Here is a 51,729-nt window from a genome sequence, read left to right on the forward strand (position 1 = left end):
AAGATTGTTTTGTTTCTACTACTATTTGAAAATAAAAAATAAAAAAAATATTTTAAGTGGTAGAAAACCAACTAATGGTTAGTTAAAATAAATATTATAAACCTCAAGAAATGAGAGACAACATCCATAAATCAACAAAGTTAAAATCTTTAATGTCTTTTTTATGCTTGTGAAGTGGGCATAGCTGTCCTTCATTCTCAATGATTTTTTATTTCTAGGATGACTTTAAGGACTCCTTCCTTTGCATTTGCTTCTCTCATTTTATAAGTCAAGGTCTTTGATGACTATTATTTGCATTTTGTTTGTTTGTTTGTTCGTTTTTGTTTGCTTTTCTCCTTTCAACGGTCAACAACCAATCTTCTTACTTTTAGTGCCTTTCTCATTTTATAAATCACGATCTTTGATGATTATCTTTTGCATTTTGTCTTTTTGCTTTTCTCCTTTCAACATTAAACAACCAATCTTCTTGCTTTTAGTGCTTCTCTCATTTTATAAGTGAAGGTCTTCGATAATTATCTTTTGTATTTTGTTTTTTGCTTTTCTCCTTTCAACATTCAATAACCAATCTTCTTGCTTTTAGTGATTGTCTTGAACTTTGATAACAAGTGCCTAAGGCCTTCTAAGAAATTTGCTTGAAGGCACACTACCATCCAAAGCTCAATAAACCAAGGAAAATTGTATGAAACTATTTCATATCATTTCTTGAAATTCAGATCTTGGTAAGAAATTGATTTGAAGGTAGGCTACTACCAAAGTTTAATAAACCAAGGAAAATAGAATTCTTTTCACACTATTTCTCATGTTTGGATAATATGAAAAAAAAATAAAACATTATTATTTTTTTTAATTTTGTTTTTCTTTTGTTTTTCTCCTTTTTGACACTAATTAGTAGTCTCACATACATGGAATGCTCCCTACTAGATCATATATCCACATCAAAAGTTAGATTCATTAATCATAGAAAGAAAATTAGTAGCCTCACATAACACTTAAAACATTGTGAAAAGGTGAATCTCAATGATGGACTACACCTAGAGGGGGGAGGAGGGGGGTGAATAGGTGTTGTAGAACAATTTAAAAATTCTCCCAACAAAGATTACCTAACCTTAGACTATCTCAATGTTAAGAAACTTCTCTTCCAACAACTTTTCAACAAAGCATAACATCCACAAGCAAGAGTGAATGCATCAACACTCTCCCAATAATTTATAAATGCAAAACACATGCAAATGCTTCAACACTCAAAAATAAATCAAAAGAACAATCATCTCCTCAACTCATATCAATTGACTCCATGATATCATTAAACAAAATGAACATACAAAATATTAAAGATATTCCATGGATCATCACACTTATATCACCTCATATTTCTTCCATTCAACATGTATGCCCAAGTAATCAATGATATCAAAAACAGAAAATAAATCAAAGTGTAGAGTGAGAGAAATAGACAATGAACACCGGATTTTTAATGTGAAAAACCTCTAAAGAGATAAAAAAAAAACTACAGACCTATCACCAATTGAAAAACTCCATTATGAAGAATAAAAACTGAGTGCAAGGTTTTACCTAGCTCAAGCCAACCAATCCTTCCCAGACTACTTGACTAGTACCTTCACTTTCAGCTTCTCACCTTCTTCTTTCGGAGCACACTTGGAGTCCGCACCAAGCTCAATCACGACCTCTTCTTGAATCCACACAAGAAGAAAATGGGTTTTTGCACAAACCCAAATAGAATAAGAGATTGAGATATGAATGAAGGAATGAATCAACCCATTTATTGCTCAAGAAAATCCATTAAAAACTAGTTTGGAAAACATTAAGAGAAGTGGATTTTCTTTGCAATCAAAAACCCCAAATTAGGAAAACAAGATGAGAAAATGAAGAACACATGGAGTGGATGCTCTCTTCACGTTTTCTGCAGTCCCTGCCTAAAAAAATGAGAGAAGATTGTTTTTTTAAAATATAAAAAGAAGCCCTTAATCTAATGGCTAATATTTGATCTAAAAAAAATTAGTTGGATCGATCCACCCTTGCACCTAGATAGATCCAGAAACAGGGGAATAAAAGTCTTGCACCAAAAACCATTTCTCCCAACTTTCTAACATATTTAAATATTAAAAACCGAGTTGACTCACATTCAATCACCACACACTCAGCTACATACCTCGGCCTCTTAGCAAAGTCTTAGTCTTCAAAGTCAAGTAGTCCGAAAAGGAATTGGAAAGCCGAGTTAGGGGACACTTAGGAATTTTGTCCGGAATTGCCAACCCTAAACACTCACACATTCACAAGTCACTATCTCTATAATAAAACAAATAGAGTAATTAGAGTATTATTTTTTAAAGCTTTATCACACAGCTTTCTATGTAACAAGAAAGGAAGTATTTTGAAAACTTGGTACAAAGTCTCCATCCTCATAATTCGATTTGGAAGGGTTTATTGAATTAAACCCTCCCTAAAGCGTTTCACGTGTGCCCACAATTTGTGACGATCAGGAAGATTTTCATTGATCACTGGAACCTACTTAAAATTCTGAATCCATGCATGCAATCGAGGGAATGTGGTGGAAACCAGCAGTTTTGTGCCAACCAAATGCTATGTCCACCAGTCCTATAGCTTCCCCTCCAAAAAACTTCTTATCCCCAAGGCCTTTCTCTTCTATGATTTTCAGTATTTCCACTGTTTCTTTTATGGCCTTCTCTTGCTCTTCCCCAGCAGCAGATTTAAAGAGTTGAAAAAAAGTGGCACTCTAGAAGAAATTAGCAACATGTATATTTAGAATTGAATGCATGGTTGAAAACAAGAGTACGGTGATCTCAAATATGAATAAAAATTATAGTTATTAAATTAATTAAAAATAGGGGGAAAAAAAAAAGATTTAGAAAGTCTACAAGTTCTTTTCATTTTAATCATAGGTATTAATGGGAGATTTCAATTTGATTCCTCTTTCCTCTCCAAATTCCTTAATTCCAAACCTAGCTAGGGTGTGATAGCCAAACAGAATACAGCCAAGCTCCAGCTCTCCCAAACCAAACCAAACTGATCAAGAACTCAGCTCCCAGTTAGTTACAACAACCCAAGGAAGTTAGAACAACTGTATAGTAGAGTAGATTCAACTGGTATAAAAACCATGATGTTGCTATTATATTCAAGAGATGAAATGAAAAACACGGTTTTCAGTTCAGTTTCTATCATGGTATCAGAGCAGAACGAGCTCTTGAAAGAAGTCTTCTTGAAAAGATAAGCTTCAGGCTGCACAATACGCTCATCTCTCAAAAAACAAAAAAAAGATTTAAAAAGTCTACAAATTCTTTTCATTTTAATCATATGTATTAATGGGAGATTTCAATTTTAAAAAGTATCATGGCTAATTTTTGGATCACTTCAATAAATTTTTACAGATAGCTAATTAGAAATTCACTAATGAATACTTTCACAAATGACTGAAACCAAGAAATGGGCTATGAAAGCTAGATGGAGAGCTTTCATATATTTCAGTCTTGCAAAAGATTCGGAAATTAAATCATAAGAATTGATAATAAAAACAAGATTAGTGAGTTAAACCTACATTTGATTCTCCAAAATTGATCCAAAACCGAGCCATGGCTCTCTCATAAGCATCTGTCGGCAGCAGTACATTCTCTGGCCATGTTTCTTCGAATTATTCGAGGATTACAAGGGACTCGGCTACTGCTTTGTCACCATGAAGAAGCACCGGAATCTTCTTGTGAACTGGATTGTGGTATAACTGCAACTGGCTCTTGTTACCAAGGTCTTCCTCTATATACTCATAGTTTATGCCCTTGAGTTTTAGAGTCCAAATCACTCAGTAACCAAAAGGGCTTGCCCAAAACTCTAATAGCTTCCCTCATGCCATTGTTTTATAGTATGCCAGCTCAATTTGCAGGGCTATTAGTTTCAAATCTTTGAACTTGGAGGAAGATAGGACCCTTCTCTTCAACTAAGGATTTTCAGCCTGTGTAAGGAGGATTATTTTTCATGGCATGCCTAGTTTTATGGACTTCTTTTTGAAAGGGAGATATGAGAATTTTTTTGAAGATGACATCAATTTTTTTAAAAGGAGAAAGGAAAACATTTAAAAGGAATAAAGATATGAAATTTTTTGAAGATGACACCAATTCTTTTTTTAAGGAGAGGAGATTTTTTTTTTTTTTTTTTTTTAAAGGAATAGGAGATATGAATTTTTATTTTGGAAGATGGCGTCATTTTTTTTTAAGGAGAATGAGAATTTTTTGAAATAGAATATGAGTTTTTTGGAAGAGGATATCATAATTCTTTTTTAGAGGATATTTATTGTATATTGTTTCACGTTAATAAAGTTTTGATTTTTATTGAGTGCTTACAAAATTGTTAGGACTTATTTTTCTGGTTATTATGTAGTATCTCTGATTTTGTATATTGTTTCATGTTATTTAAGCTTTGAGTTCTATTGAATGCTTGTACTATTTATCTAATTTTATTAAAAATAAAATTTTGAAAAATTTTGGTTTAAGTTTTAAATTTTTGGATATTATTCATGAAATTAGAATTTTATTAAAAATCAAAATTTGAAAAGTTTTGTTTGAGTTTTAATTTTCTGGATATTATTATTCATTTCATTAGAGTTTTATTAAAAATCAAAGTTTGAAAAGTTTTGGTTTAATTTAATTTTCTTGATATTATTCATGTAATTAAAATCTTATTAAAAATCAAAATTTGAAAAGTTTAGCTTGAGTTTTAATTTTTTGGTACTATTTATTTCATTAAAATTTTATTAAAAGTCAAATTTTGAAAAGTTTAGTTTGAATTTGAATTTTTTAGATACTATTCATGTAATAAAATTTTTATTAAAAATCAAAATTTGAAAAGTTTAGTTTGAGTTTTAATTGTCTGGTATTATTCACTGCATGGGGAGTCTTCATGTAGTGGATAGTAGGTCAAAGACCCAAGCTTTGTCTTGTTGTTATTTATATAAGATACTGGAGTGTTCTCTCTAATAGAATGTTAAATCAATTTCAAAATTGGATTATAAGGGAGCCAATACTCCTATGAGCCTTAGTGTTCCTACTCTGAGCTCATATACCATGATGATACGGTTTGAAGGGAGGGTTGGTTTGACTCTAGGTTTATTCTTGTGCATAAGAGTGTTTTGGTAATTATACTAGGTTGCATAGGGGATAGTGAACAAGGTCTTTGGTTTGAGCTAATTGATTAATTAGATGACCCTAAGTGATTAATTAATCAATTAGAACTCGTTTTGGGCTAGATTAAGTGACCTAGGCCTTGATGGGCTTAAGTCACTTAAGCCTAATGGACAATCCTATAAATACCCCTTTATGGGTTAGGGTTTCATAATGACTTGTGGTGAGAGTTGTCTTCCAACCCTAGAGAGAAAGTTATAGCCTCCTCTTTTTCAAAACCCACACTTTTGAGTATTAAGATTGTGGTTTAAGTCATCGAGTAGAAGATCTTGGGTGTACAAGACCTCCTTGGATGAAGGCTTACAACACTTGGACGTGCATAGGTCGCGTGCATGGGATGCACATAGGCGTGTGCATGAGAAGTGCATGAGAAGTGCATGAGACATGCACAGGCCTTGTGCATAGGAATCGCATGGGATGCGCACGTGGGCAACAACATGAGGAACATCCATACATGTTCTTCACAGTAAGGAATTTATTTGGGAACATCCAGATCCGAGGATGAACACTTTTTATCTATATCTTTATTCTAATATGGTTTTTATAGCCATATGTTTTCACTATAATAGATTTAGAGAAGCTTAGAATAGTTTACATTCACCCTATGATATCTAGGGCATGAGAACAGAGTAATCTAGGGTTCCCAACACTAGTAACTCTATTTTAAGAGTGTTGATTTATCACATGGCCCATAAAAGTGAATACATGGACATTTATTTTTAATATGAATGAATGGATGCATGTTGATTTTTTTATTCTTTTTTCTCTTTCGATTAGGTTGTAAACTTCATAAGGAGTATAGAATTTTAAATTTCTCCGTAAAATATTTTTCTTTTAATGGATGAGTTGTAAGCTCCATTTTGAGAGCATAAGGGTTTGTATTCTTTGTAAAAGAATTTAACTTTGGTCTATCTATGGTGACCTAAAAAAGGGAATTAGAGCCCCTGATTCATTCAGGGGCATTCAGATAGAAAAAGTGAGTTTTTTTGAGAAAAAAAATTGAAAAAAAAAATGGAGAATCAAGCTCTCAACATAGTAGTCCAAGTGGTAACGCTCAAATGTTACAAATCACAACTTAAGCGTTTGAGTGCTCCTTTAGGTGTTTTGAGTACTCTTATTATGATAGCTATAATTTCTCCAACATGAGTTTTTTTTTCTTTTTTTTTTAAGGTTTTTCTATAATTTTAGATTTTTTTTTTCCCAATGTTTTTAGAATTGGACTGGTCATTGAATAAAAAAGATGACCAGTGGTCGAAGAACTATCGAACCGATGACGTCATAAATATATAATTTATATATTAATAAATAATAAATAAAAAAATAATATATATATATATATATATATATATATATATATATATATATATATATATATATATATAAATTAATAATCAATAATATTAATTATATCTTTGATAAAAGATAAAAACAATTAATATTTTGAATTTTATTAAATGAAATATGTATAACATTTAAATGTGAAAATATTCAAAATGAAAGGAAATCTGATTATCGGATTTTAACTAATTTTATAATTTTAGAAAATATTATATTATTTTTATTTAATATTATAAATCATTTTAGAAACAAATATATTTTTTCATTCGCCATTTTAATCAACAAGATGCATGCAGCCAAGTGGTGGTGTACATCTTTTGTTCAGCATACATCGAATGTGGATAAGTAAAAAAAGGCCCTTATATACCCAAAACTTACCCAAGTCACATATGCAGCACAGGAAACCAAGGTGTAGCCTATCCAACAGTGTTTGAATTGGGCTTTTATTTGGGCCTCATGGAATTAAAAAAGAGGGGAAGTTTGGGTTTTAGATTGGGTCCATTTTAATGAAAGAACAGTTGGGATTGAACCGTTCGGTTCATGTGAAACCGCCCAGTCCAGGTGGTTCATCGGTTCAACCACCGATTCGGACAGCTTGTTACCGATTCAATTAAAGGGAAGCATTTGTACCACACCAGTTCGGGAAATAACTATATGTTAAATCCCCAATGCAAGGAAAAGATCCAAGTGACCAGAATCTCCCTTTTTGTATAAGGAACTTGAGCCTAGTTGTCTCAGCTGATTCATGTCCTCTCAATTGTCCCTAACAGTGGTGCCATTTGATACGTGTCCAGCTGGTGTCCCTTGATTGTGGTCCTCATGGAGTAATCAACAAAATTTATAACCTATTACACCATGTACTAGGATAGCCTTAGCTAGCATAGCATAGTGGCTCTAGGGTCATTCACTGGGATGGGTTTTCACTTCACAATTGATATTAATTCCAAGTTGAATTGGTGCGTTTTCATTTCAAGGTTAGCTTTAAAAGAAAACATAATCTTTGGTGGAAAAAGGCCTAACAGTTTAACAAGGTGGACTGGACTAGAAAGTCCACCGGTCCAACCGATTGGAGTGCCAAATCGGTTCAGTTTTTAAAACAAGGTTTTTTTATTTCTCTAACTTAATTTTGGTTGCATGGGTATTTTGGTAAATTTTTGAATAAATTGGATTCTAAATATTTTTGCTACCAAAATTTGTGACAAGATGCCTAAGGGGGGAGGAATTATTTTAATTTTCCTTTTTTTATTCTTAAGCTTACATATATATATGGCATGTTGTGCATGAAAATTTGATTTTTAGTAATTTTGATAGAAATAAATTTCTTTGAAAATTAGATTTCAAAAGGATATTTTTATTAAATTGGAAAAGTAGTGACTAAAGAAAGAACTTTTTATCAAAATAAAATTTAAATAAAGAGAGAAAATTTTCATTTTATAAAATTATTTTGAAGGATTTTAAAATCCTTTTATTTAAAATTATTTTATAAGATTCCTGAAAAATAAAAGCTTTCTTTCTGGATAAGATACTCGCTATATTTTAATTTTCCATTTTTAGAAATTTTCTTATTTTGAGAATTTTCAATTAGAACAATAAATAATTTTGGAAAATTTCAAGATAGGCAATAATAAGATATTACTAAAAAGTTTTGGAAACTTAGTAATTTAATGAGCAATAAATTTCTAGAAAAATATTAATTTCAAGATAAGATATTTATTAAATTGGAGTGGTGTATGAGAAAGGATAATTTTATATAAATTGATTTTAAAAATTGAGAGCAATTTTTTTATCAAAATAATTTAGGATAAAATGCTGTTACAAAAACTTTATAATTTTCAAAGTTACATTCTCTTATCTCCCTTGTGTTTCTAATTACGAAATTAATAATTTTAAAATATTTTATAGAAGATAATTATTTATGAAGGGAATTACCAAGAAATTAAAAAGCTCTAATTAACTCAAAAGATAAAGTAGGCAAGGCCTTAGCAAAGCCCACAACCTTCATTATCAAGTCCACCTTGATTTTGTGTCATTGTCATCCCAACAGTGAGTTGGCTAAGCAATCAAAGGATATGAACTTTCCAATTGGCGAGACTAGATATGTTAGTAGAACAACCGCCTCAACAATGAATTTTTTTTTTTACCAATATTAATATGAAAGATAATAATCACACACTTAACTTAGAAGTAAAATGGTTGAATCAACCAATGTGGTCCCACTTACATAATTAAAGGTTAAATAAAAGGATATGTTGACCTTGCCTTAGAATTTTAAGATAGGAAGATCAATATGAAAGGGTCTCTACCTAGTAATAAGATCATGTCCAACCTAAGGTGGCATTGATACTTATGATTCTATGATATCTAGAAAAAGCTATGTAATCATAAGAGCTCTATATTTTGCTAAATTTATTATCTTGCTTTAGGGTTAATGCTTAGTATTTAATGCATGTTGTTTATTTTTGTTACATTAATCATGTCCTTTAATCCAATTACTCCCATTCTCACAACAAACAAATTACTTAAACATAATTATGTGAATTAAAAGAGATACTTTGATATAGTGCTTACATCAAAGGAGCTTAAATGGGTGTTTTAGGAATTTACTTTTATTGGAGTTGGGTTTAGGTGCCCAGATGGGCTGACCCAACCCTGTCTAATAAATGAGAAAATATGGGAGGAGTTTCTAGGAGTTTTAAAACTACCCAAAAAATGCCATTATTAAAAGATTTAAAAAAATGTTTTTTTCTCTTTTCTCTCTTTGTGAAAACTCTCTCGCTGAGAATTCTCTCTCTCCATGGAAAACCAAAGAGAGAAAGAGTATGTTTTCTTTCTTCCTGAAAATAAAGGCGAAGAAATACGTTTTCTTTTTTCCCTAGAAAACATAAGAAAGAATAATTTTTCTTCTAAAGAAACAAAAAGTTCTTTCTCTTAAAGTTATTCTTGTTTTCTCCGTGAAAACGAAGGTTAAGGCTCTCGTGTTGTGATAAAAGAATGGTTATCATATTTGTAGTTCCATTCACGACTTGAGGCGAGAAAATTAGTTAGTGAAACAACCAATCTGGGTCTTGGGTATTTCAGAAGGTAACTCAGAATTTTCTACCTTTTATTTATTTTATTTATTTTTTTGTTTTGTTTTAGAGAAAGAAGAATATTTTTTTTTAAACAAATGAACAAGGAATAAACTTTTTTTTCTAGTTGTGGTTTTAGAAAAACTAAAAAAATAAATAAACAACAAAATGGATAAATATGATTTTGGATATTGTTCCAAATTAATAATAATAATAATAAAAGCAATGTTCCGGAAACAAAAAATAAATAAATAAGGAAAAAATAAGAACCACTTGGAGAAAAAATAGGTGCAAAGTGCATCCACTACAGCAACCTTGGACAAATTGAAATGGACAATTAAAAGCCAAAAAAAAAAAAGACGAGCCACAATTTTTTGGTTATGGTTCCAGAAAAGCCTTTCTCCAAGACAAACAAAGGGGAACATTTTTCTGGAATTTTTTTTTTTTGAAAAAGTAATAATAATGCTAAACAAGTTAAATATGTTTTAGTTTACTAATTAACATCAAAGTTGAATTACTCTTGTTGGTTAGAACTCCTCTCATGCTCACTTCATACCCAACTTCGAGCTTTGAAGTCCTCATCATTCCTATTTCAAGTTTTTTGAGTTGAAGTCAAATTATGTTGATTTTTAGACTATAAAAAAATAAAATAAAAAATGAGGGTCTTAAATATGTTACCCATTAGAATAAATAAATAAAAATGGATGAGGGATTGCGTATGAAAAGGCTTGATCCCTGACCATAAGAGTAAGAGTCTTGCACTCTACCAACTAGGCTAGATGTTTTTTGTTTTCATAGAAAGACTATGATTATAGAAAATAACATCTAGAGTTATAAAAGACATTGTGAATAATCCTAATATTGTTGTTCCTTTTAGCTTCAAGAGAAAATATTAGTTCTTTTTCTACATGTTACTTTTTTATGCTTTATACATGAAATGTATATATCTTATATGCAAGATATGATATGAATATTTATTGTTTGATAAATGAGTATGTCTTTTATGTACATGCATGTCTTCAATTATTTTGTATATATTATTGATACATGCTAGTTGTATAATATTTTTTATGGAGTGAGAGGTTTTAGGCTAAAAAGAAATTTAAGTAATTTCTTGCCTAAAATTAGAAATACTTGAATAGATTATTTCTAATTTGTATATAGGATTTTATTGGGAACATAGTGAACTTTCGTTTCTATTGCAATTTAAGGTTATTACACATTAAAAGATGATTAGAGCAGGTAAAAACATCAATATCCATAAAACTACCACTTAATAAGATTGTGCAATATCTCTAAGTAGTTCAATATGTCAACTACAACTAGGAACATCATAGTAGAATTGAACAAGGATGAGAAACTAAATTACAATAACTACAAGGTTTGGTATTGCAAAGTTCAATATATCCTTGTTAAGCAAGAGACTCTTGATACACTAAATCATATCATGTAAGAACCTAAATAAGGAAACTTTGCTCAACATAGAAGAGATCAAGAGGCTTAAATGGCCTAGAAGAAAAAGAATTTTTTAGCTCGCATCACATTATTACACTATATGCAAGATGATCTCTTGATTAAGTATAAGGTTTACTAAACTGCTCATGAAATGTGGCAAGCTCTAAAGGAAAAGCATGGTGGACTTTCAATTATTAAGCTGTGAGAACTTGTAATGAAATTTGAAAATTACAAGATGCGATTGAACCATACAATGAAACAACATCTCAGGGCGATGAAGAGAATGATAAGAGAGCTTAAGGCATCTGGGCATGTCTTCACTGATAAGCAACAAGTTGAGGTGGTCATCAAATCTCCACCAAAGAGTTGGGAACATATGGTGGTGAATATGACACATAATGAGAGTGTCAAGACTTTTGATGATATAGTTCGTCATTTCGAATTGGAAACCAAGCAACTTATGGTTGCTAGGCCTAATAAACAAGCTCATGTAACTGAATCCAATTCTCACAAACTTCCGGCTCTAAGTGTAATAGAAAATTCTTTAAGAAGAATAAGATATCTAATGAGGCTTCAAAGAAAGGAAAGATTGAGACACACAAGAAGTTTAAGCGTACCAAGAAGGATAAAAGCAAGTTGAAATGTTATAACTATGGTAACAAAGGTCACTTTACTCGTGAATGTACTAAGTCAAAGTAGACTCAGTCCCTATTAATCGAACAACTAGAGGCCAAAGAGCATATGTAGAGTTTAGGCCAATTAGTTCTGATACTAGATGAATTTATGTAGGGAACAACTCCAAAGTTGAGGTCAAGAGTATTGGAACTTGAAAATTGGAGTTGCGTAAAGAATGTGTCCTATTCCTACATGATGTTATTTATATTCTGGATATTCGATGAAATTTGGTCTCTGTGTTAGTCCTTTTTGGTTTAGGTTTCAATTTGAGTTTTCATAATTCAATAATGGAGTTGTATTTGGGAACAACATAATATGGTTTTGGATTTATTTTGAATGGTTTTATAGTTCTTGACATTGATAAATGTGTGTTGTCTAATACTAATGATAGTTATTATTCATTGATGACTACTTCTAAAAATGCATGTGATAATGTGATCATACGGCATGCTAGACTTAGGCATATTGGACAAGAAAAAAATAAATAGACTAGCTAGAGAAAATCATTTTGGTCAATTCACTAAAGATTGATACACCAACTTGTGAATATTGTCTAACTGATAAAACTACAAGAAAACCATTTGGAAAAGGAACTAAAACTAAAACACCATTGCAATTAATCCATTTTTTACATTGGTGATCCTATGAGTGTTAGAGCAAGGCATGGAGCCTTGTACTTCATCACATTTATAGATGACTTTACTCATTATGGTCATGTTTATTTGATTTCTCATAAGTTAGAAACATTAGATTGTTTCAGCTGCTACATTAATTTAGTTGAGAATCAGTTGGACAAAAGGAATAAAACATAAAGAACAAATATGGGAAAAGAATATCTATTAGAACAATTTAAAGATTTAGACTCCACAACAAAATGTTGTTGCTAAGAGGAAGAAATAGAATGTTGTTACACATGGTTATGTCAATGGTGGCTCAAGCAAATCTTCTTATTTCATATTGAGGAGACACATTGTTGACTACTTCTCATGTACTTAACCAAGTACCCTCAAAGTTTGTTTCACCTACTCTATATGAGTTTTCGAATAACCGAAAGCCTGATCCTAGCAATTTGCGACCTTGGGGGTCGATGGCTTATGTTCACAATCCTTCTCATAAATATGGAAAATTAGGTCATAGAGGGACGAAATGTGTATTTATAAGATACAGTGAACACTCCAAAGGGTATGTGTTCATAGGTGAGTATGAAGATGGAAATTAGAATCACGAGATGTCAAGTTCTTAAAGGATGATTTCCCACGTACGGGTGAGATTGATAGGGATTTACATCTTTATGAAATGATGGATCTCGATATAAGATCCGTACCCAAACAAATTGATGGTTGAATCAAGTGGGAGTGAACTAGTACTCGTAGCAAGTATAGTAAAAGAGTCGATGTTGAGAAAAAGTTCTCAATAAATTATTCCTCCACAACGATTTGAGATTGAAGGGGAAATTCATATTGTCACTCAATATGATGATGTTGAGCCTAATTTGGTTCAAGAGACTCTTACTTGTCCAAGTAAGGATGAATGGAGAAAAACAATGGAAGAGGAATTGGAGTTGATGCAAAAGAATCAAGTCTAGGGCTTGGTTGATTTGCCTTTAGATTGAAAAGCTATTGGGAACAAATGAGTTCTTAAAATAAAACAAAAGACAGATGGATCCATTGAAAATTATAAAGCTCAATTAATGACTAAAGGGCATACCCAACAAGAGGGTATATAGACTACGAGGAAACCATCTCTTTAGTAGTTAGGTTTGCCTCAATTCACCTCATTCTAGCTATAATAGCTCATATGGATTTAAAGCTACACCAAATAGATGCTAAGACAACTTTCCTTAATGGAGAGTTGAATGAAGAAATCTATATGGAACAACTAGTGGATTTCATTATCCAAGGCTAAGAGCACAAAGTGTGCAAGTTAAATTGATTGATTTATGGCCTTAAACAATCATCTAGGTAGTGGTACTTAAGATTTCATTGTGCAATAACTTCATATGTTTTCACAATGATTTATGAAGACCACTGTGTTTATATTAAGCAAAATAAAGAAATTTTTTTTATTATCTTTATACATGAATGATATACTTATAGCTAGAAATGATTTGGAGTTTGTTTAAACCATTTAATGATTTTTGTCATCTACTTCTGAGATGAAAGATATGGGAGAAGCATCTTATATTCTTAGAGTAAAGATCCATAGAGATCGTTCTCATAAACTAGTCGTTCTTTCACAAGAATACTATATTAAGAATATCCTTGAATGATTTAATGTGCAAGATTGCAATTCCATTGACACTCCTTTTGCAAGAGGTGAAAACCTAAGTAAATAAATGGGTCCAAAGACTCCAAAAGAAAAGAAAAAAAATAACTAATGTTCCCTACTCTAGTGTTATTGGGAGTCTAATGTATGCTACGATGTGTACAAGACTACATATATCTATTATGTTGTTAGGATGGTGAGTCGTTACCAAGAAAATCCTAGAATGATGCTTTGGAAAATAGTATAGAGAATTCTTCGGTATCTAATAGGCATGTGAACTATTCTTTTTGTTATCTAGGCAAAGAAATGCGCTTGTGGGTTATTCACATATTGTTTGGGCAGATGATCTAGATGAGCACAAATCAACATCTAGATACACATTCTTGCTTAATAATGGTGTCAAATTATGGAAAAGCAAGAAACAAACTTGTATAGCTTTATCAACCATGGAAGCTGAATTTATTGTTTGTTCAACTGTAATATAAGAAGTCGTATGATTGAAAAGTTTTTTTGCAAAGCTTGGGAATAGTCAATGATGTTCTTAAGCCAATGACAGTCTAAAGTGACGGTCAATTTGTGACTATTTATGTAAATGATCTGAAATATCATAGAAAAACTAAACATCTAGATACCAAGAATAATTTTAAAAGAGATGTTATTGCATGAGGAGGAAATGATCCTGAATATTTACCTACATGTAAAATGGTTGTTGATCTATTCATGAAATCCATTCTAAGGAACATATTTTCTATACATGTAAAGTCATTAGGACTATGTAGGTTATGATCTATGTGGATCATATGTCATGGATTATTATTGATTGGATATATGATGCTTTATATATGTTAAAATGATATGAGTATTTGTTATTCATATAATTGAATGTGTAATTGGTACTTACATATATATATGTATGTCAACAAGTTGAGGTTAACTCTCTCACATGAGCAATTGCCCCAATCAATATGTTTATGAGTTGGGATGAGACAATATATTAATGATGACGAATGAGTGAATAGTATACAAAAGATTATGAGTGTTGTCTTGATTAATTATTAAGATGAGGTCTATAATAAATGAAATCTTGACTGAATGTAATCGCCCACAATTATATTTACCTGTTTGAACCGGACTTGAGTTTTATCATAAAAGGTTTAAAGAGAACAATAGACGCAAAACGCAAACAATCTACTGGTGTGAAGCTCTTAATTAAGGTCCATATGGTGGTAGTTTGACATACACTCTCTAAGTGGAGAGAAACCACCATAACATGTATTTCATACTACATGTATTTGAATGTGACTAATAAGGGAAGTGAGTGATTAATCTTTGCATCTTCACTGTGTGAGATCCTTAGGGCTTATTACAATTATAATAGCCCATTATTGTACTCTTTGTACTTTTGACTATGTTTTGAGGTGACAAATTAATGTTGCTACTTTGGTATGTTTTCGATGGAAATGAAATAATTTATCCTTATGGGACATATTGGGCAAACAATTAATTTGGATCTAAAAGACATGAGCTCAAAAGGAAGCCTTTTTTCTAGTTACATTGAAAGATGGTACCCTTCTTTTAAAGAAGAAATGTCTTTTATACTCAAAGATTGTCTTTATATTCCTAACTATAGAAATAATTTGATTTCACTTTCTAGTTTAAATAAATGTGACTTTTTGGTTTCTTTTAATAAAGACATTATTAGAAAGAATGTTGTATTGTGAATAATGGCACTGGCGTGAGAAGAAATCGTGCATCATCAACTTTAGCACCATATTACAATTGAGATCATGCACAACAAAAGTTCACTACAACTTAAAAAAATATCCTATAATTAAAGTTGTTTTTTTTTTTATTGATCATAAGAATGAACATGAGTACATTTTTAATATGGCTAGATTTTAACATGCAAGAAAATCTAGATGTGGATGTATCCATGATTTTACTTGGTTGGCTAATAAAACTTCAAGGTCCCTCGCAAATTAAAAGAATTTAATTTTTATTTATGCCTTATTTTTTGCGAATGCATTCCTAATTGATTAGATAAGGGTTTAAATTTCATTATCTTTATTTGAATATTATGAACACACTAGTTAATTTATTGGTCATTTCTAGAATAGCATAATTTACCTAATGAGCATAGAAAAGATGTTATAATATACGCATTATGTGAACATCAATAGTCATATTTTGGTTGTTCACTTATGATCCCTGTTTTTCTCTACTTGTAAGTTGAGACTTATATATAAGAATAGCTCATCCAATGTGTTTCTAAATACTCACACTCAAATGAGGACTTATTTTTATTGTCTTTAGGAATTTCTACCTAAAAGTGGTCATAAAATGCAAGGTTTCAATTTTATAGATATTTTCATAATAATCATATTATAAACAATCAATAAAAGTTAGTTTCATGTATGAAATCATATATTAACAAAATATAAAAAATACTTAAATCATCTTTCCAAAATATTCAAATAATAAGGTGACTAAAGAATTTAAATATACTTATAATTCACATAAACATGTATACATCCATTACTTGTGAATTAAAGAATGAATTCCATAAAGGTTTTAATCAAGCAAAATCAGTACCATAATTTTGTCTTTAACTCGTTGTAATAGACAGGGACATATACCTCTCTCAAAACATTTGAAATGAAAATTTTGAAATCACGATGTTCTTCTTCTTTTGAATTTGATTGCTTGTTCTTAATTTGACATTCTCTTTCCCTTTGAGATTAAAAACAAACAAACAAACAAACAAACAAACAAACGGAGTAACAAATTAAAAAGAGTGTCAATTCAACTCAATTAGAGTCTATTCAAAATTGGAAATTTCCTTGCAGCAACTAACTAGCTTGAATGAATAAGGATGTATGGGTTGATCAATTGAGCTTTGGGCCTTTGAATAATGATATCAAATTTTCACTTTCAATTGCTTGAGACATTCCACTTGGATATCAATCAAACCCAAGGTTAAGACATTAAATTATGTAATTTTCTATAATAAGATAGTTTTAGAAAATGTTTAATGCTTCAAAAGTAATAACTTATGAAATAAAGAATCAATCACAACATAAGCTTTAGTTAACAAATACAATGCCATGATTTTATATTTTCGCTCATTTGAAATACGTAGGAACCCAGGGTTATCAATCAAACCCAGGTTTAAGACATTAAATTATGTAATTTTCTATAATAAGCTAGTTTCACAAAATGTTTAATGCTTCAAAAGTAATAACTTATGGAATAAAGAATCAATCCCAACATAAGCTTTAGTTAACAAATGCAATGCCATAATTTTATATTTTTGCTCATTTGAAATACATAGGAACAAATACCAACATGCATCTTAAAGTAATCCAAAACAAAATACTTGAAATTGAAATATTCTTTCCCATTTTAAAGGAGATTCTATCTCTTTACACCAAGAATTATGAATAGAGCAAAAGTGTGAGTTTAAATTGGCATCACTTTAATCAAAATCTCAAATTGGGTTGAAGTATTTGACTTGCCTTGATTAATAAGGGCATCCGCATCCATGGCTTAACCAATAGGGGCTGGGCATTTGACATTATGTATTTAGCAGCTTGGAATGTCCCATCAAAGCTTGATGTGTACTAACTTTTCCAACAAAATGTTTAATCTGCAAAAAAATTAACAATGCAATCAAGCTTGTCCTACAAATGCCTTAAAACAAGTTCCAATAAAAATGGGTTTTGAAAAAAAAAAATTAAAAATTAAAATTCAGCCCCTTGGAATCAGCAAGGCATATATAATAGAAACTAAGAAAAGGAGGGTGGCTTAATTACCAAAAAGTTGAGATAAATGTTTGGTCAACATCAACAATTCTCTTACTTGAAATTAGTGTCTTGTGCAGCATATCCAATGAACAAATTTGCAAAGAAGCTCCAGCCATCTATGCATATGGTCCATTTCATGGTCTTGGGCATCAACACCATTATCATCAATATTCAGGGTGGTGCCATCACAGCTTCTCTCCATTCATTTGAGTGATATCCCTCGGGAATATTTGACTTAGGATAATATATCAAGCACCCTTGACTTGATGCATCTTCATCATAGCAGAATTCACAAAATTGATGAGACTGACAGGAAAAATAGGCACTGTCATCATCGAAATTCAATTTACAGTTGAAATCCCTATGTGGTGTGGTCTCAATCTCAAGTGGAACATAAGGAGAGCACAGAACAAAGCCCAAGAAGTCATCATTTTCATACCAACTCCAGGGAAGTTTCATTGTTGTAGGGACCCCTCCCTCTGGGAAACACGTGGCACGCATCTCACAATGACACGTGGCACGTGTCATCAGCTGGACCATCATCATCCGGATCCCCCTAAGGATGCGTATTATACAGTTCTCCTATCCGGACCGCCTCAAGGAAAGGCAAATGACGTTTCAGCTTCTCCTATCCAAGGAAGAGCAAACGACGCTGACAGATCATAGACATCCGGACAACCTTCATAACACATTCGCTCCACAATACATCCGGATAATCAGCATGTGACATCCGGATATAATCGTCCGGCTCATCAATTAAAGTAAAGCGAGTCTTACACGCTATCACAACAAACAGCCATGGCCCACATCCTATCATCTGCAAAGTGAGAAGACAAGATGAGGTGACAGCAAGTCACTTCCCACGATCAATTTTACGTGATCACTTCCCACGATCTCTGACAGCCGCATCACCTACCATGGTTTCTGACAGCCGCTCGTAGGGTGATGATGCTCATACTGACGCCTATTATCATCATAACAACATAAAATATCTCCTCACCATTAATGAGGAGGACAGTACCCCTAAAGCTGTATATATAAGCCTTCACATGAAGAAGAAGGGAATCCCCCTGGTAACCTCCTAATACCTGGTAAAGGGCCAACTGATTTATATCTCTCTCTGACCATGGCTAACAAAACCATCGGAGGGTGCGTCCGGACACCCTGTCCGGATGCCTTCTTGCAGGTATAACGACTGGATCAAGAACCTTTATGAGTTGAAATCACGTGTCCATCCATCTGGCAACTACGTGGATCATCAAAGACGCGAGGTATCAACATTGGCGCCGTCTGTGGGAACTTTTTACTTTGATTCAGTCACTAAAAAAGATGGCCACACCTTCCCAAAGCCGTTCATCTGGTAGGGGAGAGGATGATAATTTTGAATGGCGCCTAGCCATCGAAAGGAGACAGTTGGCAAGCGAAAGACAGCTAAAAGCTCTCCTCCAGGAGACAGAAAGATTGAGAGAAGAAAACGCGGTGTTACGCATCCAGGCTTCAACATCAGGGCCTCCTCGACGTCAGCGTTCGAGGAGCCAAGTAGCAAACTCAAGGCCTCAACAAGAACCAGAGTCAATATATCCTGGGACAACAGGAGCTATCCCAGGAGCATGCAACGTAAGACCTCATGAGCCACGCACGCCTATGCCTCGAGCTCCCCGTGAGGAAAGCTCAGACTCTACTCATTTTTCAGCGAAGAGACAACGTGATAAAAAATCCCAATTGTCAAATTCGATGCGCGCAAGACTAGGCCCACAAGAGCCTGGAAGATCAAGGCCACCAATGGCCACAACTTGGGCACCACGCCCTGACCCCATGGCCACCCCCATGGTGCAAAACGTTTACCCGCATCGTGACCCCGTAGTCACCCCCGTAATGCGGAACGTTCATTCGCACCCAACAGAACAGCCAACTGGGAGAAACATCCCAAACGGGCCACCCATTGGCTCCATCAGCAAAAGGCTGGATGACATGCTCTCCACGCCTTTCTGCTCTCATATCATTAATTACGAGCCCCCAAGGGGATTCCTCGTACCAAAATTTTCCACATACGATGGAACCAATGATCCCTTCGATCACATCATGCATTATCGACAACTCATGACGCTCGATATTAGCAACGATGCACTACTATGCAAAGTATTTCCCGCCAGCCTACAAGGACAGGCCCTTTCATGGTTTCATCGCCTACCGCCCAACTTCGTTGGCAATTTCAGGGACCTGTCCGAAGCTTTCGTGGGACAATACCTGTGCTCCGCTCGACACAAGCAAAATATCAGCACCTTGCAAAACATAAAAATGCAAGATAATGAATCCTTGAGGGAATTTGTGAAGCGGTTTGGCCAAGCCGTACTTCAAGTGGAAGCTTGCAGTATGGATGCTGTCCTATAGATCTTCAAACGAAGCATCTGTCCAGGCACTCCATTTTTCGAATCACTGGCTAAAAAGCCTCCTACTACGATGGATGACTTATTCAGACGAGCCAACAAATATTCAATGCTCGAAGATGACGTACGTGCAGCCACCCAACAAGTTTTGGTTGCCGGAAGGCCGTCTAGAAGTAATTCGGAGAGAAATACTAAACCTCCGGATCGGCCAAAATCGTTTGACCGAAGGCAGGAAGGGCCAAGTCGCCCGAAAATGCCTCCTCTCACACCTCTTTCTATATCATATGAGAAGTTTCTCCCGATGATCCAGGACTTGTCCAACTTCAAGTGGCCTAGACCCATTGGAACGGACCCATCCACAAGGGATCGTAGTAGGAGATGTGCCTTCCACAAAGATCATGGCCATACAACAGAGACATGCCGATCTTTCCAGTATCTGGTCGAAAGGCTCATAAAAGCAGGGCATTTGAAGCAATACCTCCGATTAGATAATGGACGAAGGGACACACCCCAACATCACAACCCCGAGAACCTTAGGGCCCCAGCTACCCCCAAGGCCGTTATAAACTATATTACCGAGGGTCCATCTGACGAGGAGTACGACTCTAGGCGAAAGAGGCAAAAATTGTTGCGAGCCGCATCAATACGCGAACGCATCAACTCCATCCGGCCTGGGCTAACTGGAGGGGGCCCTTGCCCCATAGATGGAACAATCATTTTTCCACCGGTGGATCCCACCCGAACACTGCAGCCGCATCGCGACGCCCTCATCTTGTCCCTGGAAATTGGGGACTTCGATGTGCGGCGTATCTTGATTGACCCAAGCAGTTCGGCCGATCTTGTGCAAGCATCGGTCGTGGGCCACATGGGACACACTCTCACAGGCCTCGAAAACCCTGGACGAATCCTATCCGGATTCAACGGGTCTTCAACTACATCCTTGGGAGACATTGTACTGCCGGTCCAAGCAGGCCCAGTCACTCTCAATGTACAGTTTTCAGTAGTACAGCAGCTATCACCCTTCAATGTCATTTTGGGGCGCACATGGCTCCACTACATGAAAGCTATCCCCTCTACATACCATCAAATGGTGAGTTTTCTCACCAACGATGGCCAAGTCGACCTATATGGCAGCCAATTAGCCGCTCGCCAGTGCTATCAGATAGCACGTGAAGCAGGGGCCAACCAGGAGGATGCATCTCCCCCTGAACCCAGCATTGCACATGACCAATAGCAATTATTGGGTCCGACGGACAAAGATCCCCCGGCAGCAGATCCCTTACAAACAATCCAAATTTCAGAGGAAAACACTCACCTCACGAACATCAGTTCCCTCATGACACGAGAAGAAACGCAGAGCATGCAAAATATTCTCAAACAGAACCATGACATCTTCGCATGGGCACATTCTGACATGAAGGGAATTCATCCCTCCATTGCATCTCACAGGCTTAACGTCTTTTTAACTGCCAGACCCGTCCGGCAGAGGATTAGGCGATTTCACCCGGATAGACAAAGAGTCATCCGGAATGAGAATGACAAATTACTCGAAGCCGGATTCATCAGAGAAGTTTCTTATCCGGATTGGTTGGCAAACGTAGTAGTGGTACCCAAAAAAGAAGGAAAATGGCGAGTTTGTGTAGACTATACCAATCTCAACAATGCGTGTCCAAAAGACAGTTTTCCCTTGCCTTGAATAGATCAGATTGTGGATTCCACCTCCGGGCAAGGAATGCTCTCTTTCTTGGATGCCTTCTCCGGATATCATCAAATCCCCATGTCCCCGGATGACGAAGAAAAGACAGCATTCATAACGCCACACGGCCTCTATTGCTACAAAGTCATGCCATTTGGACTCAAAAATACTGGCGCCACTTATCAAAGATTGATGACTAAAATCTTCAAACCTCTGATAGGCCACTCGGTAGAGGTATATATTGACGATATCGTGGTTAAAAGCAAAACTCGAGAACAGCATATCCTTCACTTACAAGAAGTTTTTCACCTCTTGCGAAAGTATGGCATGAAGCTAAATCCTTCCAAATGCTCCTTTGGCGTGAATGCTGGCAAATTCCTGGGATTTATGGTCAGCTAAAGAGGCATAGAAGTCAGCCCGGATCAAGTCAAAGCAGTCATGGAAACACCCCCTCCCAGGAACAAGAAGGAGTTACAATGCCTCACAGGCAAGCTCGTTGCGTTAAGGCGTTTCATAGCCCGCTTCATTGATGAGTTGCGACCCTTCTTCTTGGCAATACGAAAAGCTGGAGCACACGGATGGACGGACAGTTGCCAAAACGCTTTGGAAAGGATTAAGCATTGTCTTATACAACCACCCATCTTGAGCAGCCTCATCCCAAAGGAGAAATTGTACATGTATTTGGCAGTATTAGAATGGGCAATCAGCGCCGTTCTATTCCGCTGCCCCTCACCCAAGGAGCAGAAACCTATCTACTATGTCAGCAGGGCATTGGCAGACATAGAAACCAGATATTCAAAAATGGAACTAACAGTCTTAGCCCTTCGGAGCGCTACCCAAAAGCTCCGGCCCTATTTCCAAGCCCACCCGGTGATCGTGTTAACCGATCAACCCCTTCGCAACATTCTGCACAAACCAGATTTAACCGGGAGAATGCTGCAATGGGCCATTGAGTTAAGCGAATTTGGAATCGAATTCCAACCTAGATTGGCCATGAAAGGCCAAGTAATGGCTGACTTCGTGCTAGAATATTCCCGAAGACCCAGCCAACATGACGAATCAAGTAAAAAAGAATGGTGGACTCTGCGAGTTGACAGAGCCTCACGCTCATCAGGCTCTGGAGTCGGGCTCCTATTACAGTTCCCAACTGGGGAACATTTGGAACAAGCCATCCGGCTGGGATTTTCTGCCTCTAACAACGAAGCAGAATATGAAGCCATCTTGTCCGGATTGGACCTCGCCCTCGCTCTATCCGTCTCCAAACTCCGGATCTACAGTGACTCACAACTCGTGGTAAAGCATGTCCAGGAGGAATATGAGGCTAAAGACGCACGCATGGCGCGATACTTAGCTAAAGTAAGAGACACCTTGCAGCAATTCACCGAATGGGCAATCGAAAAAATCAGGCGAGCTGACAACAGGCTCGCTGACGCCTTGGCCGGCATAGCTGCCTCCCTCCCCATCAAAGAAGCCATTCTATTGCCCATACATGTGCAACCCAACCCCTCTGTCGCAGAAATTTCCACCTGCAATACCATTGAGACAAACCAGGCGGATGGCCAAGAATGGACGTATGACATCACAGAGTATATCCGGACCGGCACCCTACCCGGAGATCTCAAACGGGCACACAAAGTCCGGGTGCAAGCTGCCCGTTTCACCCTGATTGGGGGGCACCTGTACAAGCGATCCTTCACAGGACCTTACCTTCGATGCCTAGGGCAGTCAGAGGCCCAGTATGTGTTAGCTGAGTTACATGAGGGAATATACGGAAATCATTCGGGAGGACGATCTCTGGCACATAGAGCTCATTCGCAAGGATACTATTGGCCAACAATGAAGAAAGACGCGGCAGCATATGTCAAAAGATGTGATAAATGTCAAAGGTATGCTCCCATTCCACATATGTCATCAACAACGTTAAAATCAATCTTAGGCCCATGGCCCTTCGCACAATGGGGCATGGACATAGTGAGACCTCTCCCAGCTGCACCTGCCCAAAAGAAATTTTTGCTTGTTGCCACAGACTATTTCAGTAAGTGGGTGGAAGCTGAAGCATATGCTAGCATCAAAGACAATGGTCCACAATTTGATAGCATTGCATTCAGGAATTTCTGTTCGGAGCTAAACATCCGGAACTCATACTCCACACCACGATATCCTCAAAGCAATGGGCAAGCAGAAGCCACAAACAAGACCCTAATCACTGCCTTAAAGAAAAGGCTTGAGCAAGCCAAAGGAAAATGGGTCAAGGAGCTGCCCGACGTCCTATGGGCCTACCGAACTACACCCGGACGGCCAACAGGAAACACTCCTTTCGCTCTCGCATATGGAATGGATGCAGTCATTCCTACCGAAATAGGTTTCCCTACTATCCGGACTGACGCAGCAAAACAGAGTGATGCAAACATAGAATTAGGAAGAAATTTGGATTGGACGGATGAAGTGAGGGAAAACGCGGCCATCCGGATGGCAGATTATCAACAAAGGGCATTAGCACATTACAATCGCAAAGTGAGGCTAAGAAGCTTCAAAAATGGTACGCTAGTCCTTAGAAAAGTTTTTGAAAATACTACTAAAGTGGGTGTGATTCATGCCCAATTGGTGTCTCAGCTGATTCATGTCCAGCTGGTGCTCCTTGGATGAGGGAGTGATCAACAAAATTTATACCTATAACACCATACACTAGGGTAGCAAATAAAAAGCTACTATAGTATAGTGGCTCTAGGATCGTTCACTGGGAATGATTAACAAGCAATCAAGGATACCAATTCCAAGTGAATTGGTCTTGTTTCATTTCACGGTTAGCTTAAGAAATAAAACACAAACTTTGATTGGTAAAGGTTGAGACTTAAACTAACTAACTTAACAGAAGTTTGGAATAATTTAGGAAGAAAAGCATTCCTTGGAGATTTAGGTTCACTGGGGTGGTTCCTCATGCAAAAGACACGGCTCTGGTCAGTTGGTTCATTTCCTCGCATTAGAGATTCAACATATAGTTAATTCTCTAACCGGTGATGTACAGAGACTCCTTCAATTAGATTTCACTTTAATTCTCTCACTGATGCAACTTGCAATGGTTCATGCCTCTCACCAAGCCTCAACCATTCAAGGTGATCTTTAACCTTGGACTTCCTTTCACAAACTCACAAGAGATAACTAATGGATGTCTCCTAAGAGTCCAAAAGCTTATCAAGTGTTGGTTATTCTAGAAAATCCCACCTTGAAGTCACCTACCAAAGGCTCGCAAGGGGTAAACTAGTGCATTTCCATGGTTGGAAATCACTTGCCTTACCAAGTGTTGGCCCAGGTGACTCTAAGGTGTTTTAAGTTAACTAAAAACATTGAAATCACTAAAGGATTTCACTTCCTCTTCATTACTAGCTAAAACCACAAAGCTTTGCATTCTTGCACTTGGAACCTTCCCCGGCAACCTTAGCTCCAAGGAATTGGAGGTTTAGTTACTCATTCTCTGGGGAAAACTCCTCAGAGAATTTATAACTAAAAAATAAAATGAAAATACAAAGTGAGAAGGTAAGGCAGTAGAAAGAAAAGACCTTTACTTGCTTACCAAATGGTTACAGAAAAAACTCCTCCTTGAGAACATGCTCCCGAGAGGTATTTATATCAAAACAAAATAAAACTAATTCTTACAAAGATATTTAGTCTTTTTACTAACTTAAAAACTAAGGAATCATGTAATTGGTCGTTTACAAGGAGTATTTTGGGATTTAGACAACAAAAATCTAATGGAAAATATCTCCCAATGTCGGTAGCAAGCTTCGGGAGGCTTCAGGAGCCATTTTGCAGGAGAAAAGTGGTGTCTGCGAAATTGGTAGCAAGCTTCGGGAGGCTTCAGGAGCCATTTTGCAGGAGAAAAGTGGTGTCTGCGAAATTTCGCAGACACCCAAGAGGGCTGCGAAATATTTTTGCAATAGCAAGCTATCTTCACCAGGCTGCAAAGTTGGCTTCCATCTTGAGGTTCCTAGCTTCCCTCTTGCGGCATAAATCAGGCATCGTCAGAAGGAGAAACACTCTACTGTACAAAAATGCTGCGAAATCACTTCGCAACAAAAGGGTGATTTCGCAACACTCTCCAAAATGTTCTCTTCAGCTCGGAGTGATTGGCTTGTAATGGCTGCAACTTCTTCGTTTCAACTTCGAATTGCACACCGTTTGAAGCATTGGATTGTTGACTTCCTGAGCTTTGAAATGGTATATAGCATGCATCATTTGGACTTCAGAAAGTGCCCCAAAAGTGGCTGCTACAACTGTCATCAAGAACATGCTTTATGGCAGATTCTCTTTGCTTTTTCTCCTTGCAATCCGGATTCACTCTTCTAAGCTTTGCCCAAGATTCCTCATAGCTCTCCTCATTATTGACTTGCTTTGGTGATCAAAATACTAACAAAAACACCAAAACTTACACAAAGTGATCAAAATTGCTTTAAAGGATCCTTAACATGCCAATTGAGTTAAAAGGCCTAAACTACTACTCAAAAGTGGTTAAAAGGATTGATTATAGGCTAATCAAATAGCACTTTTTGAGTAGTAATCAGGGTGCAGGGAAATTCCAAGCCAACTGGGAAGGACCCTATATAGTGTCTAAGGCAAGTGACAATGGAGCCTATCATTTACAAAAGTTAGACGGAACTCCATTACTTAGGCCATAGAATGTGTCTAATTTAAAACAGTATTATCAATGAAAAAGCAAAGACAAGTGCAAATGGAAAAATAACTGTTTTATTGATGTATATAAATGTATGTACAAAGAGGTCTCCGGACCATAGAAAGTACAAAAAGAAGATTACAGCAAAAAGTTGCAAAACGACAAAAGCTATCAGGGAGCAGCCTTAAAGTTTCTTCTCTTCACCCGGAGGAATTGAAGGGACATCCCGCTTTATGCCATTCTTCTTCATACAACAGCGATAGCCGAAGATGAAGGTGTCATCCACTTGTTTTTGGTAGTCCACTTCAAGTTCCTCCCTTTCTACAGCAAACTCCCGCTCAAGCTCTTCTCTTTGCACGGATAAGCGCAACTGCAAATCTTCCTTCTGCTTCTTTTCAATAGAAGCCTCTGTCCGGAGTTGCCTCACCTCTCCCCCTATCCGGGCTATCTCATCCTCTGCCTCATGCAGACGGGCAATCGATGATTCCTCCCGGTCCTTAGCCTCAGCCAATTCCACCCGAAGGGCTTCATTGTCCTCTCGAGCGGTGGATAAGCTGGCTTCAGCCTCCGCCAGTCTCAGGCGCAACTGATCTTCAGCATCTTTGCGCCGAATGGCGAAGGCCTTCATATAATCAGTGGTCCGCAGCAGGTCAGTGAAAAGATCGTATTGATTGGCCATGCCACGGAGACCACTCACCAGCTGCAGGCAAATAGTCAAAACAAGAAAAGCAAAATTAGAAATCACACCGCAAACGCACATCAGGATGACAAAAATCAAAGAAGCATAAAAGCAGTTTACCGTTTCCACCATCTCGAACATCTGGGCTGAAGTCATGACAGTGGGCAAGCCAGGTGGAATCTGTTTCAGCTTCTCTTCCAACTCCGTGTAGCTAAAAGGACTAGCGGAGCCGCAAGCAGCATCATTAACAGGATCCCCGCCTGATGAGGCAACAGAAGGAGACTCTTGTTCCGGATTCTGGGCCTCAACATTTACGACCGGATGGGTCTCCCCGGGTGCAACCTCAGCCGGGACCATCACAGGGACGGCTGAAGGCTCAGTTGCCATCTCCACTTCACCCCCCTCCGGATGAGCGTCGTGGGCGGATGAGCAACTAACTTCAATCTCTTGCTGACGATCTTGAAGCCGCCCGAGGAGTTCGGACCTCAGATTGCGCGCCGAGCGAGGCCTCTTTGAAGGTGGCCCCTTCACCAGAATAAGAGCCAGACAGTCCAGATCGTCAGAGGGCTGACTCTGACTTTCCGCCCCAGCTTCCTCCATGGGGGTCGCACAAACGGCCTCAGCTGCATCGGCATCTGAATTACGAGAGTCCGGATGGTTGACGGACACAGCTTCCTCAGCCAAATTCGCCAGACGGGCAACCGCTGCCAAGGAGGTGCTTGAGTGGTTCAGCCCCGCGACGTGTCCGGATCCGCTTGAGATGGAATGAGGAGCAAGGTTCACGGGCTCCTCTATCATTACCTCCGCCTCGTGAGTAATGGGCGGAGGAGCAAATTCCTTGGGAGGAGTGGGCTCCTTCACGTCCTTCCCATTCTTCTTCACCAGCTTCCTCCTTTTCGCTGGAGTTTTCTTTGGAGAAGAGTCTTGATTACTACCAAAAAGTGCTATTTTGTAGACCTAATTATAATGGTTTTAAGCACCTTTGCGTAGTAATCATATTCATTTAACCCAATTAATTCATTAAGGTCCTTAGTAATTGGTTTTAACCATTTTGTGGCAAGTTTACATGTTTATATCAGCTTATGAATCAATTCAAGCATGCCAAATGATGGAGGAGCTACTTGGACAAGTTAAAGCAAGATTTTAGCTACACCAAAGCAAGCCAACAAAAGGAGAAAAGCAAAGAGAAGCAAAGAGAAGCAAAAAGAAGCAAAGAGGAAAACAGATGACAGCAGCTTCAGTCTTCTTTGGCACTTTTGGAGTACTTCCCGAAGTCCATTTTCTACATACTATATACCATTTCAAAGCTCAGGAAGTCAAGAATCCAACGTTTCAAACCGTGTACAATTTGGAGCTGAAATGAGGAAGATATGGCCTTCAGAAGACAACTGCTCCAGGGTTGTGCGAAAATTTCGCACAACACCTTCCAAATTCGCACAGCCCATGCGTGGTGCGAATTTTCCTCTGTTTCTGCCGACTCCACACGAGATCTTTTCTTTTGGATATTTTTGTATAAATTTCCATTCTTCTCCTTGTAATCCACCAATCATAAGATTTCTTAGCTAGGAAGGTTGGAAAAACTTCTCTATTTATATCCCCTTGCATCCGTTGTAACAAATATTGATATATTGATATATAGATATAGAATACATATTACGTTTTACACTTAGAATATTTACAGAGCTCTCCCGTTTCTATTTTCTTAGTAGCCAAACAGCCTTTGAGGGTTTTTCCTCAAAGGATGATTGGCTAAAACTTTTAGTTTCTCAAAGTATGGATGTTATGTGATGACTTGGATGCAATCCCATGGAAATTTCTCGCACCTAGAAGGTAAGGTAGTCGTTTTTCATTAAAGGTTCATTAAGGCAAAGTTTGGTTTTTATTTCCTTTGGACAACTTCCAACGGCCAATACTTGATAAGCTTTTGGATTTCTATCCATTAGTTATCTCCTACGAGCTATTGGAAGATGAGGTTTTCAATTCCAAGTTTTGCATTAATCCGTTAGAACCAATTTCAATGGCCATTGAAAGGTGAGTTTATCACCTGGAATGACTTTGAGTTGCCAATATTTGGTAAGCTTTTGGCTTTAGACCATTAGTTATCTCTTACGAGCCATTCAAAGGAAGTCTAAGGTGAATAACCATTGATGAAATTCACTACCATCTATTTTGCCATTTTAAAGGATTAAAACTTGATTTGCTAAATCCATACCGGTTCGGGAAGCAAGCATCACCATAGTTGCAACCCCAACGCGAGGAGCCTATCCTGAGATTTTCAATTTGCATAAGAGCCAGAGCATAGCTATCCTATCTTTGAGAAACTTGTTTTTACACCCTTTCATTTTAGTCTTTAATGTTAGCTTAGATTAGTTTAAATCTTTCTAAAACATTTACATCTTCTTTTAAAGCTAACATCCATAAGAAAATCACCTATTTTCCTAATTTGAATATCACTTGTGTTTGCGAAAACCCTTCCCAGTGAACGATCCTAGAACCACTATGCTATAGTAGCTTGGCTACTTTAGTAATAGTATTCAAGGTATAAATTTTGTTGATACGCCTTTAAAGCTAAGCTACCATGAGTCGAATCAAGTCTCCGTCGCGTTTCTGTTCGGGAGCCTTCCGAAGGGTTCCTTCGTTTTTCTTCTTCTCCCGATTGTCCAGGAGAACTCGGCGTTTTTCAGCGTCAGCCTCTTTTAACGCCTGGTAAATCGGGAGATCCTTCACAGTGTAATGCTCCCCAGGCACTACCTCATTTGGCATCTTCCTGGGGAGAATGTTGATAACGTATTCTTGGGGCTCCAGGACGACCGCCATCAGGTTCCGTGCAGTCAGCAGCGTCTTGCACTGCCTCTCCTTGGCCTCTATCTCAAACAACTTGCTAAGACAGGCAAAAGACGCCTTTTCCACCCAGTCCACAAGGTGGCCCCTCAATTCCGGACCTACAATAACAGCAACAAAAGATGAGAACACCATCCGGAAAAGTCAACAAAAAATCAACAAAGTAAAAGCCGGACAATAGTCGCAAAGCAAACCTACCCGGGACCATCAAGGAGTAGTTTGGAGAGAAAGGCCTCGCCGGATGCTCCAAAAACCCCGCCCAGGCACCCCGGACCACCACGTGTCCCGTCGCCCCTCCCTTTATCGAATCTGGTAGCTCCGTCACCAATTGAAGGGAGGGCAGGTGTGCGGACATGCTGAAGATGTCATTTTTTACCTTCTTCAGAGAATAAACAAAAAACACCTCCAGCAGCGTGAGGTCGAGGTCGTACAGCATGTTTATGATGTTGCATCCCATCAGCACCCGGACGATGTTGGGATGAATGAAGACGGGAGGAATCTGGGTGAAATGAAGGAACTCCTTGAACAACGCCGGCAGAGGGAACCGGAGCCCCGCGTTGAATTGTTCCTTCGAAAAGATGATGGTTTTTTCTTCTGATTTATCAGTAGGCACAAGCACCCTCCCATCCAGCAATTCAATAGCCACGCTATTCGGGATACAGAACCGTTCCCGGAATTCCTTCGCGTCCAGCTTATCTGTCGTTTTTTCACGAACCTCGCTAGCCCGGGAAGTTGAAACAGTCTTTTTTGCAGCCATTTCTTACCACAAAGACAAACCAAAATCTACATACAAAGAAGCGCAATGGGTAAAACACAAGTAACCCAGAAACTACACAAACCCTAAACCAAAGCAGTCAGAAAAAAAAAAAAAAAAAATAACCCTCAAAAAACCCCAAAGCACCAACAAATGCCAAACAGTCGTAAGCGACTTACCCAAACAAAACCCAAACAAATCAGAAACCAAGACCAAAGAACCAACAAATGCAACAAAAGGAACAACAATAGCAAAAGTACACGTACCAAATGAAGCTCTGAAGGAGAAAGGTTGCTGCCTCGATACAAAATCACCAACAGCAAACGAACGACGCAACACAAAATCACCGATACAAAAGAGCTTTCGAGTTTCTTTTCTCAGAGAAGCAAAGGACACAACGGAAGCAAGAAGAAGAAAGGCTCTCAGGAGAATGCAGTAGGGAAAAAAATGCAAAAAGAAGGTACAGTGCGCTATTTATAAGGGGACAAGACCTCGGAAAGCCAAACGTCCAAACAAATGCCATCATTGAAACGACATATTGCCTGGGAATACCCAGGGTCGGCGGCTCATCATAAATGTCTTTTTTGGCTTCCGCACCCCCACTCGCCACGTGGCCCAGTCAGACGAAGAGACCTCTTCAGTTTTCAAAAAAACCAGTTATTTTTAACCCGCCCATTTTCTGGGCAAAATAGGCAAGTTAAAAAGGGGGGCAATGTAGGGACCCCTCCCTTTGGGAAACATATGGCACGCATCTCACAGTGACACGTGGCACGTGTCATCAGCCGGACCATCATCATCCGGATCCCCCTAAGGATGCGTATTATACAGTTCTCCTATCCGGACCGCCTCAAGGAAAGGCAAATGACGTTTCAGCTTCTCCTATCCAAGGAAGAGCAAATGACGCTGACAGATCATAGACATCCGGACAACCTTCATAACACATTCGCTCCACAATACATCCGGATAATCAGCATGTGACATCCGGATATAATCGTCCGGCTCATCAATTAAAGTAAAGCGAGTCTTACACGCTATCACAACAAACAGCCATGGCCCACATCCTATCATCTGCAGAGTGAGAAGACAAGATGAAGTGACAGCAAGTCACTTCCCACGATCAGTTTTACGTGATCACTTCCCACAATCTTTGACAGCCGCATCACCTACCATGGTTTCTGACAGCCGCTCGTAGGGTGATGATGCTCCTACTGACGCCTATTATCATCATAACAACATAAAATATCTCCTCACCATTAATGAGGAGGACAGTACCCCTGAAGCTGTTTATATAAGCCTTCACACGAAGAAGAAGGGGATCATCCTGGTAACCTCCTAATACCTGGTAAAGGGCCAACTGATTTATATCTCTCTCTGACCATGGCTAACAAAACCATCGGAGGGTGCGTCCGGACACCCTGTCTGGATGCCTTCTTGCAGGTATAACGACTGGATCAAGAACCTTTATGAGTTGAAATCACGTGTCCATCCATTTGGCAACTACGTGGATCATCAAAGACGCGAGGTATCAACAATTGTTATTTTGAACCCGCTTTTCTGATGGCATATCCACTCCGGAATCCCATTTCTTTCAGCAATAAAAGTTCTGACAGGTCTTCTAAAGTCACGCGCCTGCACAAAAATTACCCTCTGAATTTTGTGTCCCCGTGAAAAGAAAGGTTAACTGATGTATGAAAACCATATCTGAATTTTGGATTTAAAACATTTGAATAAAGAAGACCACAGTAGAATTGATGGACATCTAGATAAATTAAACCTGATGGAAGTTCTGGAATATGTTGAAGCATCTTGCAGTGACTCAAGTAAGAGATAATGATACCAGTGATGATAGGTAATAAATTTCACTGGGAAATTCCCTTAGATTGCAGCCTTGAAGCTTTAATGTCCTCAAGGAGCATAAACCGGACAAAGACGGCAATGGAAAATTCATTGAATCTAAATGCCCAACAATAAGATGCTCTAAAGATTGCAGTCTCCCCAAGTTGTCTGGCAATTTGTTGAAGTTTGGACAGCTTCTGATAAAGAGAGTTTTAAAAGATGTCAAATTACAAATACTCTCAGGAAGATTCACAAGGTTTTTGCATTGTGACAGAAACAAAGATTGAAGCTCTCTTAGATGTTGAATTGATGATGGTATCTCTTTTATGGCGGTTCTATCTAAATAAAGATTTCTCAAGCTCTCCATATCTTGCAGGATTTCTGGAAAGCTCTCTAGTTGTGAACAGCCAGAGCAGGAGAGAGTTGCAAGGGATTTGAAATCAAAAATGCTACTGGGCAGACTAGTAAGATTGTTGCAATCCTGAAGACATAAACTATCAAGTTCCAAGGGATTCTCGATAATGGGTACTTCATTCATATCACTGCCCTTAAAACAGCACTTCCGTCGAAGCGTCCCATCCCGTTGGCATGCCCGACATATTCTAACATCTGCATCCTCATGGCTTTGTTGAAGGTCTTGGGAGTATATAAGGCGGACTCCACACTCCTTTACTTTCAAGGCTTTCTCAGAATTACTGTAAAAGTCGTAAAAGGTAAACCCAATGTGAGTCCATTGATCAGAGCAATACCTTTCCGGAATAGCCGCCTTGGTATAGCAAATCACCCACGTCTGACCTGATACACTCTCATTATCTTCGTCCTTGTCTTCTTTATAGCAAAAACAATTGGATTGAAAGCAAGGACGATCTAAAACTTCACGTCCATCACCAATCATAGCCAAAGTACACATCAGACTACAAGAACGTGTATGTTTATGTTCATTCTTACGAAAAGATTCAGCCACAGATTTATCGTCTGTTTCATTCTCCCATGCATAAGCAGATTCATCCTTAGATTTATTGTCTGATTCATTCTTGGACCCGTGTGCAGATTCCTTTTCGGGTATGTCCTCAGATTCGTAAGCAAGTGGAACATAAACACAGCATGTAGAAAATCCCAAAAACTCATTATTTTGGTGCCAATTCTGAGGGAGCTCTGTTTGTGTAAAATATATAGTTGTCCGATCCATAATCCATTCTGGAATTCCATCACTTCCGGGAAGAACAATGCAAGTTCCCTTGCCATGGTAGGAAGAATCACTAAAACTAGTGCGTTTCGAATCCTGCACCAAAGCACCATGTAAATATAGTAAATATAGAGTTTGCATATAACTAGTTGTAGGGAATTAAACCGAATTCCCAACCCATGAGAAACAAAAAAATAGAGAAAACACACGCCAAAGAAAAACAATCACACACACAAGACAATATTTACGTGGTTCGGCAATTTGCTTACGTCTACGGAGTTGCAGGGATATCACTATTATCAGGGAAGAATACAGAGTACAACCTAGCTGCTACAATATTCTCTCTATATATATAACACGACAACCCCATCACACTAAAAAACCCTAATTACAAAAGGTGGTTCCACAATGGGCTAAAAGAGCCCAACAGGCCTCAATAAATCTCCCATTAAAAAGACATGCAATATTATTCGGGTCGGGTCGTCAAATCGGATCAAACAAAACTAGGCTCCACAAAGCCCAACAAATCTCCCACTTGGAGACTAGTCCAATCACCACATCAAACCGCTATCCTCCAAGAAACAATCCCTCATCCCTACAACTTATCCTCCTGTCCTCAAGCTAGAAGACCAATTGAAGCTGCGCATAGCTTCAACTTCTCAATAGTGACACCCTTAGTCAACATGTCTGTCGGGTTCTTAGATCCACAAATCTTCTCAAGTATTACCAGTTTATCTTCAACAAAATAACGGATAAAGTGGTATTTTGTTTGTATATGCTTCAACTTTGAATGAAAAGCCGATTTTTTTGCAAGAAAAATTGCACTCTGACTGTCACTGTGTAGAATGCCCATCTCCTGCTTCTTACCCAATTCATCTAAGAAAACATGTAGCCAAATCATCTCCTTTCCAGCTTCAGTTGCTACAACATACTCAGCTTCTGTGGTAGACAAAGTAACAATCTTCTGTAGATTTGAAGCCCATGATATAGCTGTACCACCTAGAGTAAAAACAAACCCAGTAGTACTCTTTCTACTATCAATATCACTAGCAAAATCAGCATCTACATAACCCTGCAATTTCAAACTTGCACCTGTGAAGCAAAGACATGTATCTAATGAACCCTTCAGATATCTTAAAATCCACTTGACTGCCTCCCAATGCTGCTTTCCAGGCCTACTCATGAATCTGCTCACAACTCTCACTACATGTGCAATGTTTGGCCTTGTACACACCATAGCATACATCAAGCTACCAATAGCTGAGGCATAGGGCACCTTGCTCATATGGTCCCTTTCTTCTTCTGTCTTTGGTGACTGTTCTTTGCTTAGTTTGAAATGACTACCCAAGGGTGTGCTCACTGGTTTAGCTTCATTCATGTTGAACCTGCTGAGAACTTTCTTCACATACTCTGACTGTGAAAGCTTCAATGTACCATTAGCCTTGTCTCTAATGATTCTCATACCAAGGATTTGCTTTGCAGCTCCCAAATCCTTCATTGCAAATTGTTTGGACAATTGCTTCTTCATATTATTAATCTTCTCAATGTCAGACCCTACAATAAGCATATCATCCACATACAATAGTAATATGATGTAAAAATTGTCAAAGGACTTAACATAGCAACAATGATCAGCTTTACATCTCTTGAACCCAATTCTATGCATAAAATTGTCAAACTTCTTGTACCACTATCTAGGAGCTTGTTTAAGGCCATACAAGCTCTTTCTCAGTTTGCAGACTAGATTCTCTTGTCCCTGAACAATGAACCCTTCTGGCTGAATCATGTAAAGGTCTTCCTCCAAGTCACCATGAAGGAATGTTGTCTTCACATCTAACTGCTCAAGATGTAAGTTTTCTGCAGCCACCATTCCAAGTACAAGTCTAATTGTTAACATCTTCACAACTGGAGAAAATATCTCTGTGTAGTCAATGCCCTCCTTCTGCTGGAACCCTTTAACAACTAATCTGGCCTTGTAACGTTTGCTACCATCATGCTCATTCTTTATTCTGTATACCCACTTATTGTGCAAAGCCTTCTTTCCTACTGGCAATTCAGTCAGTTCCCATGTCTGATTCCCTAATAGGGAATCCATCTCATTCTTCATGGCTAACTCCCACTTGCTTGAATTCTCATCTTGCAAGGCTTCATCATAACACTCTGGCTCACCACCATCAGTCAACAAGAGATAATTTAAAACAGGTGAATAACGTTGCGGAGGTCTAATGTTCCTAGAAGATCTGCGAACTTCAGCTACAGGTGTACTCAAATCTACCTGTGAATTTACATTTTTCTTATCTCCTTCACCCCCTTTTTGGACAGTACTTTCAGTCAATTCATCTAAGTTGACAAACTCAGATTTCTTTTGATCTATCTCTATAATATCTGACACTACAGTTGACCTGTCCTTGTACATAACCTGTTCATTAAATATCACATTTCTACTTCTGATGATTTTCCTATTTTGTTCATCCCAAAACCTATAGCCAAATTTCTCATCACCATAGCCAATGAAAAAACATATTTTTGACTTTGCATCAAGTTTACTACGAGCATCAGAATCAATATGAACATAAGAAACACAACCAAAAACTTTTAAATGTGAAAACTTCACCTCTTTACCGCTCCAAACCTCCTTAGGAAGTCTGAACTCCATGGGAACTGATGGTCCTCGGTTTATTAGGTAAGCTGCAGTGCTAACAGCATCAGCCCAAAAAGTTTTTGGTAGTCCAGCATGCAACCTCATACTTCTAGCACGCTCATTGAGAGTTCTGTTCATGCGCTCAGCCACACCATTTTGCTGTGGTGTCCTAGGAATGGTCTTCTCCATCCTAATTCCCTGTGCAGCACAATACTCACTGAACCCTCCATCTATGTACTCTCCTCCATTATCTGACCTCAAACATTTTATTTTCAAAACTATTTCTGTCTCAACCATGGCCTTTCACTTCTTAAAAGTTTCAAATACATCTGATTTATTTTTCAGAAAATAAACCCATACCTTTCTACTTGAGTCATCAATAAAAGTGATCTAGTACCTTGAACCTCCTAGGGATGCAACCGGAGAAGGCCCCCACAAATTAGTGTGCACTAGTTCCAATTTTTCAGCCTTCGGTGTCCTGCTAGTTTTCAAGAAGCTCACATTTTTTTGCTTTCCTAAGATGCAACTTTCACACATGTCAAAATCAATGGACTTCAATTCTGGTAGTTTTCCTTTTAACAACAACATCTTCATCCCTTTCTCACTCATGTGACCAAGTCTGCGGTGCCATAGGCTTGTATCAGTACTTGCATCAGCAACTGCAATTGTGTCTCTTGGACATGAGGTCATATACAGAGTACCAGTCTTCTTTCCACGAGCCAATACCCTAGCTCCCTTTGTAACCTTCCAAGTACCACCAACAAATAGTATTGCATGTCCATCATCAAGTTGTCCAATAGAAATCAGATTCCTCCTCAGGTCAGGAATATGTCGAACCTTCTCCAGTAACCAAACAGACCCATTGGGCAACGATATCCGGACGTCTCCCAGACCCACAACATCCAAGGCTGAACCATCAGCCAAATACACCTTACCAAAATCACCTGCAATGTAATTCTGTATGATTTCTCGGTGTGGAGTAGTATGAAACGAAGCTCCTGAATCCAAAACCCAATCATCAAGTGGACTGTCTACTGTAAGAAGTAATGCATCCTGTACCTCTTCTGTTACAGCATTAGCAGAATCATCTTCATTCTTCTTCTTAGGGCTTTTGCATTGCCTTTTAAAGTGACTTGTTTTCCCACAATTCCAGCATTGTACTTGTTGGCCTGATCTAGATTTGCTTCTGTTTCGATTAGAATTTCTGGAATTTGATCTACCCCGATTTGAATTTCTGTCATTACCTTTGCCTCTTGTCTCAAGGTTTAGGGCAGAACCAGATCCTGAGGTTTCACCTGCATCTCTTCGGCGAATCTCCTCAGCCAGAATTAAATCTCGTATATCATTGTACTTGAGCTTTTCCTTTCCCGTAGAATTGCATACTACCATCCTCATTGCCTCCCAACTGTTTGGCAAAGAAGCCAAGACGATCAGAGCACGAATCTCATCATCAAAATCAATTTCTACAGACGACAATTGATTTGTGATTGTATTAAATTCATTCAGATGTTGTGCTACTGATGCATTCTTTGCCATCTTCAAATTGAACAATTTCTTCATCAGATGCACCTTATTGTTTGCGGACGGCTTTTCATACATACCGGACAAAGCCTTCATCAAATCTGCTATGGTCTTCTCCTTTACAACATTATGTGCAACAGACTTAGACAGAGTTAACCTAATAATTCCTAGAACCTGTCTGTCAAGAAGTGCTCATTCCTCAACCTTCATACTCTCAGGTTTTGTCCCCAAAAGAGGCAGATGCAATTTCCTCCCATAGAGATAATCTTCAATCTGCATCCTCCAATACGCAAAGTCTGTGCCATCAAACTTTTCTATTCCAGACGCCTTTCCTGCTTCCTCTGCCATTGCTCCCACTCAAACCTAACCCTAGGCTCTGATACCAGTTGTAGGGAATTAAACCGAATTCCCAACCCGTGAGAAACAAAAAAAAATAGAGAAAACACACGCCAAAGAAAAACAATCACACACACAAGACAATATTTACGTGGTTCAGCAATTTGCCTACGTCCACGGAGTTGCAGGGATATCACTATTATCAAGGAAGAATACAGAGTACAACCTAGCGGCTACAATATTCTCTCTATATATATAACACGGCAACCCCATCACACTAAAAAAACACTAATTACAAAAGGTGGTTCCACAATGGGCTAAACGAGCCCAACAGGCCTTAATAAATCTCCCATTAAAAAGCCATGCAATATTATTCGGGTCGGGTCATCAAATTGGATCAAACAAAACTAGGCTCCACAAAGCCCAACACTAGTGTGTGACATGAAAATCATACCTATGCCCAACTGAAGCAATTGACCAAAGAATGCAATGACAAAAATGGGGCTCTTGATGAAGTGCGATTTGAACCGTGTGCATCTAAAAGCCGTAGACGTGATGGAAGCTCTGGAATTTGTTCAAGATTGCTGCAGTGACTAAGGTTAAGGGTTTTCAGCCTGGAAAGCTGATTGATGGTAGGAGGCATGCTACTAAAATGGCCCCCTTCCAGATTTAGTTTTTGTAATGATGATAAATAGCAAATATCACTAGGAATTCCTCCTTCCATCATGTTGCAGAGACCTAGGTCCAATACTTTCAATGATGATAAGTGGCAAATATGACCAGGGATTTTGTGGAGCTTTCAACACTCTTCAAGTAGGAGAGTTTGAAGACCATTTAGATGTGTAATTGATGACGGTAAGTCCATTGTAGTTGTTCCACTCAAATCAAGCACCCTTAGCTTTCTTATATTGCCCTTGATTTCTGGAAATCTCTCTAACTTTGAACAGCCATTGCAAGACAACGTTTGAAGGTGTTTCCACTTATAAATGCGTCTTGGAAGAAGCTCCAGGCTTACACACCCTGCAAGATTCAAGGGAAAATAAAAAATCAAAAAAGTTAGTCTTAGTAATTATAATACTGCTGCACCAATCATTTAAGTACCATGCATTGTACAACCTTCTAGAGTTAGAATCTCCAAGTTTGGGACACTTGAGAAGTCTGGAATTCTGATGAGATGGACAGAGTGACTGAGATCAATAACCCTCAACTTGTCATGAAGCTGTAACAAAATAATTTTTTTCAATAGATAAATTTACATGCTAAAAATTAATATAAAATTACACTGTAACTAAATAATAATAACAATACCTTATTCCCCCTCCAAGCTCGCTTTATATTGCTGTCCCTTAATGAGAGTTCAACAAGGTTCTTTGCATGAAAATTAACTGGCAAAGATTCTAAAGGGTATCCATCCCAATGCAGATATCTTAGCTCATAAGAAGGGAATTCAAAGTCCCTTGGAAGGTGGTTTTCAAGAAACAACTTTCTACGCAGGTTATGGATTTTGAGCAATCTAAGTTTATGCATCTCTTTGAAAGATTCCGTGGTAAGCTGTGATGGATTAAATTTACATCTATCTAGGAATAGTCCTTCAATTGCTCGTGTCCCAAGAAAAATATAAGACAAGTAAGTGAAACAAAAGATGCATTAAACTTAATTGAGTTATATACATGGCTAATTTCTGAAAAAATAACAATAGTATTGAAGCTTGGATACATAGGTATAAACAAGTTCATGCATTTGACTCTTACCATATTTTGTATAAGCACATGATAGGCCTTAGAATCCCTCAATCTACTCCTTCTTCCAGGGTCTTTAGGACATTCTTGACGAATAATCTCCCAACCCATTTGTTGTATTAAATGATGCATATCTAGCATGTTTTTTGAAACAGTTATGAGACATCTATCATCTAGAGTTGTTATTCCATGCTTTGCATGTGGGCCCAATATTCTTGAAACAAAATCTTTGTCATCTCCTTTGAAAAAACACGCAACATCCAAAAATATCCCTTTGTCTATGTCATCGAGTCCATCAAAACTTATTCTAAGTACATTGTGAATTTCCATGTGGGGTATTATTTTTAGCTTACACAATGCACCTTCCCATTCACTTATTTTCTTTCCAAAAGAGAAGCACCCAAAACTTTAAGTGCTAATGAAAGGCCATTAGCATAATCTATGATATTGTATGAGAGGTTTTTATAAACTTTTTTGGGATGATTTTGTTTAGAGGCCCACAAACTAAATAGCTCAATTGCTTCTTCCTTGTTTAATTTTGAAACCTCATATGGTATATCCACTCCATATCAAGCAAGCACGTGTTTGTCTCTAGATGTAATGATGATTGTACTTTTTGCCTGAAACCAATCCTTATCTTCAGCCAAACATTCTAGTTGTTTCAACTCATCCACATCATCAAAAATAATAAGAACTCTGTTGGAGCTTAGACACCTCTTTATCATACTAATTCCTTCATCAACATTGTTTATCTTAAAAAAATTTCCCCTTAGGATACCATGAAGAAGTTCATGTTGTAACTGAAGTATATCACCTTTGGATCTCTCTCTGATATTTCTAAGAAAGCTACTACCATCCTATTGACACGAGATCTCATTATAAATAGCCTTGGCGATAGTAGTCTTACCAACCCCACCAGTTCCACATATCCCTATGACTCTAACCTTATTTAACTCGGTGTTCATCAACAATTTCAAATTTTCCAAATGAACACTAATTCCAACCACGTTTTTTCCCACACTTAAAGGTTGAAGGTCTAATCTTCTAATGATTGTATTAACAATTTCCTTGACAACCTCAGTCTCATACCTGCCAATCATATAAATTAAGTAAAATGATGAGTTAGAATGAGTTGCAAAATATAATAAATTTAAAATAAATTTAGTTGTGTATGGTCTTGTCCAATATTATTGAATTAGTAGCAATGGAATGAAAAAGAAAGGGGTCAAGCCAATTTACTTACATATTTAAGCTTCAAATTTGTAAGTATCAAACTACTAATGTGCCAAGTTGCAAATTTTCAATACTCTTACTGTTGGAGCATTGTGTAGGACTCCTCTATGAACAAGTTAATGCCTTCTTTCAACTTTTATTTCACAACCAACTTGCTTATGATTCCTCAATTTCACTTGTCTTTAGGTTTTATTAACTTACCAATACTTACCAATGTTGCAAAGACTGTTTTTAGCCTGCCAATTAATTTTGCATTTCCATAGAGGAATCAGGAAACGAGTGAATGTGGAGAATTTCATGATTTGCTTGTTGATTGGGAACTTAAATATGATTTGCTTTAGAGAAAATTATAAAAGGGTTAAATTTTGATAATTGTATTTTTGGACCAACACAAGGGAAAAATGAAAGTTAGATTTTGTTAACAATTTCATACTTACTTTTGTATCATCTCCTTCTTTTCTTGATTTGCATCTCTTTCATGGTAGGCAAGTGCGTCTCCGAAACTTCACCTTTGGTTTCGTACATCAGATGGATCCACATGGTAGAAAATTGGTAGAACCACTGATTCCTTTTGGCTCTTGCGTTCAATGATCTTTACGAGTTCATTTAAACACCATCTGGAGTAAGCATAATTTTTTGAGAAAATAACAATAAAAAACCTCGATTCTTCTATAGCTCTCAAGAGATCAGATGCAATATCTCCCCCTTTCTCAAGTTCTTCATCATCTCTGAAAGTTTGAATTCCAGATGCAGTCAATGTGGTATATAGATGATCAGTGAAATTTCTGCGAGTATCGCCACCTCTAAAACTCAAGAACACATCATAATTACGAGAAATAGAAGTAGTCGAAGAAGAGGCTCTATGGGTGCTGGAAGAAGCCATTTTTGGATGGCTTGAACCAAAATTACAAGGGAGTTTGGAGGGTCCTTGGATGCTCAATGACTATTGGCTCCAGACCTCTTCACCATGAACAAAAATCCAAGCTGGGAGGGAGGTTCAGCTGAAAAGCTTCATCTGCAGTCGTAAAAGAAAAGAAAAACGTATATAAAGCCCTCTTTGAGAAATTTCTTTGTATATAAATTCTAAGAGAAACTCACACATATTTTACCTTTTGGTTGGGGAAGATCCTTTCTCCATTCCCTTCGTGTTGGAGACTGCAGTTAAGGGATGTAGAGAAGATGGTGGGGAAGATGGTGTGGAGGATAGGCAGGGGTTGAAGGAGAGGCGGTGGGCAGCAGAGGTCTCGTTCACTAGTGGATGGAATCGAGGTAAGGAATTCTAATATTTTGAAATGAAATTTCATGGAAGGTGTTGTTTATAGTTTTTGTTTCCGTCGTATTTGTGCGGCACCTAAACGACAAAATTATGATGATGGGAATCCCTAACTAAGACTAAAAGTGATGCTTTTCTTTTTTCCTTTTTTTCTTCAATTTAAGTATTTTGATAATATTAGTTTTTATAGATATTGATGGGAAAATTCTAAGAAATTTATTAGATTCTAGTACGAAATCCACGTCAAAGTAGGATGCTAACTAAAAGTCAATAGAGCTCTGTGACCTTTCACATTAGAAAATAGTTGGATTCATGTAGAAGATGCAAACTTTCCCTCCACACCCAATGTAATATTCCATTTTTTTTTTCTAATTTTATTTTTCCCTCTAGTTCCAATATTTGTACAACTTCATCCTTATTTAGTTTATTTCCTTTTCTATCTAATATTTATTTTGATATTTTACAACTTGAATTTACAGAATATCTTTTGTTCGATAATTTTTTGTTTTAATTTTTATGAAAAATATTGGTTTTTATAGATATTTCGGTAAACCACAATTATAATTTTCTTAAGAATTTTAAAAATTATAATAATGATTTTTATACTTTTATTAATTAATTAAAAATTTTAAAATAAAATAATTAGAATTGGTTGATTTACTTTTTTAATAATAAACTTTAAGATATTTATTGTGAATATATATTAAATAACATAAATTTAGCCCAAGGGTAGCTGGGCTCATATCCAAGCCTTTTGCTTGGGTTCGAATCCCTTAGGCACAGGTGTTGGTAGAAAAATTTCCTCCATTTCGGGGAAAAACTCACCTTTTGGTGTGGAATACTTTCATCTATGTATTTATGATATTGTTCTACAAAATTTTCCGAAAAAGTTTTTTGTTTCTTGTTTTCCTTACTTTTCCAACTATTTAATTCTTTTTAAATACACCGATGAGTCACTTCAAGGCAACAATAATCCATGTAATTATTTTTATTTTTTGTTTTTATAATATGTGTATGGCTTAGAGATGGCAAGCATGATAATGAGAAATCTCGAGTTAAATTTAAACCATGTTTTTTTTAGTAATTGATTATCTACCTTGCCTTTCATTTTGATGTTTTACTTCTAACATATATGACATTTTAGTTTGGTGTTCTCCTTGGACTTTAATTATGGAGCTAATTCTTATAATTATTGGTAGGAAATTTCTTATGACCATCAAGAAATTTAATTAATCTTGCTATAGAAATTGATATGAAAGTAGGCTATTAACAAAAGGTCAATAGACCTCAATGTTCTTTTACATTGAAAGATAGTGAAATTTACATGGAAAAAATAACTAATGCTATAAAAGTTTGTATGAAAACAATGTTATTTACAAAAGGTCAATAGACGTCAATGTCCCTTCACATTGAAAGATAGTGAAATTTACATTGAAAAAAGCAACCAAGCCTTGCATGCGAAGTTTCATTTTTGCATTTTTTTTTTCCTTTTTCTTTTTATGTTTTCCCATTGGGCATTATCTATCTATCTATCTATATACATATATACACCTCATTTCTACAACTTTTTTTGCTCAACTTTCTTTTTCTTTTGTTATTTGTATTTAGTAACAATGGGTTCATTTGACATTCATTCCAAAGCCTCCTTTTTTTGTCCTAAAATTATTCAAATGATGATATCATATAAGGAATTTCTTAAATAGATGCTTGTAAAAATTATATCAATTTATAATACTTTTATTCTAAAAAAATATCATCTCCTTTTCTTTAATATTTACCCTTTAATCATTGTTGCAAAATGATAAAATTAAAGTAAGTGAAATTATGCTTTATTTGATATTGAAGTGTAGGTAAGAAAATAAATGGATAAAAGTGTAACATAGAACTTTTCTTCTTTTTCCTTTTCCCATTTGAAAGGTGTTTGTAGTTGAAGTAAAAAAATATCAAGTGGCATAACAAAAATATAGGATTCACGAAAAGAGTCGAATTAAAGGTCTTTGATGACTATCTTTTGCATTTTCTTTTTTTCTTTTTTCCTTTCAATATTCAATAACCACTCTTCTCTTTTAGTAGTTGTCTTGAACTTTGATGACAATTGCACAAAGGCTTTTACGAAATTTGCTTGAAGGCATACTACCATCCAAGGAAAATTGCATGAAAATATTTCATATCATTTCTTGAAATTTAAATCTTGGTAAGAAATTGGTTTAAAGGTAAGCTACTACCAAAGTTTAGAAGATAGAATGTCTTTCACACGATTTCTCATGTTTGGGTAACATGAAAAAAATAACGTTTTTTTTTTTCATTTTTCTTTTCTTTTTCTCCTTTTTGGCATTCATTGGTGACTAGATATACACATATAGTATAATTTTTATAAGTATTCCCTTTAATGTTTTTTTCCAAAATAATATTTGAGGAACCTTGATTATACCCTTTTATTATATTTTTTTTCAGAAAAAAGAAAAAATCTTTTATGCATGTTGTTCATATCATATATGATAATTTAATTAAATTTTAGTTACAACTTTGAGTCACTCAAAGCCCACAAAATCCATTTAATAATTTTTTGTTTAAATATTTATATAGCCAGAGGTGCCAAATATAACTATAAGAGATCAATGGATATGAATATAAAAATGACTAAAACTATACAATAGTTTTCCTTTTTATATATTTACTTTCTAATTTTGTAGCTATTTTGCACTTTCATAAAAACTTTTATAAACTTTGTGTGAAATTTGCATGAAGATAGTTCATATACTTGTATGTATGTATCTATATACATATCAAATCACTTAATGATAGTTGGCTTCACATGGAAAAAGCAAATATTGCCTCTTCACTTAATTATTATAGTAATGTGATATTTCATCTTGCAATTTTTATTTTCATCCCTTGGCATTAAATACTATGCTATTATTTATAATACTTCTATTTTTTCTTAAACTACTTTTTTTTATTTGAATTTAGTAATAGTGGGTTCTCTTAACATTCATTTCAAAGCCTTCTTATTTGTTCTCAAATTATTCAAAAGATGATATCATATATTGAATTTATGAAATAGATGCTTCCAAAAGTTATGTCAAATGATAGTATTTTTCAAAGAAAAAAATATTTTCCCTTTTTCTTTAATATTTATCCTTTTGTCATTGCTACAAAATAAGTGCAATTATACTTCATTTGATGATTAATAAAGAAAAAATGTTATTTTTTCTTGATTAAATATTTATCCTTTAATTATTTTTGCAAAGTTAAATTAGAGTTTTCATGAATGCCTTTTCTACTACAATTATGAAATTTAAAATTTCTCAGTACATTGAAATCTCTCAAAGAAATTGAGAAACCAATCTTTTAACTAACTCCTTGAAGAACTTATCATAAATAACGTAGTGGAAAAGATAAGTATCATGGTTGAAATTCAAAATAATATTTGCAACTTAAAGATTTCTTTGAGCATTAAAGTTTAGTGCTATATTATAATAGCAACTAAAAAGACATTTTTTGCTCATTTTTCCCATTTATTCTTTTGAAAGTATGAAAAGAAAACTACAAGTTATATAATAAAAGGGAGGAAAAATCTTTAATCTTAATAAGTGAGAAGAAAGAACAAAGTTTCTATAAGATTTTCATGAAATTTATGTGAAAAAAGGTAATGCATAAAAGTAAATAAAATTTGAAATTCTTTGCATACTTTAAATTTATATAATTGGATCGGTTGACAATGTTGTCCTTGTCCTACATCAATATATGATAGTAAAAGCACAACCTCCTTAATATACTTGTTGTAACCACCCACAACCAATCGTGTAAATATTATTCACTCTAGGTCCAAATGTGTCCTTACGATTTTAAAATGCATCTATATGGTTTGATGTGAGTTGTTACAAATTGTATCAAAACTACTAGGGTAGTTTGTTTGTTCCTTAGGAGGTGTTTGTTTGTTTGACCCCGTAATTCTATGAGATACAACAAAGACGTTGTATTTGCATGAGAGTGTTTGTAATATCTCACATCGGATAGAGGAGAAAACTATTAAGGCTATGTACGTAAATGCGTTTGTTTTAACTTTATAGACACCTTTTAAAGTAGTAAGGGCCCATTTGGACCAAGAGTAGACTATATCTACATGGTTAGGTGCAGATCGTTACACTTGTAATTTCATTGATTTAATTCATTTTTTTTACTTTTTTATTTTAAATTTTAAATTTTTTTTTTTTTTTTTTTGTTGCTTTGATATCCCTCATCACCACTTTGCTTTTGCACTTAAGGAGCATCATTTTTCAATATTTTTTCTTTTTTAATTAATTTTGTTATTATTGTTTGGATTTTCACTCAAATATTTATAAGAATAATAGAAAGATATTCTTTTATGTATAATTAGTTTTATAAACTATGACTAAACTCAAGTAGTTATCTATCAAATAGTAAGACTATATTTCTTATCATCTAAATCAAATTTTGAAGTTACCCAATTAGAAACATTTCTAAAAAAGAGGAATATCAACAACCTTTTTATTTATTTATTTTGAACGAGGAATGTTAATATTTTGTCATCATTTTATAAATATAAGTAAGATTTAAAAAAAATAGCAAAAAATAAAAATAAATAAGGCATAAAAATTAGAAAATTGGATGGATGAAAGTATAGCATACAACTTTTTTTTTTCATTTGAAAGGTATTTGTAGTTAAAGTAAAAAAAAATATCAAGTGCTATTACAAAAACATAGGATTTTCAAAAAGAACTTAAAATATATCCATTATGTAAATTGTCTACATATAGTCAAATAATAATATTATGGGTTTTTTTATTATACTTATGAACATAAATTTTAAATTACACAAACACCAAAAAGAATTGAAAGCAAGAAAATTAAGTGTACAAAACGTATTAAATTATTTAGTAAGATAAAACAGACTATCAATAACATATATTAGAATAATATGAATAAGCAACCTATTTCTACAAGAGAAAATTTTGAAGTTTTTAGGAATATTAAAAGTATATAATAACATATTAAAGATTCATTCCAAATTTTTTCCATGAAATAATTTCAAGTCATGGGAAATTCATAATCAATTTAGAATAATTTTATATGAAATTTTAATATTTTAAATTAAATAATGTTTTTCTATATCTTTGTAACCAGCAATGACTTGAAGTCAGTGACACTTCCCCCCTCTCTCTAAAATACTTCTTTCTTGTCTCTCTTTGAAAGGTTTGAACTTGTGAAAGGATTCCATATCATTTTTCAAGGTAGGAAAAAATTTTCTATCTTTATTTTTCTCTCTTTGAATGATTTACTGCCATGTTAATGAAAATTGGAAACTTACAAAAATATTAAGAAAAAACTTCAAAATATGATAAAATAAAAATACTTTGAAAAATATAATACATATAATATTTTTGTGATATTTTGTGATATTTTGTGATAATATATAGAATTTAAAAACATATTATTATTAAAATTATAATATATTTAGTTTGATTATATAAAATAAGTGATACTATATATATGTATAAATATTTTTATTTAAAAATATTGATAATGTTATTTTTTTATTTAATTATTATACAAAAGATACTAATATAATTAAAATTGATTTTTAATTTATAATATATTTATCTATATATTTGTATTATATATAGTTTAGACGTGTAATATAACCAAAGTAGTAGCTTGGGTCTAATTAACGGTCGCACCATTCACCCGTAAGCATTGGGTCATGGGTTCGATTCCACAACCAATCTTGTTGCTTCTAGTGGTTTTCTTAAGCTTTGATGACAATCTCCCAAAGCCTTATTAGAAATTTGCTTGCAAAAAAGCTACCATCCGAAGTTTAATGGTCCAAAGTTCAATGAATTACCAGGAAAATTTACATGAATTTCACATCATTTCTTAAAATTTAGTCTTGCTAAGAAATTGGTTTGAAGGCATGCTACTACCAAAGTTTAATAAACCAAGGAAAATGGAAGACATTTCACACTATTTCTCGAAATTGGGATCCTAGTAGAAAATTTCTTTCAAGATAGGCCAAAAACAAAATTGAATAAACCAAGGAAATTAGCATGATGACATTTCACACTATTTAGTTACATGATTGTTGGGTATTACCTAAAATTCAAAAGACCAAAGAAAATTTCCTCTCTATAGTTGGCTTTATGTAGAAAAAGCAATCCTTGTCTCATTTTTTATATTGATATAATGTTTATTTGTTGTTGTCATGCATTCAATAATATATACTACAACTACGTACTACCATTTTTCCCATCTATCATTGGCTTAAGTTAAATCTCATTCTTAAACAATTGATAATATATACAACTACTAATAGTATACTACTATTACTACTACTATACTATTTCTACTAGTAGTAGTATACATTCTAATTCTTTATAGTAATGTAATATTTACTACTACTACTAACTACACATTCTAATTCTTTATACTACTACTACTAAGTATGCTACAATAATTACTATTAGTAGTATAATACTATTACTACTACTCCTACTATTAGTATACTACTATTACTACTATTAGTAGTATATTACTATGCCTACTACTAGTACACATTCTAATTCTTAATAATAGTGTAATATTTATTCTAATTCTTTATAGTAATGTAATATTTATTTATTTTTATCATGCATTCAATAATATATACTCAATAATATATACTACTTCATTACTACTACTACTACTACTACTACTACTACTACTACTACTACTACTTCATTTGACATTTATTTCAAAGCCTCCTCATGCATCCTCAAATTATTCCAAAAAAAAAAACATAAATAATTTTTTAGAAAATTAATGCTTATAAAAATTATATGAAAATAATCGTTATTTTAAAAGAAATCTCACCCCATTTTCTTTAATATTTGATGACGAATATAATATAATTAAAAAGAGTACTCTATTGTACAAATCATGTAACTTCTAAAGTATCTCTATTTAGGGCTTGTTTGAAACCATAGAATAAAGCATGGGAATGAGTTAATGTGTTTGGATTATTTTTGGAATAAGAATAGGGATACAAATTCATTGTTATGGAAACCAAATTCCATTATCACTAGGATTTTTATTCCTTTATCTTATCTTACATTGGATTAGGATTCACCCTATCCTCATTCTATTTCCATTCCTAATTTCATGTACCAAACGAAACCTTAGACCATGTTTGGTATGTAGGAATTGAGATGAGAATAAACATTTTGTTTCCATTCTTAATTGATCTTGAATAAAATTAAATTTGGTAATTCCAATTCTTATATTTGGATGCACTTATAAATGGAATGTTGGAATGATCATTTGTTTTCATTTTAATGTTTGATAACAATAGGTATGAAATTAATTTTCTCATTAGAAGAACAAAAACCTTAGAATATAATGAAAAGTTTAATAAAGTTGAAAGGAGGAAATCAATAAAGAAATGATATTTTTAACTTTCTTAAGTTTAATTTGTACACTTTTTTTATATTAAATTCAATTTTTAAATTTGTAATTATTTAACCAAATCCAAAACAACATACTTAGCTTCAATTTATGTTTCCAACTTGTATATGTTAATATATATATAAGACTTAGTGGTAGTAAAGTAGTTTTGAACCAATAACCTGTAGAGCAAATTTGTCTACTTAAACTAGTACTTTGACAATCTCATCCTTTGAAAATTTTGGAACAATACAAAATATTGCAATACAACCCTCTAAAACTCTGAAATTAAGATCCTAAAGTTGCTCGACCTAATCCTTACCAAAGATCACTCACTATAAATAACACCTTCTTATCTTTCTTTTTTTGCATAAATATGTCACCTCAAAACACCTCCTCTTGAATTTGATTGCTTGTTCTTAATTTGACATTCTCTTTCCCTTTTAGATTTAAAAAAAACAAACAAACAAACAAATGGAGTAGCAAATTAAAAAAGGGTGTGAATTCAACTTGATAAGAGTTTAATCAAAATTGGAAATTTGCTTGTAATATCTAACTTGCCTAAATGAATAAGGATGTATGGGTTGATCAATTGAGCTTTAGGCCCTTGAATAATCATCTCAACTTTCACTTTCAATTGCTTGAGATATTTCATTTGGATATCAATCAAACCCAAGGTTGAGACATTAAATTGTACGTGTGTTAGTTTTTATGATAAACTAGTTTCACAAAATGGTTGATGCTTCAAAAGTAATAACTTAGTTAACAAATACAATGCCATAATTTTATATTTTTGCTCATTTGACGTGTGTGGGAACAAAAACTAACATGGATCTTAAAGTATTCCAAAACAAAATACTTGGAATTGAAATATTCTTTCCCACCTAATATTCAGGGTGGTGCCATCACAGCTTCTCTCCACATCAGTATTAGTATCTTCTACTGCTGAACTGGTGTCACAGCTTACTTCTACGTTGTACAATTGTGAGATTGTTCTGTTCATAATCATGGGCATATAGAAAGTGGAAGCCACACCTTGCCGCTTTCACTGGTTTAATACCAAAGTAGGCATTAAATGAAGCGTTCAAGGTTCTCCATTCATTTGAGTGATATCTCTTGGGAAAACGGGACTTAGGATAATATATCAAGCACCCTTGACTTGATATATTATGTATCAAGTCATAGCAGAATTCACAAAATTGAATAGACTCATAGGAAAAATATGCACTGTTACCATCGAAATTCAATTTACAGTTGAAACGCTTATATCTTTTGGTCTTAATCTCAAGTGGAACACAAAGAGAGCACAGAACAAAGCCCAAGAAGTCATCATTTTCATACCAACTCCAAGGAAGTTTCATTGTTATTTTCAACCCGCTTTTCTGATGGCTTATCCACTCCGGAATACTTTCAGCAATAAAAGCTGTGACAAGTCCAAATTCACGCCCCTGCACAAAAATTACCCTCTGAATTTTGTCTCCATGAAAAGAAAGGTTAAATGATATATGAAAACCATACCTGAATTTGGGATTTAAAACATTTGAATAAAGAAGACCAGAGTAGATTTGATTGACTGGATAAATTTTCCAGGGATGTGCAGTGATGGACATCTAGATACCTTAAACCTGATGGAAGTTCTGGAATATGTTGAAGCATCTTGCAGTGACTCAAGACAAGAAGTTTTAGG

The 51,729-nt window shown here is 35.8% G+C and overlaps 1 long non-coding RNA gene and 3 pseudogenes across 1 annotated transcript; all 4 read right to left on the bottom strand.

Moving 5' to 3' along the window:
* Positions 1 to 2,442: 2,442 nt before the first annotated feature.
* On the bottom strand, positions 2,443 to 19,640 carry LOC100853003 (probable glutathione S-transferase; annotated as a pseudogene).
* A 19,145-nt stretch (positions 19,641 to 38,785) lies between these two features.
* LOC100264823 (disease resistance protein RPV1-like) lies at positions 38,786 to 41,233 on the bottom strand (annotated as a pseudogene).
* Positions 41,234 to 41,905: 672 nt separating this feature from the next.
* Positions 41,906 to 42,618, bottom strand: LOC132253810 (uncharacterized). The gene is made up of 2 exons (XR_009465691.1): positions 42,439 to 42,618; positions 41,906 to 42,344 (listed from the first exon to the last, which is right to left on the bottom strand). It is a non-coding gene; the product is annotated as an uncharacterized LOC132253810 (long non-coding RNA).
* An 8,317-nt stretch (positions 42,619 to 50,935) lies between these two features.
* LOC104879323 (disease resistance protein RPV1-like) overlaps positions 50,936 to 51,729 on the bottom strand; it is a 6,539-nt pseudogene continuing 5,745 nt past the window's right edge.

This window comes from Vitis vinifera, chromosome 5 (genome assembly GCF_030704535.1).
Source record: "Vitis vinifera cultivar Pinot Noir 40024 chromosome 5, ASM3070453v1".
Classification (NCBI taxonomy): domain Eukaryota; kingdom Viridiplantae; phylum Streptophyta; class Magnoliopsida; order Vitales; family Vitaceae; genus Vitis; species Vitis vinifera.